This window comes from Plectropomus leopardus, chromosome 8 (genome assembly GCF_008729295.1).
Source record: "Plectropomus leopardus isolate mb chromosome 8, YSFRI_Pleo_2.0, whole genome shotgun sequence".
NCBI classification, from domain to species: Eukaryota; Metazoa; Chordata; class Actinopteri; order Perciformes; family Serranidae; genus Plectropomus; species Plectropomus leopardus.
Genome location: NC_056470.1, coordinates 3150963 through 3202631, shown reverse-complemented (window position 1 = coordinate 3202631; position 51669 = coordinate 3150963). Strand labels below are relative to the sequence as shown.

At 39.4% G+C, this 51669-nt stretch overlaps 1 protein-coding gene across 1 annotated transcript; it reads left to right on the top strand.

Annotated features, from left to right (window-relative positions):
- The first annotated feature begins 9924 nt into the window (after window positions 1-9924).
- Window positions 9925-29377, top strand: stk35 (serine/threonine kinase 35). The gene is made up of 3 exons (XM_042491736.1): window positions 9925-10674; window positions 13819-14634; window positions 27614-29377. The coding sequence occupies exons 1-2, from the start codon at window positions 10128-10130 to the stop codon at window positions 14559-14561; spliced, it is 1290 nt and encodes a 429-aa protein (XP_042347670.1). The 5' UTR covers window positions 9925-10127; the 3' UTR covers window positions 14562-14634; window positions 27614-29377.
- The last annotated feature ends 22292 nt before the right edge of the window (window positions 29378-51669 follow it).

The window sequence follows — 51669 nt, the reverse complement described above, 5'->3', positions numbered from 1 at the left end:
CTTCCACATCTACATATTATGCTCTAGGTATCCCCCTTGTCTGCTGTTGACGCTCCAGCAAGCAGCAACCAATGCCAGGATGTCAACAAAAGCATGTTGTTATTTTTAGGCAACAAGTTCAGGTTCTGTCCAGCCGCAATATCAACTGATGCCACCCCTGCATGTATCATATGGCCGTGCCAGGTGCCGTCTGGCTGACCGGCACCACAAAAGGTTCTGTCCAGCCACATTACAAACTGATGCTGCCTGGCGCCGTATCATACCACCACAAAAGGTGGTCTTTGGCATTGGTATCTTACACCAAATTCCCTGAAAAAAAGTCTATAATGACCTTGGAATGAGAACAGGTTGGATTTTTGCACCTCGACTACATTTTATGTTCAACTCTACATCCTACACATCTTTGCTTTCCTCTCCATTGTCCTGCAGTGTGTCCCATTCTGAGGCACATGAAACATTGCAGTGGTGCTGGAAGAAACTCTCTGACACCATGCCTCAGATATCCCACTCTTACTCTCTTGGCCATAACATTTTCAAGCTTGAGGGATACTGACAGGCTATCAGTCAACAGCTTTCACACACTTTCCTTGAATTTGTCATGCTGTAGCTTTACTTTCCTCCTTTCACTTCCTGTATTATCTAATCCATCATCATAGCCAGAGGTGCGTCAGAAGTAACACCTCTAAACTTTTCTGCATTCCCTGGGACATGTGCGCTGATCCTTTCTCCATTCAGTGATTCCATCTTTACTGTTTCTTTGCAGTTGATCTTTAGCAAACATAAAAGGCTCTTGTTTTTTTAGATTTAGCAGTCTTGACCTTATCCATTTCTTTTCTGTTGCTTTTAGATAGTTAAAAAAGTACTGAAAAGTAGAAAAAAGAAATGGCCCGAAAAAAGTACTTAAAAATAATAATTCTGTTAAAATAATGTTATTATTATAATTATAAATGCAGGTTTTTAGGCATTTTTTTTCATAGCAAATCTACTTATTTCTTGCAATTTGCGGTACAGATCTTGTCAAGTTGCTTAATGCATTTTTTCCTAATTTCTGAAAGAAAGCAAACTCAGAGGGTTAATTATGCTGTGAAAATTATTCTCTCGCTCCCGCTCTCTCTGTCTTTCTCTCTGTCTGTCCTCTCTTTGTTCTCTAACTCTTGTGTGTGGCGCTCATTTGTCCCCTGAGATAAAGGTGGTGAGTATTACGGAGCTGTGGAGGGTTCCAGCACCTCACCCATGAAGGCAAATCAAGGCTTAACAGCTATGTGTTGCCCGTTATTAACCCCTTGTCTTCAGGCTCAAAGTCTCAAAACCTCACAATCAGCTATTGCAGCCAACAAGATGTGGAGGGGGTTGGGTGAAGGACTGACAGCATGTGTTAGAAATGCTCATCTAGCAAAGGGTCATATTTACATATGTTATGGGAATGTGTTACTGTACAAAAGTTTTGGTCTGAAGTTATTGTATAATAATTGTGGCCAAAGTTTATATTCAGTCTGAGCCTTTACTCTATATGTATAAGAGGGGTTCTGTCAAGTTTGTTTAACCAGCAACATAATAGGTGCATGTCTGTAGCTTTTGCTGTTGCCAAACAGTTGATTTGTTTGTAAATGGAGAGAGAGCAGCACTCCACACATTCGAGACTAGACTGATGCAATGTTGAAATAATAATAAGAATAAAGATTAAGAACAGGAATAATAGTAATAACATGGTCACCCTTTATAATATCCATATCCTAAAGACAGCAGATGGAATAGTCACTACATCAAAGTGCTTTACTTTAATAAAGAATGCAGTTAGACTTGTGTGCAACACAACACAGTCAGATAGCAACTTTACTTGACTAACCCCTCTTTTTGTTTTATGTATTTATTTATTTTTATTTATTATTATTAGTAATTTTTCTTTCTTAATTTAAATTTGTTTTTCTGGTGCTGTTGTTGCTATTTTTGCTTTTGCTGTTTGCTTGTTCCGTGTTTTTTTAAATTTTCATTTTATTTTGTTTTGTTTCTTGTTAGTTCGCTTGGCTGCTTTTTGAAAGGCCTTGATGGATTCCATAAGGTGCGAGCTATTGTTGACAAATTTTCAATTGTACTTGGAAATAATGAAACTTGAAAAGAACAATCAGCCATTGCAGTGTTTGTTGGCATTAAAAAAATCCCCCAGCCTGCAGCTAAATGGTTAATGTGCCAGCAACATGTTTAGTTCAGTTCTGGTTAATTGTGGCATGAGACAGCCCTGTCTCTCACTGGACTACTGTTTCCTGTCTGCCCTCTCACTATCAATACTACTACTCACCTGCAGTCTCTTTCACTCTAATCTGATAAAGATGTCATCTTTAATATCTTTCAACCTTCAAAGTAAAATAAAAAACAAACAGTTATATATTGTCACTTCTGTGCTAAAAAGAAGCTCTATACATTTGGGTTCGGGTTAGGTGCAGGGTTACCCCCCACAGTCACAGGTGACGTTTTGGGATTGAGAAATGAGCTAAGTCTGCAGAGCCCTGCAGAGAGGAGTCCATGGTGCTGCGTCCTCAGTGAGATTCCTGCTGATTGCACCACAGTGGCCTAAGCCTTAGTAAATTCCCCTTTTGATTAGAGCCGCAAATAAAGCTTTAGTGGCCACTGAGCTGTGACAATAGACAGTCTGCGCTCTTAGTCCAGCCAGCCTGGTATGCAGGCCAATGAATGCCACAATGGGATGGCATAATACAAAAGCGGGACTTGTTTTTATCTGACAGTGTTGGGTTTTTAGCTCTGCTAGCAAAAGCAAAGGGCTCTATACGGACTCAGCTGGGTGTAAGGAACAGCATGGACTAAAAAAAATGATTTGAAAAAAAGTAAAAAAGTAATTTTTAAACAACAAAGAAACAAACAAAAAGATTTAGTTTCAACTCTGAAATCTATTCATGAAAATACTTTGCCCACAGATGGAAAACTTTTAAGGTGCACCCGGCGACAGCAGTTTTTGACACTCTAAGCAACTGCAAGAGTGAGAAAGTTTAACACGTTCTCATCCCAACTTGTCACATGTTGCTGCTTTGTCAGTCGACTTATGTGTCTACATATTATAACTTAGGTATGCTTTTGCATCTGCTATTAATGCTCTGGGATGCCACTATGATGATGTCAACAAAAACATTAGATTCAAACAGGAAGCCTGAAAGGTCGTTGTTTGTGGGGTCCTGCCAGCCCTACAGGCCCCCTTGTGCTCCTTGTATTATGTTGTTACCGGCAGCGTTTCAACCAGACGATGTCTTGCCGTTTCATTCTCACGCGACAGGTTCCATTGGTCCACAATTAATGTACGCATACCAGGCAGATGCTGCAGGTGCCGTCTGGCTGTTCACTGGCATATAATAACAATGTGACCGGTTCTGTCCAGCTGCTTTCTCAGGTGATGCCGTCCTGAGGCGTTCGATGTGCACGCGAAAGGTGCCTTTTGGCATTGCTTACTTGCATGTTGCTGCTGTGTCAAATAAACTCTTAACTTTTATGTCGGAGTCTGCTGTTTTCATATGTAAAACCAAAAGTCAACTGAGTTATTTTAACAAGACTAATCGTGTGCTTGTATGTGTAGCATCTTACACTTGTGATGTACTGTACGTCACATGATGTTACATCATGTAACAGCAGGACTTATTTTAAGTCATACCATGATGTTTTTATTATTAAAATTATCCATTTTGTAAGTTTACAAACTTTTGAAAAGACATAATATATACAAGAAGCGTACATTGAAATGCCATCTCTGAGCGTTTCAATTGTAGAGAACGATGGAGTACAAAATGACACCAGTAACAATACAGAGACACACAGAAAATGAGGCTTGTGAATGAATCTATTGCCCCGGTGCATGCTGGGATGGTTCTTAACCTACATCATGTGACTGTAATCAGCAGTCAGCCTGTAATAAATGCTGATCGGGGTTTCTCTACTCTGTGTGCCTTTGTTGATAGTAGATTTGATCAGTTGACTGTCAAAGCCATGTAATTACTTCAAAATAAGAGTGCACTGTGACCCAAGATAACTTCATTCAACATTAACAATCAACCATCAAACTGATGTCAGTGAAGCAAAAAAGCTTAAGAACAGGGGGCATTCATAAAAATACACTAAGGACGAAGTCAAATCAAGTAATTCATGAAAAACATGGTTGGTGAACAATGGTCATTACATTTCACATTCAATGTATTTCAATGTAAGTCCCTGCTGATGAAAATCTTGAAAAGGTTTTTATTTTATTTTTTTTTCTTATCTTTGAATCTGACCTTTAGCTGATTGTGGATGGAGTTCTAATTTATCCACCAGTTGTTTGCCTTAAGATTCTGTGAAGCACCATGCTTCACTCTGTTCTTCAGGGACTCCATCAGTGGTCATGATATTCGTCTTTGATTTACTCGTCAGATACTCTGATTTTGTCAAAAAAAAAAAAAAAAAAAAACAAGAAAAAAAGGATTGTACAGATGCAAACTCACTTGAAATGAACTTTGGAGCAATGGCATGGAGTGTCTTTTCATGAAGTGGCAATGTATAAGATGTGTTCAGAATATTTAAAACTTTTAAAATATGAAGTTTCAGTTTTGATGTCCATGTCAATATATTGAGAGATATCTCCTGAAATTAGCATGCTAAGCAGCCCATCCTGTCTTTTGATACCTCTAATGTCAATTAGCATATTTTTCTATTTTTTCTAGAAAGATCCCCAGAGAGCTTAAAGTTTGTGGTAAATGACCATAGCTCATAACAATGTGCTATATGTTGCCTATATTGCATGCAATATCCTGTCAATTTTAGTTCATAAATGTATTTTTTTTTGTGTGTGTTCAAGTAACAGAGGTGCATAGATCCCTTGCTGTTAGTTAGGACATGGTGTTAAATCCCAGGCTGTTCGTGTTTTCCTACAAAACGTAATGCACCCAAATTCATACATATCTCATATATGTATTTTTGGAAGGTTACGATCATGTGAATAATGCACTGACGGGAGTTAACAAGGAAGCGGTCCCGAGGTAGGTTTGGGTGGTAGATGGATCACAAAAATCCTGAAGCTTGAAAAATCTGGGTTTTCCTCGGGTGTTTCCCACAAAGACAGGGAACTGTGAGTCATTTTAAGGTACGTCCTCACCACGTCTCTTTTCCTAAACCTTACTTTACTTGCCTAAACCTAACATTCGTAACTTTAGTTTACCGATGTAATGTCATTCGTGGGGTGCTGATTCATAGGATATTATATGCAATGTGTGTGTATTTTCATGGGATATCAAATGAGCCTCACTATAAGGATATGTTGAAAATTCAGGCATGCATAAACAGATTTATCAAAAAATGTGAGCAGTGCACCTGCCACGTGACAATAGCACAGGAGATGCAGAGTCAGGACACTGTTGTCTTTTTTATGGTATGAAAAGACCCAGACGAATGAGCTCAGCAAGATGATTTTGAAGTATAAGTGCAGTAGTAAGTATTAAGATTACATTACTTACTTTAATTAATCTAATGTAACTTGTTACAAATTACATTTCACTGCAGGTATTGAGTAATCTTTAGTGAAATATTTTTAAACTTTGTTTAAAAAGTGACCAATAAATCTACCTCACCTTACCTTACCTTTAAAAGTAACCCTACCAACACTGCAGACAGGTTACAGCCAACCTTGAAAATCCTGCACCTTAACTACAATCTGTGTGTGTGTGTGTGTGTGTGTGTGTGTGTGTGTTTGTGTGACTCCAGAGTGTACTACTGGCATACATCCCAGTGCAAACATTGAGAGTGTGTTGTATTATAGTCTGATGGCTGGTGTGAACTCCAAATGATTAAATTAAATCTGGTGTGTTTCCACAACACAAGTGATGATTTTGAATGGTAGCCTATCAGTTTTTGGCCGCTATTTATTTAATACAGTCTTTTAAGAAACACCCTTATGGGTGACTACCTGACAGGCAGACCGCAGTTTGTGAAACTGCAGAGCTGCGTGTCTGAGCGACTGACCAGCAACGTCGGGGCCCCCCAGGGAACGGTGCTGTCCCCCTTCCTCTTCACCACCTACACTGCTGACTTCAAGTACTGTACAGAGTCGTGTCATCTCCAGAAGTTTTCAGATGACACGGCCATCGTGAGCAGTGTAGAGAATGGGCGGGAGGACGAGTACAGGGACCTGGTGGACCGCTTTGTCAGGTGGTGTGGGGAGAATCACCTGCAGCTGAATGTGACAAAGACTAAAGAGATGGTGGTGGACTTCAGGAGGAACAGGCCCCCACCCTCTCCTGTCTGCATCAGTGGGACTGATGTGGAAATTGTCACATCATACAAGTACCTGGGCGTCCTTCTGGACAACAAACTGGAGTGGTCCACCAACACTGAGGCAGCCTACAAGAAGGGCCTGAGTCGGCTTTACTTCCTGAGGAGACTCAGGTCCTTCAATGTCTGCAACAGGATGCTCCTGATGTTTTATCAGTCTGTTGTTGCGAGCACCATCTTCTTTGCTGTGGTGTGCTGGGGGGCAGGCATCAAGGCAAAGGATGCAAACAGACTGAACAAACTGATCAGGAAGGCAGAGTCTGTTGTTGGCTCTAAGCTTGTCTCCCTGGAGGAGGTGGCTGAGGACAGAATGCTGGCAAAACTGCTGGAATAACGGACAATGTCACCCATCCCCTCCATAAGACACTGGACAAGCTGAAGAGTAGCTTCAGCAACAGACTCCTCCAACCCCGCTGTCTGAGGGAGCGATACAGGAAATCATTCCTGCCTGCTGCCATCAGACTGTTCAACACATCCACCTCTGTCAGACCTGTGGTCACTCTCACTGAACTGGACTAAACTCTGTCACTCCACATCCAAACAGTACAGACTGCAGTATGTGTGTATGCATATCATGTATATATATGTACAAATATATAACATCGGATCGTCGCCTGTATTGTATTATAAATATTATATTATACATCACTATATATATATATATATATATATATATATATATATATATATATATATATATATATATATACCATTATTATTATTCTATCATTATTATTATATTATATTATACATAACATTGGTCATCAGACATAAAAATGTCAAGTGCTAATGTCATGTTGCCGATACTATTATTAATATTAGTATTATGGATATTATTACTACTATTATTATTATTATTACTACTATTATTAATACTATCACTACTATTATGTGTGCGATGCCTTCAAACTGATGTTATTACCATTATTAGTATTATATGTACACCTCTAAATATATTCCCCTTATTCTGCTGTCATCATTACCATGCTCATGTGTATCCTTGCCATCATCAGATTGCACCTTACCACTGCATTTGCACTACCTCAGTACTCTTTTGCACTACCTCAACATTCTATTTATTCTATTTTTATATATTTATGTTTATTTCTATCTTCTATTATTCTTCTTATTTTTCTGTGTATGTCTCTGTATGTCTTACGTGCCAAGCTGCTGTGACAACTAAATTTCCCTCCAGGGATCAATAAAGTCGTCTAAGTCTAAGTCTAAGTCTAAGTTATAGTATTCACACAGTTGCATCTGGAAACACTGAAAGCTGCCCAATACATCGCCAGTCTGATCTTAAGTCAGTAAGTCGCTACATAGAGGCTGATGTAAATTGCAACGGATGTCGAATCAGCTAATGCTGGGTCCAGACTTCAAAATATTTATGTCTGCAACACGGACATTGTGTCTGATCGGAGTCTTAAAGGACATACAGGAATCAGCTTCCAGGATCAAGAATGTAAACCAACAGTAGCAGTGTGTATGATATGTGTTCAGAAAAGCCGAAAAAAAAGAAAGAACTACAATTACTGTCATGTGGTTGGATGCTTCTGCTCACCAGTCAAGACACATTTGAAGTTTGCATCCATGTCTGTGAAAACACAGATGCTTCACACACGTCTTTACCCCCGGCAGTACAGATGATCTCTACAATCAGCACAGTTTCAAGAACAGTGTCACCAATTCACTATCTGACCAAATGTCCCCCCTTCTGTTTCTGAGATATGATGTTGAGTAATGAAAAGAAAGGTTTTTGCAGAACATTATGATGTCATGGTGAAGCTAACCTTTGGCATTTGGATATAAAATGTCATTACTTCATCATTTTATCCTATTGAACCATGTTTTGTGAGGTCACAGAAACCTTGACCTTTTTTGTGCCAAATATAAGGGCAATCCCTCACAGCCTTCTTGAGATATTGGATTCACGGGAATTGGACAGATGCAAGGTCACAGTGACCTTGAGCTTTGTCCACCAAACTCTACAAGGTTCATTATTAGGTCTAAGTGGACATTTGGGTCAAATTTGAAGAAATTCCCTCAAGGTGTTCCTAAGATATAGCTTTCACAAAAATGAGACAGATAAGGTCAGAGTGACCTTGACCTTTGACCATCAATATCTAATAAATCCTTGATTCCAAGTGGATGTTTGTGCTAAATTTGAAGAAATTCCCAAAAGGCATTCTTGAGATATTGTGTTCTCGAGTGTGGGACAGACGTATATGCAGATGGACGAATAACCCAAAAACAATCGTGTGTGGAAGAATGTAGACTGAAATGCCATTTCAGTTTTCAGTTTGTTACACCGGCTGGCATCTCTGCAGCGTGTGGTTGGGTGGGATCAGAAATGTGCTTTATTGCACCTGTAACCACACCCAACAGTATTGTGACAGGTCATGGACACCTGAAAGTCACTGCAGGAGAGAAGGAGACTTCGAGGAGAGAAGTCATACCCCTGAAGGTCAGAAAAAAAACCAGTTCCTCTTTTTCTGTATATATAAAACAAATTTTAAGAATACTGAATGATACTTGAGAATGTGGAATGACTGAAACTTGTGAATATTGTATAAAACCTGAAAATATGAAATGAATGAAACCCTAGAATATTGAATGAAACTTGAGAATATGAAATAAAACTTAAGAATATGGAATGAAAATTGAGAATATAGAATGACATTTTATAATATGTAATGAAATATAAGAATATGGAATGAAAATTGAGAATTCGGAATGAAAATTGAGAATATGAAATGATATTTGAGAATATGGAATGAAATTTGAGAATACAGAATGAAAATTGAGAATATGGAATGAAACTTGAGAATACAGAATGAAAATTGAGAATATGGAATGAAATTTGAGAAAATGGAATGAAAATTGAGAATACTGAATAAATGAAACTTGAAAATATAGAATGAATGAAACTTGTGAATATGGAATAAATAAAACACGAGAATATGGAATGAAACTTGAGAATATGGAATGAAATTTGAGAATATGGAATGAAAATTGAGAATATTGAATGACATTTGAGATTACGGAATGAAACTTGAAAAACAATGAAATTTTAAAAAGTAAGAACAAAACACAGTTTACAAACCTATAACTGAACAGGTGACAAACAATTAGATTTTTATATAGAATAAAAGCAATATCTATGAAATTTTTTCTTTGTTGTCAAAATATCTTGGGATATAGCACTCATGATGAAATACCATCCCAGCTACCTTTGTTCCCTGTTTGTCAATGGTTTCTGTGACGCCGGGAGGGAAGGGGCGGACACATGGTGTACGCGTGCCCCTTTACACATGGAGTACACGTGCCCCCGCCTCTCTGTGTTCCTCTCTGCTGCCAAGAGCTCGGATAAAGAAATCCGCGCCGATTTACCCTGAAATAGAACATTTTATGAAATGCACAAACATTACAAATAATAATCTTCAGTAACAACGGACTCTTATCATGATTAATGCCCCATTTGAAAATAAAAACAAAGCTTTAGCGCGCTCCTCCCCTTTGACCATAGCGGGATCTCCGCGAGCTCTTTCCTCTTTCCGCCAATCGGCGCGCGGCTGCAGAAAACAGCCCGCCCTCTGTTCTCTATGTGTACTCTGGAGCTGGAACATTTTGTTTGTGAAGGGAAAATAGTCCGTACAGCTGCACAGCGGTAGCATTTCGCTAGCTTTCTCATTTTAAACAGCAAAAGAGGTCCACATCGTTGACAGGCTGGCGTTTAACCTCCGCGAACATCGAGCAGGCAGACGGAAGGACGTCAAACTTTCTTAGTTTAGAGTTAAAGTAATGAACGATAAAACCATCCTCCCTTCATGCTTACTTTCAACAAAAAAGAAGTTATGGATATTTGCGACGGGAAGAAAAGGAGACAGGTAAGCGGCGGTGTGCGGGGCTGCAGGCGGAGCGTGGCCGTCAAGATGAAGCGGGATGTGGGGAAAGTCCTCCGCTCCCTCACGGTGGAGGACAACAACCGCGCGGAGCCCATGGACGAGGAAGAGGACGACGACTGCTTCTCCATTGGCTTCCTCCGGAATGACCGGCTGGAGCCCGCCGTAGCGGTGACTCCACGGTACAGCCTGCTGCGGGAGGTTGGCCGGGGAAGCTACGGGGTGGTGTATGAAGCTATAGCCCGGAAAACAGGGGCCAGGGTAGCGGTGAAGAGGCTCCAATGCGACGCCCCCGAAAACGTCGAGCTGGCTCTGGCCGAGTTCTGGGCCCTGACGAGCCTGGAGAACCGACACCAGAATGTGGTCCAGCTAGAGGAGTGTGTCCTGCAGAGAAAGGGCCTGGCCCAGAAGATGAGCCATGGAAACAAGAGGTCCAAACAGTACCTGCGCCTGGTGGAAACATCACTGAAAGGTACAGAGAACACTGCCATGTTTATTCCTTAGCTGCTAGCAGTACAGTTACACCAATACTACTAATAACGAAAGAAAATATACATATAAGAAAGCTCCAACATCAAATTGCATGTCTGTATGATTATAGCCCACTGAAGCAGTTAATAAGGTGGCAATGATTTTGCCAGTTAAATCCAGTTTTCAGGAGCTCTTGTATTAAAAAAGCTGAAAGTGTTCAGCTACACATTGGTTAAATGTCTCTTCAGCTTATGTAAACATGCACTGATGGTCTGTAGTTACTGACAGTAAGTGTCACCAAAAATAGTTTTGCTTTAATGGACACTCAGATGCATGCCACAGAATGATTAAAAATTGCTTAATACAGTTATTTCAGTCACTTTTTTCATATGAAGATTGTTTACATAAATGGTTTAGTTTGAATGACATGTAATTACACCTGTACAAACAAATGTGGGAAATTATCTAAATTATCTATAAATTCCTTTTATGATATTGAGGTTTATTGGCTTTAAAGGGCTTTTTTCAGTTAAAAGTAACCTAAATTCCTCCTGCAGCCCTCTCTCTCAGTGATGTTGCTATATGTTACCTATAGAAGGCACAGAGAGTACACTGTGTTTCCCTCAGCTCACAAGAGAACACAGTGTACTACTTGGCAGCATGTTAACCCATTGCTTGTTGAAAGAAATTTAAGACACTAAATAATGATTTTACAGTGTGATGTGGGATATTATTATGAAATACTGCAGCTTTATCTTCTGACAGCTACATTTTTTATTCTTTTCTCTGTGTATCATTGTTGTCATGATTCCAGTTTGACCTAGTTATCACTTCCTTTGTTATTGCTCAGCAAGGCTAATAGGAAAAGAAGATTGCAGCTGGTGAATATATCTTTATCAAATTTAAATTTAGCAATGCAATACCAAGGCTGACCTGTGCTGTTAAAAAATGAGAATTGCAACTGAATCAGTTTAAAGTATTTGCTTCTTTTCTTTTACTAGCCTGGCTGTTATGTAAGTGTGACCATTCTGGCTCTTGAAATGAAATATTAATCTGGAGATGACATCTTTTTGCAGCCATCAAACCAACAGAATGTTTGTAGGACTTGGATAACAACACAAAGGGCTTGTTTTTTAATCTAAATGTCCTCTTGTCTTTTGTCTCGGTCCACTTACCCTAGTTTGTAAAGTGTAAAGCCAAGTAGTCAACAGCTCACAGAGTGATGGTCAGGGCAGCTCAGTGTGGGGGAGCAGTGCAGTATTTGAAAGCCAGTTTTGCTGTCAATTTTGAGTTGTATAATATGATTTTATATGATAAATCTGAAACAGTAGACATGTAGAAATGCTATGTAAGATAACCAGTGTCTGATAGAGCCTGATTGATACGGTATGCTAAGAGCGGCATGTTGGCCGACAAGCAACAATAAATGTCAGTAGAGTAAAAATATGTTTGAGGTCATTTTAAAAACTTTTCTTTTCTTTCTTTTTTTTTTTTTTTTAAAAGCTAACTGTCAAGTTTGTTTTTATTCAGTTAGGACTCCTGCTGGCTGCATATCTTTGTTACTTAAAAATTTACAAGTCCGTTTACATGGACATGAAAAAACAGTTTATGATCTGGTTTTTCAAGTATCCAGTTCATGTGTCTGAGCATGTTAACACCATATTTCGTTTATGAGAAACCTGAATATGCTCGTTTGAGCTCTCTGAAAGAAACTGGGATGTATAGGGGGAGTATGAATAACTTGAGCTCTCTGGGATCAGGTAAACACCATATCCTGAATATGATCATAACCAGAATAGGCCTCATAAACAGACTGTTCATGTACATATCATTACACTCAATGTTAAGCGATTCATTTGTGATAGGCGATATGCAGAGAATATCAAATATCACAATACTTTTGACCAAATATCTCAATATTGATATTGCAATGATATTGTACAATTGTATATTGATACTTTCAAAAGATATTTACACAATGAGATTTTTTGACTAATAATCATCAATACTGTGGATATAATGACTAAGTGGGTAAAGGTAAATAACAGAACAGTCTGGTAAGTGAGCAAAATGAGACCCCTTTATTGTAATGCAGCCTTTAAAATCAGGAAAAGACAACACTTAGGATATTACTAATTACAAAAAATAAGATATCTAGTCTCATATAACAAGATTGATATAATATGAATATTTTACCATGTCCCAGTATCCATATAAAACTGTGTGTTTATTTAATGGAATGAATATCTGTCAATTTTATTAACTGATCTCATCATTTTGCTCAAAATCCAGTTTTGGTCTAACTTTAGTGTGCATTATTTACAATCCTACCAGAGCTTAGCCATTTCCAGGGCAAAAGTTGAAGAAGTGCTATTTCACAGCAAAAGTCATAGATTTAACTAATGTGCTTGTGTTTGAATTGTCATCTGCTCACTAAATTCAGTCAAACTATCGTTTAAGACTCCAGAAATTAATTGAGGGAGACCCTCATATTTAATGATGCCGAGCATGAACAAAGACATTAAAAACAATAAACAAGCAAACAAATAACAGCTAAAATAGAAATAAAATCATACAAAACAACAAACCAATGCTGGTCCTGCCTCACAGCAAATAGATCACAAGAGTAGATGTATCGGGATCCAAGTGGTTCACCACCTCGGCTGAACCTTAGATGCTGCGGGAGAGTTAGCTGAGAACAACAAGGCTTGTGAGCGTTTCAGACTAGTCTGCAAAGGTTTAAGGTTTGAAACCTAAAATGCAGCACTCTTTGAAGTGGTACAGATCACACTACTGTCTGTTGCATGCAATCACAAACCACTGAACATGGTTGTTGTTTCCTCGGGATGATTTCTTACCAACTTACCAAGAACCTTTAACTGCAGAAAATTATGGGGGACCATCAGTCAGAAATGAATTAGCATGTCAGATTTTGTGGTGAAATGGTAATGACAGGAGCACTGTACTTGACTTGTGTATCATACGTTGGGCTTGGAGTGTAGAGTGAGTGTTTTTACACTTGTTTTGGTCCTGTTATGAAGCACCACTGCTCTTAGCTTTAATGAACAGACTAAATGTTACAGTTTAACTGCTGTTATCTCACTAATCTGGTCAAATCTGTCCATTTTCAATCTGCACGCTGCAGGGGAGCGCATCCTGGGTCACCCAGCCGAGCCGTGCTACCTCTGGTTTGTCATGGAGTTTTGCGAGGGTGGGGACCTCAATCAGTACATCTTGTCCCGCCGACCTGACCCCCACACCAACAGGAGCTTTATGCGCCAGTTGACGAGTGCAGTCGCTTTTTTACACAAGAACAACATCGTCCATCGTGATCTGAAGCCAGACAACATTCTCATCTCCCAGAAATCTGGCTCACCTGTTCTCAAAGTGGCCGACTTTGGCCTCAGTAAAGTTTGTGCAGGCATGAACTCCAAAAACATGGAAGAACACCCTGCAGCGGGAGCGGGCGGCAGAGGCAGCAACCAGAACAACATCATCAACATTAACAAGTTCTGGTTGTCATCAGCTTGTGGCTCGGACTTCTACATGGCCCCTGAGGTGTGGGAGGGCCACTACACAGCCAAAGCTGACATCTTTGCCCTGGGCATCATCATCTGGGCGATGATTGAGAGGATCACTTTCATTGATGCAGAGTCCAAGCGTGAACTGCTGGGCACCTATATACGGCAGGGCACAGAGATTGTACCTGTCGGGGAGGCTCTGTTGGAGAACCCCAAGATGGTTCTCCACATCCCTCAGAAGGCCAGGAGCTCCATGTCTGAGGGGGTGAAAAAACTCCTCCAGGATATGCTTGCAGTCAACCCTCAGGACCGACCAGATGCCTTCCAGCTGGAGGTGCGGATGGACCAAGTCACGTGTGCTGCGTGACAGCCCCCTAGTTCCCAAAACCTCCCCTTTTTTTACCCTAACCAGTCAAAGGAGGGACCCCTTTCCTTCCCAGGTAAGCTCCACTTTCTTTATAATTCATTTACAGTCTTCCTATCTTTTAGGAATGCTATCTTTAAATCAGTTGTGTGCAACTTAAGAAGCTGCAGATTTTTAACCCAACCAAACCACACAACTGTTAATTTCACTGATTTAACCAGAGAGGAGGAGCAGTCACCAAAATGAGCTGCTGAACTGATTAGAGAGACTTAAAACCTGCAGGCTCCTCTGTGACACAGGACTCACCACCACTGGCTTAAAGGGAGCACTGACCGGTTTTGACCCAGGGCTGAAATCAGGTAATCTTCCTTTCAGCTGACACCATTAGCCTCTCATGTCCCGGTCACCGGCTGGAGCGTCCCTCATTGAACAGCCACTGGTGGTCAAGTCACTGTTTGCTTTGGTTTACTACATGTTGGTGTGTGCTTCAGAAATGTCCTTTTACTGCTCTTCTCTGCTACAATGACGAAAGAAGATATCTTTTGTTTATTTCAGTAGGCCGACTGACTTTAGCACAGTTCAAGTGAGAAATTTCAGGATTACAACTAGGCAAAGCATGAGTGTTCGGCCTCTTTTATTCCTTTTATCATGACACAGACCCAGTAACATCTAGCATGAGTTCTAAGAGGTCAAACTGGAACTGGATAGTGCCTGATATTTTATAACTATATATTTCCATTGTTCAAGGAAAGCATAATTACAATATTTTTTTACAATCTGCATTAGGCTTGGGTGGTATGCAATATTTCATGCTTTCATACCTTCCTGAAATTTCATCGGGGTATATAGTTAAAGCGCGACTTACTTTCAGCTCTTCAGACTAATACACAATAGAAATCTACAAAATGTTAAGAAAAGTAATATTCTCACACCTATTTTCCTTATTAAACAGAGAAATACAACTGTACACCTTTTGAATTCTACTTTCTCTCAGTTATGGAAGGCTTACTTGCGTTGTTAGCTCATCATAAAACACACTTCATTCAAACTCAACAGAAACAAAATAAAACTCACCTACATTGTCTTGTTACTCTTGCTAGTATCTAGTTAGTAAGTCCACTGTTCCACCAATCACCATTCTCCAAGTTAGATGTCAAAAGCATGCTGTTATTCCCCACAGTCTGTCTCTGTCTGCTGGCCACTGGCTGTTTACAGTCCTGTAACTTCTCCCTCAACCTTTGGGTGCCGCTGTGTCTGTCAGATCAGCTGCCTGTTTTACCCGTAGAGACCGGGGACTGAGCTCTGGTGGCTTGAAAAACATACCTTCAAGATTTCTTAATACCTGGCATACTGTAATACTGTGATACCGCCCAAGCAGAATCTGCATCAAAGTTTTGTAATTTTGTTCAACATTTCTAGTAATCACGATGACTGTGTTTGTTCAACAAAAGCAACTGTTGAGATGTGGGAACATGACAACATCACTACAGCAAAGTCCAGCGGGTATTTGGAGGTAAAACTGACACTGTAGCAGTTTGTAAACTGTCATGGATGTTACAACCATTGACTGGATATAAAGATGGATGGACAAAGTGTCTCTTTGACTGACAGGATGTTCAGGAACTGGCTGTGGTGGACAGAGAACTAAACTACTGCTGACTTTAACTCAGCATGTTTAACATAAGATACGAACATTTGATGGCAAAAATCATTGGTCCATTTGAAAGGTACAGGTTATAATTAACCAATATCCAAAGAGTGGCTGTGAAGTAACTTGAAACAATGGGAAAGTTGTGGTCTGGGAAGGTTTTAATGTCCAGCCGTTTGTCCGTGCTTATGGAACACTCTGGCGCATCAAGTATTCATCAGTGAACTTAGTATAGCGTTATTATTACTAATGGGAATGACGGACAAAACTGACGAATAAAACTTAAGTTGTTATAAACTAGAACTATCCTTTGTCCTTAAGTATCCTCACCACAAGACGTGCTAGCCTAGTCCCTTCACTTTAAATATAGTTCCTAAGCTTGACTGCTGCTCCTGATTTCTGCCAAAGCTTCCTACGTCAGCGGCGAGGAAACAGGATTAAAAAGAGTGAACGGACCTACTGCTCTGACATCAGTACAAAATTGAGCTATAGATTAAGTTAACAAGATGACTGACGTTGATAGGGTGCACAAGTTGTTGTTGTCGCAGTAAAAGTTAAAGGTAGCTACCAGGAGGTGTGTCAATGACATCGAGGGATGGAGAGGGCGGTGTAGGAGCAAAGCTATGTGAGCAGTAGGGAGGACGATTTTTTATTGGCATCGAAGCAGAGTACAACCTGGGCTTGAGGGCAAACAGCCTGGCTTTAAATGAAATACTAACAGTAAGGGTGTGTGTGTGTGAGTGTGTGTGAGTGTGTGTGAGTGTGTGTGAGAGTGTGTGAGAGTGTGTGAGAGTGTGTGAGAGTGTGTGAGAGTGTGTGTGTGTGAGAGAGAGAGAGAGAGAGAGAGTCAAACAGGAAGCCATGAGCTGAGACAGAGATGCATTAATAGTGAAGGATCTTTGGCATACATGAAGTTTTACTGGTTCACGCCTGTGAATGACATCTCATGAAAACAATGAATGCTGACATCTGTTTCTATCAATATCCTGACTGTTACATAAGTCACTAATACAGTCTGGCTCAGGCTTTCCCATCAGAAAATATCCTGACGAGTCACTTTTGATGAGTGCATCCCTACTTGCTGCTTGCTCAGTTATTGACTTGCATGTTTCCTCGTTGGCTTTGCAAGGAAGGCAATGCAGTTATTTGTCTCTAACCACTGATTAGATGTTTGGAATGAGTTTCCACATGTCCAGTTGCGTGAAGCCTCTTCATTCATACAGCTGTGGATTGTGAGAGATGACCTCTCAATGTTGCTGCTGCATCTTTTTTTCCAGAGTGAAGGAAATAGCAATGACTAACACATCTGTTAGCATGATATTTACTCCCATTAACTTCTTTTGGCTGAACAGACATTTTTGTTTTTGTCCTCATGGCAGTTTGAAGACTTTGGGTCATGGTGTGGAAAATTAATCAATCGATCTGTTCAGCATTGATCAGATCGATGGATGGGAGGAGCAGCTACAGCAGGATGAATGCAAACTTTTAGACCAAGAGCAGTCAATGGTTAGGTTTTATTTTGACTGTGCCTGACGTTCAGCTGCTCTGTGTGTGCCCAGAATATGCTCTGCACTCAGAGACTGGCGCAATGCATAACTGAACAGTATAAAATCAATGCGTGGCAGCAGAAGTTTTAATCGTGGTGGGCCTCCACAATAAAATAAATGTGTAGGAAACCTTACATACTGAAAATATTCTCTGATAAATGAAGGGTAAAAGGTAAGTAATGAAGTAATGTGGGATTATGGGAGCTGCTGTCTTTGTTGTTAAACAACCATAAAGAAACATGTTTATATCTCTTTAAAAAATCACCATTTGTGATAATAGTCTATGTGACGTGACTGAAAGCACAGCCACGGATGAATGTTTTATTCACACTACGTTTAATCATGTACTTTCACTGCTTTACCTTGCCATCAGACAACTCTTTCTGTTTGGGAACTGAAGCTTTTATCTATGCTTCCTTCAAAGCCAACAGACTGCAAAAACTGTTATTTTACCTCAATTACTTTGTTTGTTTTATTGTGTGACTTAAATGAATCCAAACTAATCCTTTAAAACACCAAAGTCATGCATTAGTCATACACATTAGCTTGTTCTCTGGCATGAGCCATTTGTCACAGTAGCACATTGTAGTTGCCGGATCAGTATTGAAATATCATATCAATAAATTAGTCCTTCACTGAATTTGTGTGTTGCAAAATGGCATGCAATTATTTACGTTTGAGTAAAATTCTGTGACACTGTATGATATACATTGACATGTCATCTGGTGTTTCCCGTGTTTCCATTGAAATTAGAACAACTGGAGGGGTTAAAGAGGATTTGATGCCACTGACAGGTGATAGAATGGAAAGCTCTGTTTATTGAATAAAATGACTGGTTTTTATGGATTTGGACAATGTTAGAAACATTTTGGATAATGTAGGTATACAACTCAAATTAAGATACACAACATAGACATTTTAAGGCGGAAATGTTACATATTGTGTCTTCAGTTATGTCCTAAATTCACTAGCTCATCATTTTGGATGTCAGATTAGAATTGCCATAACCCCCCCCCCCCCCCCCCAAAACAAACATGCCTACTCAGCAGGAAATAACTTTAGTGACAGTGTAGGAAAAGTGTCCCTGTAAGAAGTTGATTATTTCGGTTTGCTAATTAGAGCGGAAACTCCTTGTTGCACATCAATCAGCTGCTGAATGCATGCTCAGTGACCCGAACCGTCCGTCTGTTTATTTGAACTTGAACCCTCCATTGACCAGGACTAAGCTCGGCGTTTGTTCGACAATTAGTCCTCCAATCCTACGATCATTCTTAACCCCTTATTATAAGCCGCTGCCCGGAGACCCCACCCCCTCGCCCTGTCATGTAACCCCTCTCAGCTCCCAGCTGTCAGCAGGACAGTCTCCGAAGGTTGTTGCGTGCAAGTCCGCTGCTGCAGATTGGCCTCGTTCTCCTGCGGCTGGTGTGTTATGCAACAGGCCCACAATGCTGCACTGGTTCAATTGGAAGTGTCATCTGTTGGAGGGAGGGATTAGTGGCTGTAAACACAGAGGGAGGGGGGCGGGCAGTTGTGTATTTATGTCAGGAACAGGTTAACTAAGGGGGCAGCTGATGATAGCACAGTGACGATACTCACATCACTGATGGGATTTAACACGCACACAATCTCTAGGCTGATGGGATGATATATGGCACTCATATTGTCTTTTTTGGGAATCTATGGGATTTGGTCCTGTCAGTTTGGGGATAGATAATATACAGTTTGATGATTTTTACTATTGATTAAGGCACCAACAATTTTTTGGTCCAAATTAATTCAAAATTTCATCAACAAAAAGCCTAAAAAGAATGACAAATGCTCATCAGCAGGTCTCAAAGTGATGTCTGTAGCTGGTTGGCTCAGTCAGACCATTTTAGTACCCAAAGCAATTATTACATTAATATTGATAGAACATAAAGAGAAGTCACCATTCCTCAACACTACAGATGTTTCAACAACCTAATCATTGTCACTTTATTTTATAAATGGCTTTCATGATCAAAATTGCCTTTGAAAAAGTTTCTCATGGTTTATTGTTAACAGAATTATTTGACTCAAGAGCTATAGCAGAGCAAAAATAGTGATAATGATGATAAAAGTTGTTTTTCACTTAATATCTCAGGATGCTCGATATTGAATTTTTTGCTAATATCCAGTGTGCCAATGAAAACAACTAATTTGGCCAATAACTGATATCCACATTTTCCCCATCTAATATAGCGATCAGCAAGTGTCTTCTGTAGTGGAATTAACATTATGTTATGCATACTCTTGTGATGGCCCACCAGCAAATGGAGACATGAAAACAATGCTTTTCAATGTATGTGATATTCATTCATTATGCAAAATAAGAAAAATAATTCAACTTAAAGTTGATGTTTTGTACATGTTCACTTTGTCAATTAAAAAAAAAAACCAGTTTTGTGATATCGACAGAAATCGGCATGTTGGTCTATTCAGATGTTTCATTTGAAAGCCAATACCTGCCGATGACTTGCCGATATTATCGTGCTCCCTTTTTTTATGTTTATACAGCCTGGCTAATATTTGATTATGGGGGTGATAACTGCAGGGTTTTCCACACATTCATGTATTTGTGGCAGCCCGCCACGATCAAAACATCTTGGAGCTGGACTTTTTATAGGTGCACTATTTGTAATACAGTTCAGTTAATTATGGCCTTACAATCTCTGACTACGGAGCGTACTCTTGGCAGAGACGGAGCAGTAAAACGTTAGGTGCAGTGAAACTTTACAGTTCATTGTGCTTGGTCCAAAAGTTTGCATACCCTCGCCTCTCTGCAGCAGCTCTTGTCACACATCATCTCACCGCATTGATTGTTCAAATATCCATTCCGCAACTCAGACTCCTCAACCTGCTACTTAGGCGAAAAAGAACTCAAGATGAGTTCCAACTGCGCTGCGTTCACAGACCTGCAAAAACATCTGAGTTTAGAGAGGGGACACAGATTGATAAAAAAAGGCGCACACACACAAGGAAATAAAATGCTGAAATAGTGATTTAATTCTGTAAGGCCGTTATGCTCAGTGATTTGTATTTAAAATAAGAGACTATAGAGAAGATGTTGTGGTGTGTTATGTAACAATATATATAAAAATCATTTGAAACAGTGTTTGGGCAAATGCTGAATATTTCATGACATGGATTAGGATTGGGAAATCCCTCTAAAATGTGTATTTTCAGCACCATATCAAATCCATGTGTATGTCTGTTCAGAGGGACATCCCCCTGGCCATTTCTCTCTCCATCCTCCCTTCCTCCCTCTCCTCCTCTGCTGGACAATGAGAGTGCTGCTCTGGGTTCACGGCTTATAGAGGCTTGCGTCTGGAACATTTTGTCCTCTCAGTGCCTGCCAGCTATTTACAGGCGTTACTCTGGGAATCCTTTTTGACTTCACTGACAGCATGAACAGGCTTTTTACAAGTTCAGGCATTTCCAGGGTGTTGTCCTCATGCTTCCACATACTGTAAAAAACATATTGATGCCTTCAAGCAGGGTTGAGGATTTTCTCTTGCATGTATCTTCCAACTTATCTGAAAGCAACTCACATTTTAAACAAAGCCAGTAGGGTCTGAGAGAATGATGATCATGCTTTCTGAAAGGAAATGAAGTGGTTTGGACAGCAGTTTGAAGGCAGGGTATGCTATGTTCTGTTTTGGCTCTGTCAGTGGGGGGTATTACGGAGGGACTGAGAAATGCCAGAGGGAGGCTACCTTTTATGAGATTTCGGGGGTGGGTGTGATGAGCGCATTGGTGTTCTTATGCAACATGCTTGTAAAAGTGAGCATTCAGTGGCAGAAAAGCTTGTAAATATTTCCTAGGGGCCCTCAGGGTTCAGAGAACTGAGTTCTTACACAAATGATCCGGGTGGAGCACCAGTTTGTGTTCGTGTTCATATTCAAAAGTTGAATTGGAGATAAAGACGAAAGTTATCTGACCTATCTTTATTTTTAAGTATTTGTGTGTAAAAATCTTACAATTCATGATGCACCTTTTAAAGTGCAGGACTGCCTGTCATCCCAAAGTGCTCTGCAATAACACGGATCCACATGTATTTTCCACTCGGCTGTCCCCATTCATGGTGGCTGTGTTGGATCTAATAGGCTCTAAACCCTTCACACCGTGATAATCTCCTCACAGTCTGCGCACCGTCTACTGTAGCACAGCATCTGAACTGACTGCAGGTGTTGTACGTGGTAATATTTTGGCTTTGTAATGGATTCTCCTCAGTGCTGTGGTTCGACTGTTGTGTTAACAGTTCATATTGTTTGAAGGGTTCTACAAGTGCTGACAGGGTTCATTTGGACCTGTAAATAATAAATGAAAAGAGACAGAGTCATCATCTGATGTGGAAAGCAGGGAGTGGTCTCCTCCCTCTGATATTTTGTTAAAATCTTTGAATTTGCTTTGTCACTGTTGTTTTTGACTGTGCGCTCTGCCCTGTGACAAAATGAGAACTTCAAGATGGCAGAATTAGCCAAATTATGCAGAAGGTGGAACAAACGAACAGTGAAAAAAAACAACGTGGACCTACTCTGGATAACTGTTCATGACAGAGTTACACTTCTCTTTTATTGCAAACTCTGTTTAATTAGAAAGTTCTGATTGTCATCCCAAGCCTTGAAATGTCATTATTGGTTTTGTCCACTCCACTGCTTATTAAAGGTGATCATCATATGGTACTCTGTCCAACTCTAGATCTGCTTGGAGTGCTTCTTTGCACGAAGAGGAACTTGGAGGCACGCACCTAAACTTATGTAATGAAACGTTTTTTGTGAATGCCAGCCAAGTGCAGTGTGTTGTTTTGCGTGCCACACAGCCACAAAACCACCTCTCTTAAAACGGCAACACTCCCTCTCCAGCTGGTTAACATCGAGAGCTGCCACAGTGTCCTGTGCTTTCAAGAAACCAGCCCACGCCACTTCCCCAAAGATACCGGTCTCTACTGGTTTTTTACGAGGTAGTCTGCTTTTGGGTTATGCAACAACAAATAGCGGGCATTGTGGCTGAGGAGGCAGCAGGTCTAAGTTTGTCCAGGACCTGCGGCTATGACATCCGCCGTGTTTCCTCGTCTTGCTAATTTATGAAGCAGTAATAACTCCAACAGAGTAATAAGCAGAAAAACGATATGCTGACTTAAGCGGCAGTTTGACCAGAAGTTTTTTTTTATTGTTTATGTAAGGTTTAAAGTGTTTAGCATTCAGCAGCAGTCAGAGCACAGATTGCTGACTGACTGGACTGTCTGATTGTTCTAAATACAACAACAACAACAAAAAAGCCCAGTCTCATAAAATGTATGAAGTGGAGAGGAACTCAGGACTAACAGCCCATTACTTTGTGGTGGGCACAAAATGTGTTAAAATTTCATTGTGGCAACATAAAAACAATGCCAGTGCAAAGACAATAAGGATTTATTTGTTCTGGTGTAAACACAAAGTATAATGAGCAAGAGAGTCCATGTAGGGAAGTTGGGAGTGGTGGTGGATGGGTAAAATAAAGAGGGACTTTCAACAAGGAGACTGCTGTTTGTGTCCTGTGTGAAACCAAAAAGCAGCAGAGTTTCATGATTTTACAGTATTCATGACCACACAAAGTAAAGTATCTTTTGCTCAGTGGGATGTTAATCAAAATCTGGCTGATGATCAGCTTATGACTGCTGTGGGCCAGCAAAATCCAGACACTTTTGACAAGACCACAAATGCCTTATACTGTCAGAATTATGTGCACCACTATTCCCCCTTTACATGCTGTCTTTAGACAGCAAGACATATGGACTGGTTAGTTTAAAGCACACTGGGACCTTAATGCATTGAGAATGTAATGAACAGCTGGCCAGACTATATGTGTCTCTGGAAGAAAAATGTGGATCCTTGAGGGGGCGATTTGAGGTTAGTCAAACAGCTGCCTGAGCAGTGACATACATCAGTCTAAGGTACAGGCTGTCCACACCAGGGACGTCTTCATCCGGCTTCTTGACCATGTTGCTGCTGATGGCATCATTCAATTCCTGCAGTGCATTTTTTGAATTTCCATCAGTCTTGTGTCCTTATGGCTCCCAACAAGGGCAGTCCATCCAGTGCAACAGCTTGATCTGGGATGTTCGGGGTTAACCATGTCTCTGTGAAGATGTGCGCAGAGCAGTCTCTGATTTTCTTTTGCTGAGTGAGCCTCAATCAAATCTTGTTTACTTTATTCTCCTTTGACTGGACATTAGCCAGAAGAAGGTTTGGTAGAGGAACAGCTCTCGGTCCAAGTCGGCTCAGCCTCGCCCTGATGCCGACTCTCCTCCCTCTCTGGCGCTTTCGGTTTTTAGCTAGCTTTAACTAGCTTTTCTGCGCATGCCATATGTGGGGATCCTCTCACTGTCTGCTGCATTCAGTCCAAACCTCACACAACTTTTCCTGATATTGATAAGAGCTTCTCGATTGTAGAAAAGTTATGCTTCAGCAGAAGGGGCCATGGTGTTAAAAAATAGAAAAATATAGCAAAAATGTAGCAAGGAGCTACAGGCTGCTGCGTCATCATAGCCTATAGGCTATAAACCTGACTGCTTTAGTGCATTATTCGCTGATATTATGAATTATAAAGGCAAAAGAATGCCATTTATGTTAATTACAACCCTGGCGACCCATCTCAGACAGCTACGGGTAAGTTTAGGCCACAAGACATGTCAGTAGGTGTCACACATCACACCATCTTGCCCTTCCAGGCCCAGGAGCAAAAAACACTGTCTGCCCTTTCTATCTAGTGTCCTTACAACCAGCATTCACTGCATAGTCATATGACCTCGCTGACACACATGCATTTGTGGTGGGTGTTATCTGCATTTAGCTCCATCACCCTCTCACTATTCCCTCCAAATGGAGCCCTATGCAGTTGCTTAAGCAGCGTGGTATGCTTCTTCAGCTCCCTGTCTGTGGTTGAGACTCATAGAGAGGATTTTCTAAAACATCATCTTGCATAAAAGCACTGTGAAGCTCTGCTGTCAGAGGAGTGCAGTGGCATCATTCTACAGTGAGTGGCTCGTCAACACTTTTCTTGTGCTTTGTACTGTGAGAAAATTAATGTGAATTCCTTCCTCCCTTCCTTATGTTATATTGATATTATATAAAAAAATTATGTTGTCAGTTGTCAGTGCTTTTCAAGCCTTTTTCAGGTCATTTCCATGTTTTTTGCTTTCCAACAATGTATATGCCAAATAATATGCCATATACCCCGTACAATGTCAGGAAGATTTGAAGGTATTGGAAAAAAAAAAGATACAGCCCATGCCTAATACGTATCCATCCAGATTTAAGTATGGTTCCACCGTAGTGTATCGTCAAGTATGGGAGGCATGCTTGTAAAATGTGCGTTCAGAGAGTTCACACAGGTACAACATTCCCTCACAGCTGCTCTTGTAAAAACAAGTGCTGAATGCTGAGGCATTAGAGCCACGTCAGCGAGCTGAGACAGACACCTCAGGGCACCATCAACTCATCAGCTGCTCTTTACAACAACACTGATTTTAAAGAAGAATTTTGTCAGAGTATGATGACAAATGAAAGAAAAACATGTCTCATGTCAGGGATGACTGGACTTTCTTGCGTGTCCAGAGCTCGGAGATAAACAAAGGAGATTAAATGAGTGAGCGGTGTCCTCAGTCAACCCCCGGACCAGGACACAGATCGATAGTGCCGGGCTTTTAGCTCGTCAGGATGCTTTATGTCCTGACAGCTCTGCATGGATGTTGGAGTGATCTGAGAGGGAACCTAGAAGTTCTCAACTCAAAATGAAGAAGAATTTTGTGTCATCATATCTGAATGACTTTTTCATTTTTTAGAGCACGCTTTCTTTCCAATAACACCACATTAGGAACAGTGTACTGTATTTTTACTGTACACATGTGTGGGATTAGAAGTGCTCAACCTTAGCAGTGACATAAGCACATCATCCCTTATTCAGCATCTCCAACATGCATACTTCCTGCTAAGCTGACCCACTTGTGTTCATACCATGTGCTGTGAGGTTATGCAACCTATGAGGAGAGGAACAAACCCCTGTTAGCTGTGGCACGCCAGTTGCTGGGCTATTATTTGAGCACAGCACTCAGCTAAACGCTGACATATCTACAGGCAGAAAATACACACAGGTGTCAGGGTGTCATTTAGCTGCAGGTAGATGGAGAAGCAGTAACCAGTCACCCCATTATCATCAGCTACAGGTGTCAGTCACTATTTTCATTAAAATTCAATATGATATTGATTCACTGGACAATAATAGAAACAATAACTTTATTTAAATATCACATATAAAAGCAGATGTTTACAAAGTGCTTGAACAGACAAAGCAAAGGCAGGAACTCAGAGAATGATAAAATACAACAAACATGCCAAACAGAGAAAGGTCTAGAAAAGTCAAACAGAAATACCAGAACAAAATGCAAACACAAAAGAGCAACAAGAATAAAGCAAGTGAAAGTGATAAAACAGACAGATCCCAAAAGGCAGTTAAAGTACTAAATGAATAAAGTTTTAGAGCATCCAACAATAAAAGTCAATAAAAATAATCTAAGAAATACTATAAGAAGACGACATCACATCAGTGGGGACAAAACAAAGAGAGGAAGATAAAAACAGATGAATAAGAGACAGATGAACAAATAAAATAAACCATGAAAATTATGTTAAGAACAGGACATTAGAAGGATATGGATAAGGAAGAGAGATAAAAAATGAATAAATAAATAAGTAAATACGATTACAATATTTGTGGATTTCATAATGTCTGCAACAATAACATTTTGACTTGATTCAGTTCAGGGGTCTGCCTTGGATATGACATGATATCTGTCAATATCCTCTTTGTCTTTTTGGGCTGCTTACTATTATCTGCCTGGTGCTCCGCTGCTAACACCACCTTAATGCGTAGGAAGGAGGTGTGCTTTAGAAATGCATGATATTGGATTTTATGTCAATATCCGATATGCCAATAAATAACTCATTCTGCCAATAACTGATACCAATATACTGATGTATACACTTTTTGCCCACCCACTTTATGTAATTATCAAATCTCTTCTCTATTGGAATTAACATTATATTATTGTGATGGCTCGCCAGCAGATGGAGACATAAAATACAATGCTTTTCAGTGCATGTAATATTAATTTATTGTGCAAAATAAGAAAAATACCTCAACTTAGGGTTGATGTTTTGTACATGTTCACTTTGTCAATAAAAAAATGTATGTATTGGTTTGTCATATCGGCAGAAATCAGCATGTTGGCAGATTACGATATTTCATTTTAATGCCAATATCTGCTGATACCAATGATGTGCCGATATTGTGCTAATATAATATATTATATGTATTACTATTGACTTTATAATTTGGAGCTGGACTGTTCATAGTAGCACTATTTGTAATACTGTTCAGTTATTCATGGTCCAACAATCTCCGACTACAGAGTGTACTCTGGGCACAGACGGAGCAGTAAAATGTCAGGCGCAGTGAAACTTAACAGTTCATTTGCATACACTCGCCTCTCTGCAGTTGCTCCTGTCACACATCAATGTGTTATTCTCAGCTGTTGTAGAGTGAATTAATGAAGGCAGCAAACAGCCTTACCTTTATCCCCTTTTTTTCCAACTATGGTAACTAGTGCAGAATCATTAGCTTCCACACATGATGTCTGGGATGGTTGGGTGTTATTATACGGGGCCATAGAAGGCCCTCATACAGTGTTATTCTAACTTACAGGAATGATGATGAAAGCTCTAGAGTTAAAGCCTCATTTGCAGTTGTTTTTGTTTTCTTGCTGTTTCATGCTGACCTGCTTATACTTTGTGTCTCTGCAGCTTTGTTTACTACATGGACGTGGACGGAGATGGACAAAGGAAATGAGAGTACTGTGAAGAATCCACAATCATGATTTGAGCGGGAAGTGATGGACTGGCTAATGATTCCAAAACTCTTGGACAGGAACAGTATGCAAACCAGAACACAACAGTGTATTTCCAGCACCATCCAGTTCCACTCACTGTCACCATGGAGCTGGGGACGTGATCTGGTGGAGGACGTCAGTGTGTGAGCTGACTGGACGTGATAACATATGTGACATATGTTGTTTCATATTTGTAGATTTTTGTTCCCAACAGCCCCAGAGTAGGCCTGCTCTTCCTCAACATTTGTAATGTACTTGGCTGTGGCACAGGTAATGTCAGAGCATCATTTTACTGATGATAGTGTGTGAATGAACAACAGGTGACTCTACCAGCTCTTTGTTACGCTGCCTTGTACAACCTCGTGCCTTAAAGATGATTCACACTAAGTGCGATTGGATCCTAAAATAAAATAAAATGATACTGAAATTTAGAAAAACTTCAAATGAAGATACCATCATCAAAGATGTGGAAGCAGTGTCACATGTATGCTCATGTAAAGAAGATTTACATGGATATTTCGCAGATCTGTGCCACACTCCGGAGGCAGAACAAATGTGAATATGTTTTCTCCGTTCTTTTCAAGGTGATGTACAGAATTCACACCGTAGAAGTAGCAGGCCTATATCAGCTCATACAATACTGTGCTATTGTAACCAAACAGTATCCAGCAGGGAATTGACATTGGTTTTATGTAGACATTTGTTCCTGTTGAATCCAAAGAGCAACTTTTGGACTAATTGTATATCTGTGTATCAGAGCTTAGTATGAGCATATTTACTAAATTAACGTATGACCAAGAAACAATCATGATCATTTGGTGGGCTGACAGCTGTTTTTTTTTTTTTAATTTTGTACTGAATGTTTTTTTACATTGAGGGTGAGTGTGGCATTTTAGGACTCCTTAAATTTAGAGACCACTTTGAATACAGTTCAAGATAAAAAGTCAATGGCTAACTTGGGATCATCAAGAGATTCTGAGCATCGATCTGTATGCTATCTGAGTTTAAAGGGTTCTGATTGGTGTGATATGAATATGGCTTAATGGGTCGATCTCTGGGAACAGCCTGGTACCTGAGCAGTATTGAGTAATCTGTGGCTGAATCTTTCATGAGTCTCTGATTTTGAGACTCACAGGAAATTTGAAGATTTGCCATCTGGAAATAATCCCCCAAAGCAGCCATGGGATACGCGTCCTCACTGTCCCTTTCTTCCTTCCTTCCTCTCTGTACTGAAGTGCTTCAAACTCTTTGCAGTCTCACGTTATGCTGTGTAAAACACATTCACGCAATCTCTCTGTGTTGTGAAAAATTGTGGCTAGTTTGTGCTGTGATTTATGACAACTGATATACATGTGCACCCTGGGGTTTAACAAAAACGTTGAGACACATTACTGATCCACAGGTAAGATGGTACTTGAAGCAACTAGGATTTCCAGGAAAATGTAAAGAACAAAATGCAAAAGTTCAAACACACAGCATTAAAACTCATAATGGTTAACCCTTTGAAATCTGAACAAACTGGTTGGTTGGTTTGGTTTGATTTCTTTGGAAATAACATGAGGAAAAATGGCAATGACCAAACTAGCAAGAAATATCCCATGAATTTCAGGAAAAGTTGACCAGAGAATTACCTCAAAATTAGTTGGTAAAAAAGAAAAATATACAGAAAAATATACTTTAAAAAAAAAAGTAGGGACAAATCTCCAGAAACGACATTTATAATTCCTGTATTTTTATATTTAAAACTATGTAACAGCAGCACTTTTGGGGGATAATTTTCTTGTTTGTTCTTTTTTTAACTTATTCTTGCTATTTTTTAAGCCATGTCTTGTTAAGCTGTTCATTGCCTTCTCACCATGTTTTTGAAAGAAATCAAACCAATTTGTCCAGGTTGTTAAGGTATACCGTGTTGAGCCCGACAGAGGGCTTTAAAGGGTTTGCATCCTCAAGACCTTGAAAGCTCTGCTAGCCTTCATACTCCAACACAGACCAGAGAAAAGAGCAGAACCTCCCTCTGGTTCCATAGCTCTGTGTAGCATTGGGTTCAGTTGAGTGACTCAGCAGTAGTAGTAACTTTAAGGCATTTTGTAGTGTGGTCCTACCTCATTCTCAGCACTTTGAAACATCCCTATCTACCTTGACAGCCTCTTAGCATTTTCTTAGTTTCTGATAAAAGTAGAACATTGCTTGATTGGGATGGATTTTTACCTCAGACTCAAACTCTCCATCTTGAACCAACCACTGACTGACTCCTCTGTGTGGTATTTTGCTTAGCAAGAAGTAACACTTTGATTTTCCCTTTAGAATGACTTTCATTTGCAACTCTGTTGACTTCTGTCTTAATGCCATATTACAGAGATAGTCCAGACTAAAGTTATGTATGTTTGCATTCAACAACTGCAGCTCCCATAAGGCGATGGCTATATGTGCCGGACAGTGTCTTTGCCTGAAGGCCTTAGTGTGTTCCAAACAAATTTGTTGGTGACAGACAATACCACTATGTTCTAATTCTAAGAGCTATATCATAGGAGACTGGACTTGCTTGAGTTTCTTGAAGATGTTTCACCTCTCATCAGAAAGACTTCTTCAGTTCCAAATTTAAGCATTAAGAACTGAACAAGCCGCTGGGATGAGAGGCAAAACATCCTCAAGAAACTTACCTGTGTTCAGTCACCTACGATATAGCACTTAAAATTACCACAAGTTGAAAGACTGAGAATCTTTCACCAACAATCATGTCTTACGTGTAGCTCTAAGTGTTCTAGCTGTTGTGAATGGCCACACTCGGAGCAGATCCATTTTAACCTACCACTGGCTCCCCAAACTATCTGCAGGAAATCTGTCTTTTGGATGTCCTTGTGGTCATGATGCAATAAATTCAATAAATGGGGATAATGGCACAAACCTTACTCTCAGTCTCTTTAAAGGCAATACTGGTTTTGCATTTAATCGTTCACACAAACAGTGACAGAAGTAACTGTACACAAGGATTGTTCTCATAGTGTCATCATATGAATGCAGATTTTTTTTTTAACACAAGGGGAAGACTTTTCCATGTTTAGTACAGCCGGTCTCATTGAAACATGGCCTTAGTCACAGTATAATACAACTGTGAATCTTAACATTTTGTGAGATGCAGTGTATTGGGCTAACATACATTGCTATGTATATATATATATATATATATATATATAATATATATATATTTAAAACCCATTTTCATTGACTAAATACACAACCCCAAAAACTTTTTTTATGTATGATGATTTGGGTGTGAATATAGACGAAAGGGCATCCTTTTGAATGTTTAATTTGATTTAAAAAAAAAAATTGTTGCAAGGTGTAGGCCTCACTACAAAAATCATGGTATTTTCAATCACTGCTAATGCAGTTGACACTCATGGTTGCTGTAGTTGTTGAATGCTGTTGTTAAAACATGAAGATGTTCAATGTCAGGATGAAACTTTCATTCCTCACTTTTGCTAAAGGATGGGTGTAGCACTTTGAAAAACTGTTACTTACTCAGAGATGCTGAATCTCTGAGCTGCTCTGCAGTATTCAGTATACATTAAAGCGAACATAGCTGAAAGACTTTGCTGTGTTAATAGACTAACGGAGGATCTTGACAGCTGCATCATCACTACTTAAACTGTCCACTTCCCCTCTGTCACTGTATATTCTGTACAAGCCGTTTCATTTAGCTCTTTTCAGACTAGTGATGATTCCACTTGAAAACACTTTACACTATGCAAAATCTTTCACTGCCTCACTGTAAACACCGTTACAGAGCCACACCGTTCTCAAACAGTTGTGTGTAATATCTTGAACTTTTCTCTTTTAGTGCATATTTCCAGTGTGTACAGAAATGTATGTTGTATTAAATAAGAACTGCTTTTTGTTAATGACGCTGACAGGAGCCATTAGATGTTTGATAAAGCATCGTGTTTTTTTGCTGTAAATATGTTTGACAACTTTTCTTGGAATAAATGATCAAAACTATGAATGTCTGGATTAAATATATACGTGTGTGTGTGTGTGTGTGTGTGTGTGTGTGTGTGCTGTATGTGTTTTAATCAAAAAAGCTCACAATTTTGCTTTTTAATTAAATTATGTAAATTTTATCACCCTATCTCTGTAGTCTACATCAGTTTAATACTGATGCCTCTATAGAGTGCCACTGGTATGAATTTTTCTGTAGGCTGATGTTGAAGTCACCATTGGGATTTTTCCATTGGATTTTAGATTAATGCAGATAATAAACTCTGTGGTAAACAAACATTTATGATACTTACATGTGTTGTTCAGCAAGATAATCTTCAGAAGTGAACACCACTTTCAGGATTTTTGAAGCCTAAATGTAACCGCCAGAGGTAAAATGCTAATGTTGGCGTTCAAAGTTCACAGTGCGCTATATACTGGTGTATTTTATGTTGTAGAACAAATGTTAAAGTCTCTTGAGCTTGTGTTAGCCACAGACCTTATTTCAGACCTCTAACCAAAAACATATTTTTTAAAAAAGTGCTAAAACACAAGATTATTTTTAGGTTTTATGACTCATTCCTGGAGCACTCTCTATGGCCTACATAAGTAAATAGGACATCAGCAAGTCGCAAGTGGCTATTTCTATGTAGTTATTCTTAATACCCATCCCTGGATCAGAATTACTGCAAGTTCAGACAAAATGATTTTAGCATGCAGACAAAAAAAGCCTTTGTTTACATTTTCCCTCACAAAGTTACGTAGTAGTACGTTCACTAGAAGGGTCCTGACACACCAAGCTGACAGTTGGCCATCGGTCAGTGTTGGGCTGTTGGTGAACGTCTTTCACTCTAGTTTTTTTGTTGCATGTCCTGCACCGATGGCACTAGTTGGCCCTTGTAGACTATTATTCAGCTGATTCAGCATCTGGCACTTTGGAGAAGTTTTCTCCTCACAGCGGGATGCCTTACAGTGTATACATATACGGGAGATGGCAGGTGTATATAGTATAGTGCAGAGGAGCTGTTTGCTAATGCCAGCATTGTGAACGGAGTGTCCCATCGTAGTGGGGGGGTTACGGTATGTGCTGGCATAAGCTATGGACCACAAACACAGGTTCATTGTATTGATGGCAGTTTAAATGCACAGCTGTCGCCATGAGCTCATAATGCAGCATGGTAATGCATGGCCCAATGTTGCAAAGATCTGCCAATATCCAGAACTCCACACAGCCTCTCAAAAGGGTGTGCCAACACTCCACAGCACTGAATCAACAACCTGTTCAGCTCTATGTGAAGGAGATATGTCCCACTTTACAAGAATGGTGTCACAGCAGATTCTGGCCGACTCTTTGGAGTTTCTGTGACCAAAAAAATTCATTTCTATAGTGCTAGTCTTGGCAAATCCTAATAAATGTTTTTTCCAGATGAATTTTAGAGTATTCTTTTATTGTGACCATCCCCATTCACACCTGTTAGGTGTCAGGTCTTTGAAAAGGAGCAGGGTTCACTAGTACAGATTTGATAACATTTGTAACCAAAATTTGAGATAAATATATTTTGAGTACATAAAAGAGGTCTTATATTTTTGTTGAGTGTATGTTGTGGTCACACTGGGACAGGATCAGTAAAGAGAAAAAGAAAAGAACTTCTGGTAGAACAAAACAGAAAGCTACAAGGGTAAGTGATAACATACAAATCTACCTTTGTCAGTCAACAGATGGCAATGCTGAATGTTCCCTCTTCCTGCTAGACAGGTATGTTATATGTATTTATTTATGAAATACATTGAAATGTGCTTTTACTGTGTCATTGCTTTCACGCAGGTGCACAATATACGTGTGGCTTGGCTGCTGGTTGTAGTATATGGTAAATGGACTGCATTTGTATAGCGCTTTTCTATTCTTCTGACCACTCAAAGTGTCTTTGTGGTGTGTTCATGATGTGAGGTGATGCAACAGTGTCAAGGCATTTTATCTTGCTAAATAAGACTTCTCCTTTCTCAATTTCATTCTCCCAATGACAACAAAGTGACATGCCACAAGGAGCAGCATTTGGTCAGTAGAAACTTCCATAGAAACACAGCTATATGGAACCAGCTACTCATCTTCACCTTTTCAGCTCACCTTTTCATGGTTATTGTTATGACCCCAACACAGGTCAGTAGAGCACACTGCAAAAAATGGGTTGTGAGACTGCAAATGTTTGGCAGCTGGAAGCTGCCATCAGCTGTTGACTTCTATTAGTAGCTTGTAGACCTCATTCACCCCAGTGTCACTCTGCTGTTCGGCTTTCCAGTAGTGCAGAAATACTTAATGTGCACTACAAACTCAATAAATGCTCTATTGTTCACTTTGGAATGAATAAACAGTAGTAGGCTTTGTATCTTTTCAGACACGCTGAGCTGTAATTACCATGTCTCTTCCTGAGAGCTTTTGTGTTTGTTGAAAATGCAAAACACTGAAAACATTCCAAGCAGCAGCAAAGTGTGACCTTGGGCTAGCTGCCATGTAAAGTCTATGAAAAGCTGTGGTGGCAGTTTGATTCTGCAGCAAAGGGAAATCTGTAAGTTGGGGAATGTTTAGCAGCAAATTACAGGCAGAGAATACCTGCAGCCAGTCAGTACACTGTCCTGTGACTCCTGTGACAGGCTGACTGATGTTACAACGAATTTCTTCCTGCCTGAAGTACGTGAACACGCCTCCTGACCACAGAATAGTGTAATTATTGTGAGACGCACTTTTCTGCTGCTTTGTGTGTTTTCAGCGTAACCATGGTAACCTGCGCTAACCTTAGCCGTACAACCAGTTTCATAATAACTGGGTGACTGTGATGTTATTCTGTGCACAATTCAAGAGAGCTCTCTCCTCTGACCCCAGATTTGGTACATCAGAATGTTTTAGGTCCACCAATGTGCTGGATTGTAAGTCAATGGGTTCCCAAATTATAAATAATATAAATATTACAAGATCATAAACATCTTTATATCAGTTTGATACTTTCCATGCTTTATGAAAATTGGGGATGCTAGTATGTTCCAGAGTGATTAGTATTACAGCCAAGTTTCAAGCATTTTAGGCCACGTTTAGATGAGAACAGCCCTACTACAAATGGAAAAAGTCTTTTTTTTGTGTTTTTAAAATGTTCATATGATAACATTGTGAAAATGATCTTCGTGTACACCTATCCGCAAAAACAACCGAGAGCACTGTAGCATGCTTAACAGGCCAGTAGTTGGCGGTGTATCATCGTAATGACACACGATAAAAGAAGACCATGCACCTGCGCATAAGGACGTTCATCTACAGAGCGATGAGTATAAACAAACAAGAAGAAACGCACACAGAGATCTGACAGCGTTAATAAGTTCAGTAGAGTCAGCAGCACAAACAAAGCTTAGTAGTCCGCCATTGTTGTTATCGTTGTCCTTCTTCTCTCACTGTTTGGCTGAAACGTAATGTGCTTGTGTGGCTTTGACGTCATTGTTCTCACAGGATCTGCGCATCACCAGTTTACATGGCGACAGAGGGGGTGGGGTTTCAAAAAATTACACTCTGGAACCGGGTTTCAGAAGTTTGCGTTTCCAGGCCCCCAGAAGGCCATTGTCGTGTGAACAAAAGACCAAAGCACAACAAAAGTTTAACTTTTTATGCAAGAACCGTTGCTTTGTTTTTTCTATAAGAGGGCATATTTTCTCATTTCAGCTTTGCCCTCCCTTTCCAGTCTCCACTTAAGTTTGGCTAAACATGCATCAGGCCTGTGTCTGTACAGGAAACAGAGAAACTAAACTGATATTGATTTTGCCATCTGATTGGGTTCAGCACCAGTGTATTGCTGGTATCTCTTTACTGGAAGCACAGAGAGAAAAATGATACCTTCTAACCTTAAAGTAGAAGGTAGATTTATTGGTCATTTTTAAACCAAGTTTAAAAAACGAAATAACTTTTGTCCTTGTTGATTAAAATCAGCAGCTACTGTGAAAATTCCATCCAGTTCCTTGGGCATGTTGCTGCTGGTGGCATCATTCAATTCCTGCAGTGCATTTTTTGAATATGCATCCGAGTCTTGTGTCCAAAGGTCTGCCCATCCAGTGCAACAGTTTGATCTAGGATGTTAGGGGTTAACCATGTCTCTGTGAAGATGTGCATAGAGCAGTCTCTGATCTCCTGTTGCTGAGTGAGCCTCAATCGCATCTCATCCACTTTATTTTCCTGTGACCAGACATGAGCCAGAAGATGGCCCGGCAGAGGAGAAGCCCCCTCGTCCAAGCCGGATCAGCCTTGCCCTGATGCTGGCCCTCCTACCCTCCCCCTGTCCGGTGCCCCTGGTTTCGTTTCTTCCCTCTGGTCTAAACTGCCGCTTGGCACATGCCATCGGTGGGAATCCTCCTGTGGTCTGCTATGTTCAGTCCAAAACCCACACAACTTTTCCCGGTACTGATAAATGCTTCTCTAATGTAGAAAAGTCGTGTTTCAGCAGAAGGGGCCATGGTGTAGAAAAAGAATAGAAAAATATAGCAAAAAAGTAGTAAGGATTTGAGGAGCTACAGGCTGCTGCATCTACATGCGCTGTTGTCGTTAAAAAGCTAATTACTTAACTCTAGGCAAGTAAAAGGTTATTTGACTTGTTTTGGAATTATAGTGTACAAACTATTCCAGGTTGTTTTAAAAATGTCCTTTCCCTGGATCTCAAATGCTATGTAGATACAAACCTACAGCGGAACATAATGTAGACGTTCAGACTACATGTGGCTGAAATGTGGCTGTACTGGTAGTGACCACAGTTTTCAGTGGTCTTAGTGATGGATTGTTACTGTGCCACATAACAAAATGAATATTAGTTTGTTTAACAGCATCTATGTCCTGTCACTGTTTGTGTAGGCACAAGCACCAAATGTTTCCCACAGTGGACACTAATCCCCTGGATCCTCTATGGATTATCCCACAGGGTTTGTTTTATCAGCCCAAAAAACACCAGACAGGTTCCCCTTTTTGACTCGCCCCCCAAACAACAACAACCTACAGCTATCAGGTGGTAATATTTCTTTCTATTTTTAAACACTCACATCACATTAAAAGATTGCAGGGAACATAATGCGAACACCAGATTTATCTGCATTGTGTGTTTTTGTGCAATGACCATAGTTATAAACCTGCAACATCCTAGTCAAGCTCAAACCATTTTCAGTTTTAACTTGACAAGGCACCCCACGCTGACTGATTACTACACTCTGCACAGCATAAGAGTATTTAATCTGTTCTGTGAATAAACTTTAGCCTACATGAATCATGAATATGTTTTTTTTACCTCTTCTAAAACCATATGATCAAAGGACAGCAATGCAGCAATCAACTTTTGTATCAGTTCCAATCCAAGTCCAAAACCTGAATATGAATATCCACCAGTATTGACACTGATATCGATACCAGAGCTCTTTTTGCATGAAATTTGCATTTGCATTTAATTCAAATGTATTAAAAGCTATTTTTTTGAAGTGTAGGTTATACGGGCTTCATGAAAAAAACATTTGTAGGAGAGCAAATTGCTATGGCAACTCCTTAAATATTTGCAAAGCAATCCATTCTCAACCAGGCATACTAGTGAGTTAATTTCTATACATGAGTTCAAAAGTATTAAGAGGATTACAAGGAGTGAAATGGCAAATTGACAACTCCTTCATATGGTAAAAGTAAAAAATGCAAGAGGTGTGTAGAGATAAAACTGTGTAATATGGGTCACACTAGACACTGATAATGTTGTGTCAAACATCACATTTCTTTTGGCTCCACAAAGTCAGATGCTGTTTGAAACCACACAGTGGAGCAGAATGTCGCCGCTGTCCTTTGGTTCTGTGTAAACATGCAAATAAGCAATAAAGAAGGGACTCAGCAGCGGCTTCATGGCACCATCCCTGTGTAAAATAGGCTTCTGTTTATCTCAGGGCACAGCTGCAGCGCCTTGAAAAACAGGCATTCGGGAAGAAGTGCGCGTCCAACACCTTCTCATCCCAACTCATCACATGGTGCAGCTCTGCCAGTGACCTTCTGTGTCTATTTATGACGTTTTAGGTCTCCTTCTGTGTCAGCTGTTTACAGTCTGGGATGCCGTTACCAAGATGTCAACAAATGCACATGGTGGGATGAAGCAGCGTGGTCCTTATTTTTACATGCACACATGGTAACCAACACGGATTGTCAAGATGGTTAGATTAGCCAACAAAGTCACAAATGATTAGGTTAAGGCAAAAGAGGCACATGGTAAGATGGAGGAAAAAAAACCCACCCCCCCACTGGAAGTGAACTCCAAACTCCCACAGGACAGTTGTTGTTTGTGGGACCCACCCACCTGCCCTATAAGCGCACTTATGCTGCTGATGTTACCTGATGCCGTCCTTCAGTGTTTCATGCATATACAACCGGTTCCGTTCGGCCGTGTTCTCAAGTGACACCACCTGTTTGCATTGCATTTGGACGAGCTTGGTGCCATCAGGCTGTCGTATGGCTGCTAGCGTATAATAACAACGCCACTGGTTCTGTACGAGCTCAGTCTCATCTGATCTCATCCTGTTGCATTCCAGTTAGACGTCGAAGGTGGCATTTTGCATCACGCTTTACACTGAAGGCACTGACACAGCGGATGTGTTTGATAAGGTTCAGAGTGAGAACGGGCTGGCCTGCTGCAGTTCTCCACTGAAAACAATAGAAATGAAATTGCAAAAAACACACATGTTCGCGGCCCCTTACCCTCTATCTTTTCCTAAACCTTACCTATGTAATTTTTACTTTCCTAAACTTTATATAACAAATTTTACATTAAATGCATAACATGATACGACAAAGCATGATTCGTTTTGTAAATCTAATCTACAAAACCTCATTATGTTAAACCTAACCTACGTAACTTTAAATTGAATAAATAAATTACACAACTTGACGACACCCAGTCATGATTCTTTTTCAAACTAAAAATAGGGAGGAGCACTAATTCATTGGGCATCTATTGTATAAAGACTACACTGTAGGAGTCACCATGCTTTATGAAAGTGCATGACATCACTGACACTGCCCTTTAAAACTTGTCTTTTGGGTTTTCTTTAGCTTTTCTTGTATGAGTGATGAGTTTTTACTGCATACTGTCTGGAATATTTTTTCACTTTAAGAAGAGCAGCAACGTCAGTGGTAGCAGCTGATGAGGCTAATACATTAAAGAATAACAGTAAGTTAACACTCAGTAAGTGTAGAAATGTAAACATCTCCATGGGAGATCAATGCTGCCATGTCACAGTTGTGGTCAGAAACAAAGGCTGCTGGATTTATAGCAAAGTGTGGATTAATGACGAGCAAGGAAACCGCAGTGATACTTCCCACAGCATGCACACGCACACACACACACACACACACACACACACACACACACACACACACGCACACACACACACACACACACACACACACAGCAGACAACAATATGCCAGTGTTCTGTGCTCTTTATGTTCAGCTGGGTACACAGTGTACTACGAGAGAGGGAGCGCGCGGGGGGGGCGGGGGCAGCCATAAGCAGTGAAATGGAGCTAAACGGAGGGTGGAGGGTGGAGGGGGGAGATTTTACGAGACGCCACTAAATAAGGGAGGATGGAAACAGCTGTGACAGTAGCGACAAGCAGCCAATAGGAGCACAAAAATCCTGGAAACCCAGACAAGACAAATCAGACTTGAAGAAGTCTATTATTTATGTGCCCATATGGGTCGTCTTCTTCTATTATTTAGTTGACCAATTAACATTAAATTAAGATATAATTCAGAATAATGTTGCCAGGAAAAATATTCATTTGCAAAAATTTTTATTTATTCATTTTGTGTGTTTTAATAAAGCAAAGAATCAGTTAAAAAGAAACTGTAACACTGATTTAATAGTGAATCATTCTACACTTGTAAAACCTGACATGTTGATTTTACTTCAAATATTTTGGAAAAGGAAAGTAAATATAGCTATTAATCTTAATTAATGTTTACTTTGTATTTAATTGTTAAGTTTACTTAAAATATAGCTGTATTTACTTAATTTTGTGAAGATGTTGCAACTTAAAAATGACAATTGAAATGACCTTGTTCTTTCTAACTATTTGCAACTTCAGAAAACAAGTTAGTTTTAAGTAACTTGATCATGGAAAAGAAGATTTAGCCAATGATGAGGTTAGGAGATCTGTGAGTTCTGTTTAAGAAAATACAAATATGATTGACAAGTTTGCAACCAGCAGAACACAGAAAAAAACATAAAAAGATTGATTTGATTAAACTTGCCTTTTTTAAGTTGCAACAACTTCACAAAATTAAGTATATATAACTACATTTTAAGGAAACTTAACAATTAGATGTAATGTAAACATAAATAAAGACTGTCAGTTTATTAATCAGTTTTCCAAGATTAAAGTTAAATCATCTTGGCAGATTCTACAGTGCAACTTCCTTCTAACAACACAAAATGAATGAACTAACATTCAGTTATTAATTATTACTATTACTATTAGCACATTTGTAAGTCATATTTCATTTGCTTTGAAAAGAAGAAAAACATGTTCCTCCACCTTGTTTCACACATGTGCACTGTCAGCAGACTGTGGCTGTATTGAAGCAGTCAGATCTGAAACATGTAAGACCATATGTGCTGCAGTGTGAGCTCACGATAGCGCTGCTTTCGCCTGCTGCCAGAGAACAACATGTTCTTCAACATATAGAACAGGAGGGCGGGCCCTTCACCCACACATACACACATGCACACACACACACACACACAGCGAGCATTGAGGGGATCATATGTGCTCCCCTGGTGTCAGTGAACAAGGCTGTAAAAAGTCCCTCTGACGTGTGTGTGTGTGTGTGTGTGTGTGTGTGTGTGTGTGTGTCTGAATGTGCTGTACAGACGGAGGTCAGCAGCACATATTCACCAGCTCACATTACCAACTGCCTCTCACTGTGTTGTAACAATTATTAAGCCCAAATGCAACCAAATTCTGTTGATTATTTTATATCTCTTAATACGAATTAGTTCAAATTTCATAATTGTTCAAAGGGTAGAGAACAGGACACTGTTTGCTCAGTTTGTTACTGGCACAAAAGCATTCCGGCTGACAATCGCCCTCTAAAAACAGTGACAACATAAATCGTCTATAGTACAAACTGAGGCCCAACAATTAAGGCTGTGGACTGGAGTCCTATAAATCACACACACACACACACACACACACACACACACACACACACACACACACACTCTTCGACTTTGAAAAGCATATTTTTATTTTTATTTTTTTCAGGATTAATTACAAGTCTCAATGAACAACAAAGCAGACTGTAGCTCCTTAAAAACACTCACTAAAGATGGAATAGAATTATGCAAAGTAGTATGTTCTGCATAGAAATTAAATTTTGTATTGACAACACTGCAACACAAATTATTCATATATAGTAAATAAAATAGGACCCATTACAAACCCTTGAGGGACACCATTTTGTATTTTCAAAAGCTAGAAACCCCCTATTGGCTTGGACACTTTTTCTTCTATTGCTGAAGTAGTTTTTAAACCACTGAACCATTCTGAAGGACAACCATATGGTAAACTTTTGAAACCTGGATCAACAACAGTTTTCTTTTGCTGCATTCTGACACCTTTCACAAGCATTTCAACCCCTGAAATGTGAGCATGTTGGTTTGATTTCTTTCATAAACATGGGGAAAAAGGCAATCAGTAATTAGGCAAGAAATGTCGAAATTTGTAAAAGGTGAACAATGATAAGAGGGAGAGAAAATTATAAGAATAAAAAATATGTAGTTCTAATTATCATTAAAATACATTTAAAGTTATGTTAAAGAATGAATATGAAACAGATAAAAATCACAGAAACATTCTACAGTCTTAGAAACATCAGAAAATCCTAGAAATGTTGTGAAATTCCAGAAATGTCCTGAAATCCTAGAAACCTCGTAAATGAAAGAAATAATGTATGTAATGCCATAAAGACTTTCTACTGAAATACATGATTGCTATATATGTATATACATACATATATATATATATATATATATATATATATATATATATATATATATATATATATATCGTTAAGTTACATTACATGAAAATTACTGAAACATACAGTACAACAAAATATAATTATTAAAAATAGTTATAGTAATGGTAACAATAACAATAACAATTTTTACTATTTCCTGCCCATTTATTTGTTTATTTTCTCCTTTCTTTCTTTTGGGGTAATTCTTTGTTTCCCAAGGTTTCAAAGGGTCAACCAACCTCTGTAACAAAGTAGTAGAGTAGTCAACTGTATAGGTGAGTAAGGATCTATGGTGGGTTGCATTGCTCAGATTGATTATAACACATTTTGTTTGATGCACATGTGACTGTCAGTCCCAATATTGGAAGTGTCGCTGGAAATAGTCCCACTGAATGATTTCCTGATCCATTAGCTCCTGTCCTTTCATCTGAACACCTCTAATGTGGTGAGTCAGAGACTTTGTAACCCAAACAGAATGTCCTTCATGTGCTGTTTTATGCAGGTGACATGATAATTAATGGACCTAATGGCTTCCTCTTTATATTGTTAAAGCTTCATCTCCATTTTACAAATATAGATCAGACAGAGCGTCGTGTGCTCTCTTGATAGCATCAAGGTTTCTCAAGTACATGTTTGTGAGTCATTCTGTGAAAGGAAGTGACTGATGCTGTTTGAGGGTTTTGTTTTGCTGGATTGACCCTCAGTGTCTGAAACGTCACAGAAAACAGCTCTGCTCTTTCTATATTTATGAAAGAGTTGTGCCATTGTATAAAACCAAAAAAAAAAGAATCATGAGTCCAATATGAGTTCATGAGTTCAATACCAAAGTTGAATGTAACTGCATTGAACTAATGCTGAAATGTAGGAAAAACGCAACTATTCTCTGAGTCAGAATCTGTTTGCCACTATAAATTTAAAGTGTACCAGGCCTTGTACTTCAGCGGGGAAACTATCAAGCCGTACTGAATGCATCCTCTCAGATAATCCTGATACCAAACCAACTGAAAATAAAGACACACTGACACCGTTTGCTGCTTTTTACAATAGCAACTCCTTAACGATAACTCTGTCACTGCAGAAAAATCTGAGGCTATATCCACATTACTCTGTTTTAAATTCAAGATGCATCAATATTGCTACATTTCAGCCTGACATCCTCTCTAACCCGGCATCTTACCAGTTGTTTGGAAATGCTGCTGTCCCTGTTTTATTTTGAAAACTCTGCGTTTTGCTTTGGACGGGTTTGGAAAGTTATGAAAGTTTGGAAACGCTGACGTGGACACCCCATTCTCTTTGTAATTGGGCTACTTAAGCCACACAGTCTTTCTTTGATTGGTCACGCCTAAGTCATGTGACCATTTTCAGGAAGAAAACATGGTACATAAGTGTATGTTTCCACATGGATAACGAATTACAGACATTACTGACTTTGCAAAGCACACACGGTGATTGACTGTTCGTTTTAAGCTTTTTAAGCTGCAGCTTTGAAAAGAGCGATGGACATAATCATAATCATGCTTGTTGTACCTATGCTCGCTTTGTTCTACACAATTACTGCAAAGTCCGCTATGCTCACTTTATACTCTTGTGTTACTCGCAGTAACAACTCCACCTTGTCATTCATCTAAGAAAATAAATCTCTGGACTTGCTCGTGGCCATTGCTGCTCGTCTTGTGTAGATCTGTGTAGGTCTTGAAATAGCTGACCACCTGAGCAATGTTTCCTGTTAACACCAGCCTGCGCATGCCCAGTGTACCTGAATGGTCATGTGATGTGCATTTTAAGGCGTGTTAGTATGGAAAGAGATTAGAAATGCAACAATACTAAAACGCTCATATGTACGACGATCGCTTATGTTCTAATACTCCCTCTTAAATTTTAAAAGGAGTCATGTGGATATAGGTGACCTGTAAGTCTGCTGGGGACACTCTTAGGCATCAGGGTTTGCTCTTAAATTAATTTAGACTAGTTACTAAGGCTGTCAAATGATTAATTTTTTTAATTGCGATTAATCATTGAATTTTTAATAGTTACTTGCTATTAATCAAATTATCGGTGGCATGTTTAAAATTAGATTATTTTTGCATTTCAAAACAGTGTTTATATTAAGTCCATATTAACAAGGTGAAGCAATCCTTACGAGACTGTTTTGACTGGGGATCAAATCAGTTCATCAGTGTTGGTACAGGACCTGAACAAAAGGCTCAAAGCCAAACTGCTGTCTGTCTCTGTGTCAGGCCAAACTGACCCACTTCTGGCTTGTTCCAGGGAGATGTGCACACACACACACACACACACACACACACACACACACACACACACACACACACACACACACACACACACACACAGAGATCTGCTGAATCAAGGCTGAGGCCTCTGTCCACATCTCTCTCTTTCTGATGACCTATTTTTAAGATCTGCTGCTCCTCGTAGAAATCTCTCACTGTCTCTGGATATCATCTTCACACTTTCTCTCTTTTCATTATTAAAAACAATGATGATTTGCCCATTAAAAAGTTAATTTTGCCATCCATTATAATATTAATAAAATTATATTATAAATCAATTAAATACATATTTATCTATCTATTTATCTGTCCCTTCATCCATCCATCCATCCATCCATCCATCCATCCATCTATCTATCTGAGTGATTCCTCTCACTGACTTGCTCTTCTGAAAATCACCTGTAAAATGCTCTGCCGCACCAGACCAATAAACGCTCCTGCTAGTAGATGATGTAATGGTTCCCCATCTGTTTGAAACTATGGTGACCAGTTGGATCTTGTATTCCAGTTAAACATTCAGTTAAATCATGTTTCTAAAAACATTTGAGGAGAGAAATATGCAGCTTGTAACAGAATTGCTGTTTATATTTAATCAGCGCTGCTTAGTTTGACTGTTTGTTGATTGTGTGTTTTCACTGTGCAGGAAGCAGCATGATGCTCACTTCCTGTTCTCAAAACCCCCTCTTTACAGCCAAACAGGGCACTAAAATGTGTTACTAAAAACAATTTAGGAGAAAAATAAGCTGTACAGTAACATTATCCCTAACATATATTTGAACAGTACTGCCTAGTTTTACTGTTTTTGTCAGATTTGGGTCTGAGAGAGAGAGGGAAGGCAGTATTTCCATTACAGATTTACGCAATTTAAGGGATTTTTCGAAACATTGTCATTAAAACACAATTGTGAGATGACTGTGTTTCCACTGAGTGATGTTCTGTGACTTCTGCTCTGGTGATAACACTCCAAGAAGCATGGTGATGGATGTTCAAAACATTAGCATTCAAGGCCCATAGGTGTGCTAAGGAACAATAATGGAAGGGCTTTTCAGGGAGGTGATAGTTGTTGATCCACAATTTCACAGAGGAATTGTGGATTCAAAACTTCCAGATGATCTGCTCAACTTTTGAAGTTATGTGATGCAGTAACACCTCTTGTAGCTCCTGCTACATCATGAGGGAGCCAGTTCCCACTGACAAGCACATAGTCATAGCATCATGTGACCTAGAAAAGACTTAAAAGTGTTTCCATTGCAGTTTTGCAAAATATGGCGTTCTCGCTGAAATACAACCTTATGCTAGTGAAAAACCCGGGCAAATTGGCAAAAGAAGAAGAAGGCCATGAGGAACTTGAGAAGTGATGACCCTAAAATTAGCAAGAAATCAGAATTAAAAAAAAAAAAACAATTACAAAAATTATGGGAGAATTAACACAAAAACCGAAACCAAAACCCGAAAATCCTCAAACAAACAAAAATCAAAAACAAAAAACAAAAGCAAAAACAAAAACAAAAACAAAAACAAAAACAAAAACAAAAACAAAAACAAAAACAAAAAAAAAAAAAACGAAAATAACAAAAACAAAAACAAAAAAGGGGAAAGTGAAAATAAAACAAAAAAATAAATAAAACAAGGAAATTATCTGAAAAACTGCTTAAAAACTATAATAATTCTGTGAAATAATTTAAAATATATAATTATGATCATTATAAGTATGTTTTCCCAAGCTTTTTTAAAAATTTAAATATACAATTTTTTTTTCAATTTGCAGAACATTTCTTGCAAAGTTGCTCATTGCCTTTTCCCATGTTTTTGAAAGACATTGCAGAGAGAAATTAAACTGAAATTAAAACTGAAAGGTTTGAATGCTTGTGAAAGGCATCTGGTGATGATGCTCCAGGTTTCTAAGGGTTAACACCTGGAATTCCCATGCATTAAAGCCCTGCTGCAGCACAGTGTGCGCCTGCCCGTCTTCTGACCCGCTTTATTTCCAACAAACTCCTCACTTCCTGAGCTCTCAGTTCCCACTGACACTGACTGCGCGCAGGTATACATAGATGTGACTAATCCTAATCCACAGGCCGTTAATCTGCTGTGAGAACAAGCTGCGAACACACTGTGCCTCAACAGCCCCGCCTGCTCGTCTGGATGACAGTCCTCAATCCAGTCTCTCCCTGAGGATGACACAGCAGGAAAACGCAGAGACAGCTCAGATTACACAACCCTGCCTGCCCTCAGCAGCCTCTGTGCGCTGTATATTTGCATCCTCTTATGTGTTTGCAGGCTGCATGACTTCTTTTCCTTTGAGTTTTCATTAAGTTCTCCTTTTTTCATTTTGTCCTATGATTTATGATCTAAATGTCATACAACATCTAAGACGATAAAAACTTCAAATCCAAATGGGCATGGCATTATGCATCACAGTCTTAGAAACATCATAAAATCCTAGAAATGTTGTAAAATTCCAGAAATGTCATAATATCCCAGAAACCTTGCAAATCAAAGAAATGTTAAGTATTTCACATTATGCATGAAATGGTGATTATGAAACTATTATTTTGAATTGAACTGTCATTTTTGGGGTTATTTCCTCCAAGTCTATAACACACACATGCAGCTTGCAGGGTCATCTCACATCTATGTTTTGTAAATACTATATTACTGTAGATACAGATAATCTATTACTGAGTGTGACTGTGATGAGTGTGACTCTACACAGTTTAAAGGCAGTTGGCAGTTGAAATGTGTCTTTGGTGCCTTGCCCCTGGGCACTTCAACCGTGTTGAATAGGTGAACTGGCACCTCTGCTGCTGCCAGGCTACATTCCATACTTGTTCGGTGCAAGGACTTGAACAAGCGACCCTCAGGTTCCCAGCCAAGTCCCCACAGACGGAGCTACTGCCCCCACAGTATCACAACAATGTTTCTACTGGGTTTCTACTGTGTTCAGTGGGGACAGTGCCACAAAAGTGAATGTTTTTTATGGAAACATTGCTGTGTTTCCAGCAGGGAGTTGTGTCCCTAACCCAGGTACTTCAAACACAAAACATTATCTTTTCCTAATCATAACCAAGTAAGTGTTTGTGACTAAACATAATCACAACTTTGTTGAAACATATAGGTTTAATGTATCTGCTACATAATTAAATGTGCAAAGTGTAATCTGTGTTTTACAGAACCTTGCAATACCAACATTTTTTCTAGTATTCCTATGCCTTATCGCCCTAAAATACTCATATTCTACATATGCAATAAACAAGGTCTGTACATATATGTTGAAGTACATAACAATGTTTCATTTTTAAATTTTTTTTTTTTTTTTAAAGAAACTGCTAGCATTATTAAGTCTGACCAGGGAGACTGTGTTTTAGCTGTGGTGACAGGAGCTGGCTAAGTGACAGTTCACATCTGACCAACAACGCTAATCAAGTCAATCTTTATTTGTAGAGCATTAAAAAACAACGGCAGTTGAGCAAAGAGCTGAGCTGGGACATGATATCGAAACAGATGAATACAGATGCCAACAACAATAAGAACATCAGAGAACAATTGTCGTGGCTCCAACCATGACTCAGGGTTTTCCTTGTGTCCCGGTCCCTGTCTCCCTCATGGTTCCACCTACGCTGTGTGTCTGTGTATTGTGGGCGTGACTTGCACACACCTGGGTCCTGATTTAGTCTCCACTCCTGTCCTCAATCATCTCATCAGTATGCAGTATAAGAACCCAGGAGCATCACTCACTCATCACTCATCACCACACTCAGTGCTGGTATCTTCTCCACCGCTCTGTTTTTTGCTTGTGTTTTTGGAGCCTGCTTATTGATTATTTTATCCTGTGCCTCAGATCACCAACATCTGCTTTCATGCCATCTCACCACCTCCATCCGACCACGGCACCCTGCCAAAGCCGTCAGATGGCTTTCTGCAGCTAAACAACTACAATTCAACTAAAACAACTAAACAACAACAATTCAACTAAAACACAAGAAACTTGTGCTCCAGAAAAGGATACACAGGTTTCTTGTGTTTTAGTTGAATTGTTGAGTTTAGTGTTGTTAAGGGCCCAAAAGCAACTCAAATGTAACAGAGAACAAACACAACACAGGATGAGGCACAGCAGAGGATGAAGTTGAATGAGGTAACATGTTCAGATCAAAAATATGCCAACGAGAAGATGTGGGTATTCAGCAGTGACTTAAATGTGTCAGTCTGAGCAGTCTTCATTTGAATAGGTAAACTAAGATAAGACATATTTCCTGTCTACCTTTAAATCCATAATCAGGATACAAGTTCCTCAGCCCCATAGCCAATGATTCACATCATTAATTATGTAGTGGATAAGTTGTTGTTTTTTTTGTAATCTAATTTTATTTCATTTTGTGCAGACTATGATAACAAATGATAAATAGTATAATAACAAATTGTTTGTAAATAGCTATATCTCATCCCATATTTGCCAAAAGAAAATTTAAACCTTTTTTTCTTTTCATCCCTCCCCTCCCCTCCCCACCCTGGATAGCCTAGAATGACCTGATATTTCATATAATTTAAAATGAACTGCATAATTAATTTAAGAAAGAAGACAGAAAAAAAGCAGCAGATAAGTTCAAACTTTTCGTTTAAAAAACTGCATGGTTATGTTTAGTCACAAAACCCACTTAGTTATGATTAGGAAAAGATCCCAACCTGTTTTTCTGTGGTGGCTTTGGGTGTTGGGATCATACACTCAAAGCCATGTCAAGAGGGGCTGTATTTGACAAGCTCAGAATGAGAAAGGGCTGAAATATCTGTCTCTGCACTGCTGAAGTATATCGACCAGTGAGTCTCTAACTGTGTCAGTCTACTGTTTGCTGCTGAGTAGATAGAGCACTCTGGGTATTAAGAGTGCTGAGAGGGAACCAAACCAGTAAAGTAGAGGACTGGACAGCAAAACAATGAGCTGAAATTCAGGATAAAGCTGCACAAAGCAGAGAGAAAGAGGAAGAAGCTGCTGATAATTCTATGGAGATTTACCAATGACCCCTTTCACGTTGTCATATTGTTTTCACAATATCATCTGATACATCGCTATGAGAAAGTAATGATTATAGTCTCTTTAATATGAAATTAAAAACCTAATTTTGGTGTAAGTTTGGACACAAGACTGTCAAAGGGAGCTTGAAAAGTATTAACAGCATATGTATGAAGAGACTGCATCTAATTCTGTTCCTCTAATGCAGTAATACTCAACTCACAGCCCTCAGCCCAAAATCTGTCCCCTGATACAGTGCCCCCCCCCCCCCCCCACTCATTTTCTGATTAACAATAAAAATAAAGTGATTGACACTGGAAATTGTTTTTGTACTTTTAGTATACATAAGGTGCCCGAGCACATCAAACAGCTTCAAAAAAGAGCTTTGTTTTTTTTTTTTGTTTGTTTGTTTTTTTAAAGTGGAGGATCCCCAACATCCTGACAGAGGCCCTGGCTAAAACCTAATGTCCTAAACCTCCTTAAATCAAAGACATGTAAAGTGTCCCTGCCCTAATGATTCAAGACTTAAATAAATATTTCAAGACTGACATGCATGATTTATTATTATTATTAATGATACTACTACTACTACTACTACTACTACTACTACTACTAATAATAATAATAATAATAATAATAATAACAAATAATAATAATAATAATGATAATAATAATAATTAACATGCACATAAAATACATGTAAAGAGGAGCTAGAGCCCAGTGCCTCAGGAAACTATACAAATACAAAGGTGAATACAAAATACCAGACTGAACAAAACTTAATTTAAAAATGTGAAAAAACAAAAAGTTAACAGGCAACATAAAACAACAGCAACATAATGAACATGACTGAATGAAATACCAAAGATATTAAATAAATAGATAACAAAAATGAAAATAAAAAAATAATTCAGAAATGATAGTGTCCACCAATAATTCTGTATATGTGTTTTGAGAACTACGATAACAGCAATATTTGTGGATCTCTTAAATGCCGACACTTGAGCAGACAGCAGTTTAGTCTCGTGTGTTTGTGTGTGTGTGTGTGTGTGTGTGTGTGTGTGTGTGTTTTGAGCAGCAGCACACAGCGTTCAGTACATCATGTCCCAGCACATTCACAGCTCTGTGTCCTCAGCCTGCGAACTGATGGCAGCTTCTCTTCCAGTCCAGCAGCAGCATTGAGGGAGCCGTGCTGCCCTCTGTCTGTCTGCATATGAAGGAGCACAGCCTCCTCCTGCTGCTCCTCCTGCTGCTCCTGCTGCTGCTGGTAGTATATGGATCCTGTCATTATCATCATGTAGTTACTATTAAGCTAATGCAAATAATCGTTTACTGCAATCATACATAACTCGTGAAAAATAGACCTCTGCCCAGATACTGTTATTAACCCTTTCAAACCTGAGCAATTGATTTAATTTCTTTCAAATACAGTACTTGGGGATGAGACAAGGAGCAACTTAATAAGACATGACAAGCATAAAAAAATTGATAAAATGTTACAGGGAAATTACCTGAAATTAACTGAATATATGCACAAAAGAATAAAAGACAAAATCAAACAAGAAAATGACCTGTATTTGTTGATATATGTCATCAATTATTTTTATTTAAAAACAAAGACTAACAAATCTAGCTTGTGCCTTATACATGTTTATGTTTTTTTCTGTAACATCCGCTGGCTTACTGCAGCCCCAGCCAGTCCCAACTCCTCCAGTTGGTCTCTAACTGTGTCAGTCAGCTGTTTGCTGCTGAGCAGGAAGTGCAGCATGGGTAGTAAGAGTGCTGAGAGGGAACTAAACCAGTAAAGTAGTGGACTGAATTTCACAATAAAGCTGTGTAAAGGCAAGACAAGAGACAGAAGCTGCTGATAATTGTAACATTTTTTTTCATTAAAAAATGATTATAATTATAAATATAGTTTTTGGGACACTTTTCCCTTTTTTGATAATTTTATAATAACCCCCCCCCCCTTTTTAAACTATTTTAAGGTAATTCTCTTGTCATATTTTAATCATTTCTTGCAATTTCTGTGACATTTCTTGCCAAAATGTTCATGGCTTTCCCCTGCTATGTTATCAAAGGAAATCAAACAAATTTTTGCAGGTTTCAAAGGATCAAACAGCTTGTGAAAGGCGTCTGAATGCAAGACAAGAAAAGTGATGTCAGTCCTGGTTTCAAATGGTTAACTTCCCATATATCGGATATGACATGATCATATGCATACCAAAGAGCTGACAGAAAAATGAAAAACAAAAAACAAACAAAAAAAAACAAATATATAAAAAAAGAAAAAAGAAACAAACAAAAAACAACAGAAGAGAGGTTCACTAGCAAGGACCACACCTCAACAAGAAGATTATTTTGACAATTAATTGACATGAATGTACTTGGTATCAATACTGATGGATGGTTGGAAGGATGGTTGAGTGCGGTGTGGGGAAGCTTCGGTGGCGAATCCACCGTGGCTCTTGGGCACGACAGACCCCCAGAAGCATGCATTATCTGAGAGTGGACAAAGCCAATTTGAGATCTCTTAGGTCAGAACGGATGATAAGCTTGGGAGGACCATCAGCCCATGATCTGAATCAAGTGTTCTAGTATGCTGCTGCAGGAGGTCGAGTTGG

Coding starts and splice junctions, on each gene's coding strand:
- stk35 (XM_042491736.1), top strand. CDS start 10,128: ATGCTTACTTTCAACAAAAAAGAAGTTATGGATATTTGCGACGGGAAG. Junction 10,675..13,818: donor GGTGGAAACATCACTGAAAG/GTACAGAGAACA, acceptor TGCACGCTGCAG/GGGAGCGCATCCTGGGTCAC.